Here is a 72,089-nt window from a genome sequence, read left to right as displayed (position 1 = left end):
CTTCATTCGTCGTTAGTCCGTCGGTGAGGAAGGATGGCTCCGCGTCGGCTGCTTCAAGATGGACCCGCTCCGCTCCGGATGGAAGAAGATAGAAGATGCCGCCTGGATGAAGACTTCTGACCCTTTGGAGGACCTCTTCTAACCGGATAGGATGAAGACTTCGGACCCTCTGGAGGACCTCTTCTGGCCAGATAGGATGAAGTCTTCGGACCCACTTCTGGACAGATCGGTGATACCCGGCTGGGTGAAGACAAGGTAGGGAGATCTTCAGCGGCTTAGTGTTAGTTTTTTTAAGGGGGGGTTTGGGTTAGATTAGGGGTATGTGGGTGGTGGGTTGTAATGTTGGGGGGGTATTGTATGTTTTTTTTTACAGGCAAAAGAGCTGATTTCTTTGGGGCGTGCCCCGCAAAAGGACCTTTTAAGGGCTGGTAAGGTAATAGAGCTGTTAACTTTTTATTTTAGAATAGGGTAGGGCATTTTTTTATTTTGGGGGGCTTTGATTTTTTTTAGGGGGCTTAGAGTAGGTGTAATTAGTTTAAAATTCTTGTAATCTTTTTTTTTTTTTGTAATTTAGTGGTTTTTTTTTTGGTAATTTAGTTTAGTTGATTTAATTGTAGGTAATTGTAGGTAATTGTAGTTAATTGATTTAATTTACTTATTGATAGTGTAGTGTTAGGTTTAATTGTAACTTAGGTTAGGAAGCAACGCTACCGTAAGCAACGCTGGTATTGAGAGTTGAAGTGGCGGTAAATTATGCTCTACTCTCCCTTTTTGGAGCCTAACGCAGTCCTTCAGAGAACTCTCAATACCAGCGTTATTTAAAAGGTGCGGGGGGAAAAAAACACGCTTAGCTAATGCACCCCTTTGGCCGCAAAACTCTAAATCTAGGTGTAAGCTAATAAAAAATGTCATGAATAGAATGTACCTTTTACAGTTTTGTTGCTGAGAACATCACTTGACAGATAGTTGAACAGAGGAAATTTATAGTTACACAAGTGAATGAGTATGTAGACTGGGTTTCAAACAGAGGGATCAGAGGATATTCAGTGATTCAGACACAGATTAATAAGAGTAGTAACAGATAGTTTAGAAACAAAGCAAGGGCAGATAACACACAGTTAATACTGACAAACAGTTACCAGTTCAAACATTCGGCTAGATTACGAGTTTTGCGTTAGGAGCTGTGCGGTGCTAGCGAGCAGTTTCTTCTCACCGCTCACATACCTGCAGCGTTGGTATTATGGGTTTTTACAAACCCGGCGTTAAAAATGCAAGAAGTGAAAAATTGTGCTCCTTACCGCACTCCAATACCAGCGCTGCTTAAGTCAGCGGTGAACTGGTCGTACGTGCTCATGCACGATTTCCCCATAGACATCAATGGTGAGAGCCGGCTGAGAAAAAGTCTAACACCTGCCAAAAAGCAGCGTAAAACTCAGTAACGCAGCCCCATTGATTCCTATGGGGAAACACATTTTATGTTTACACCTAACACCCTAACATGAACCCCAAGTCTTAACACCCCTAATCTTACACTTATTAACCCCTAATCTGCTGCCCCCGACATCTCCGACACCTGCCTTATATTTATTAACCCCTAATCTGCCGCTCTGGAAATCGCCGCCACCTACATTATACTTATTAACCCCTAATCTGCTGCCCCAACATCACAGACACCTACATTATATTTATTAACCCCTAATCTGCCACCCCAAATATCGTCGTAACCTACCTACACTTATTAACCCCTAATCTGCCGCCCCAACGTCGCCGCTATTATATTAAATTTATTAACCCCTAAACCTAAGTCTAAGCCTAACCCTAATACCCCCTAATTGAAATATAATTTAAATAAATCTAAATAAAATTACTATTATTAACTACATTATTCCTATTTAAAACTAAATACCTATAAAATAAACCCTAAGCTAGCTACAATATAACTAATAGTTATATTGTAGCTAGCTTATGGTTTATTTTTATTTTACAGGCAAGTTTGTATTTATTTTAACTAGGTAGAATAGTTATTAAATAGTTTTTAACTATTTAATAACTACATAGCTAAAATAAATACAAATTTACCTGTAAAATAAAACCTAACCTAAGTTACAATAACACCCAACACTACACTATAATTAAATCAATTCCCTAAATTAAATACAATTAAATAAATTAAATTAGCTAAATCACAAAAACCCCACTAAATTACAGAAAATAATTACACCTAATCTAATAGCCCTATCAAAATAAAAAAGCCCTCTCAAAATAAAAAAAAACCCTAGCCTAAACTAAACTACCAATAGCCTTTAAAAGGGCCTTTTGCGGGGCATTGCCCCAAAGAAATCAGCTCTTTTTCCTGTAAAAAAAATACAAACACCCCCCAAACAGTAAAACCCACCACCCACACAACCAACCCCCCAAATAAAATACTAACTAAAAAAACCTAAGCTCCCCATTGCCCTGAAAAGGGCTTTTGGATGGGCTTTGCTAAAATGGCATTTAGCTCTATTGTGGCCCAAAGTCCCTAATCTAAAAAATAAATCCACCCAATACACCCTTAATAAAATCCTAACACTAACCCCCGAAGATTCACTTACCGGGAGAAGTCTTCATCCAAGCGGCAAGATGTCCTCAACGAAGCCGGCAGAAGTGGTACTCCAGATGGGCAGAAGTGGTCCTCCAGACGGGCAGAAGTGATCCTCCAGACAGGCAGAAGTCTTCATTTAGATGGCATCTTCTATCCTCATCCTTCTGGCGTGGAGCGGGTCCATCTTCAAGACATCCGACGCAGAGCATCCTCTTCAAACGACGTCTTCTTTGTAATGAATATTACTTTAAGTGATGTCATCTAAGATGGCTTCCCTTAGATTCCAATTGGCTGATATAATTCTATCAGCCAATTGGAATTAAGGTGGAAAAAATCCTATTGGCTGATGCAATCAGCCAATAGGATTGAGCTGGCATTCTATTGGCTGTTCCAATCAGCCAATAGAATGCAAGCTCAATCCTATTGGCTGATTGGATCAGCCAATAGGATTGAAGTTCAATCCTATTGGCTGATTGCATCAGCCAATAGGATTTTTTCTACCTTAATTCCGATTGGCTGATAGAATTCTATCAGCCAATCGGAATCTAAGGGACGCCATCTTGGATGACGTCACTTAAAGTAATATTCATTACGAAGAAGACGTCGTTTGAAGAGGATGCTCCAATCGGAATCTAAGGGACGTCATCTTGGATGACGTCACTTAAAGTGATATTCATTATGAAGAAGACGTCGTTTGAAGAGGATGGTCCGCGTCGGATGTCTTGAAGATGGACCCACTCCACGCCGGAAGGATGAAGATAAAAGATGCCGTCTGGATGAAGACTTCTGCCCATCTGGAGGACCACTTCTGCCCATCTGGAGTACCACTTCTGCCGGCTTCGTTGAGGACATCTTGCCGCTCGGATGAAGACTTCTCCCGGTAAGTGAATCTTCGGGGGTTAGTGTTAGGATTTTTTTAAGGGTGTATTGGGTGGGTTTATTTTTTAGATTAGGGACTTTGGGCCGCAATAGAGCTAAATGCCCTTTTAAGGGCAATGCCCATCCAAATGCCCTTTTCAGGGCAATGGGGAGCTTAGGTTTTTTTAGTTAGTATTTTATTTGGGGGGGTTGGTTGTGTGGGTGGTGGGTTTTAATGTTGGGGGGTGTTTGTATTTTTTTTACAGGAAAAAGAGCTGATTTCTTTGGGGCAATGCCCCGCAAAAGGCCCTTTTAAGGGCTATTGGTAGTTTAGTTTAGGCTAGGGTTTTTTTTTATTTTGAGGGGGCTTTTTTTATTTTGATAGGGCTATTAGATTAGGTGTAATTAGTTTAAAGAACTGTAATTTGTTTTTTATTTTCTGTAATTTAGTGTTTTTTTGTGATTTAGCTAATTTAATTTATTTAATTGTATTTAATGTAGGTAATTTATTTAATTTTAGTGTAGTGTTAGGTGTTATTGTAACTTAGGTTAGGTTTTATTTTACAGGTAAATTTGTATTTATTTTAGCTAGGTAGTTATTAAATAGTTTATAACTATTTAATAACTATTCTACCTAGTTAAAATAAATACAAACTTGCCTGTAAAATACAAATAAATCCTAAGCTAGCTACAATGTAACTATTAGTTATATTGTAGCTAGTTTAGGGTTTATTTTATAGGTATGTGTGTCTTGCTCTCTCCCCTTTTTGAGTCTCTCTCTCTCTTCACCCTGTGTATCTGTCTCTCTCCCTCTGTGTGTGTCTCTCTCTCCCCTTTTTGCCTCTTTTCCACCTCTGTGTGTGTGTATCTCTCTCCCCACTGCGTGTGTCTCTCTCTCTCTTCTCTCTGTATCTCTCTCTCTTCCACCTCCGTGTGTCTCAACCCTCTCCTCTGTGTCTCTCTCTCTCCCATTTGTCTCTATCCCCTTTGTCTCTCTCTCCCCCCCTCTGTGTGTGTCTCTCTTCCCCCTCTGTGTCTCCCCCCTCTGTGTGTCTCCTACCCCTATCTGTGTGTCTCTCCCCCTCCCTCTGTGTCTTACTCCCTTCCTCTGTGTCTCTCACTCCCTTCCTCTGTGTCTCTCACTCCCTACCTCTGTGTGTCTCTCTCCCTTCATCTGTGTATCTTTCTCCCTCCCCCTCTGTGTGTCTCTCTCCCTTCCTCTGTGTCTCTCTCTTCCTTTGTTTGTTTGTCCCTCCTCTGTGTATCTCCTCCCCCTCCCTCTGTGTATCTCCCCCTCCCTCTGTCTCTCACTCCCTTCCTCTGTGTGTCTCTCTCCCTTCATCTGTGTGTCTCTCTCCCTTCCTCTGTGTCTCTCTCTTCCTTTGTTTATTTGTCCCTCCTCTGTGTATCTCCAGCGTTCCAAGCACGGGAGCGTGCTGTGATCAATTAACATGGGGCTCATGGTCACGCTCCGATTGGCTAGAAGTGTTTATTTTATGTTTGTTTGTTATAAAGTTATTATTAAGAGCAGCAGAACGAAGGGGCATTTAATCCCTTAAGAAAGAGAGAGAGAGATACAGAGAGACAGAGACACAGATGGAGGGGGAGGAACTCACACGGTGGGAGAGAGACACACGGGGGGGAGACAAACACAAAGGAAGGGAGAGATAGAAACACACAGAGTAAGGGCGAGAGACACACAGAGGAGGGGGGGGAGAGAGACACACAGATGAAGGGAGAGAGACACACAGAGGAAGGGAGTGAGAGACAGAGGGAGGGGGAGATACACAGAGGGAGGGGGAGGAGATACACAGAGGAGGGACAAACAAACAAAGGAAGAGAGAGACACAGAGGAAGGGAGAGAGACACATAGATGAAGGGAGAGAGACACACAGAGGAAGGGAGTGAGAGACAGAGGGAGGGGGAGATACACAGAGGGAGGGGGAGGAGATACACAGAGGAGGGACAAACAAACAAAGGGAGAGACACAGAGGAAGGGAGAGAGACACACAGAGGGGGAGGGAGAAAGATACACAGATGAAGGGAGAGAGACACACAGAGGTAGGGAGTGAGAGACACAGAGGAAGGGAGTGAGAGACACAGAGGAAGGGAGTAAGACACAGAGGGAGGGGGAGAGACACACAGATAGGGGTAGGAGACACACAGAGGGGGAGACACAGAGGGGGAAGAGAGACACACACAGAGGGGGGGGAGAGAGAGACAAAGGGGATAGAGACAAATGGGAGAGAGAGAGACACAGAGGAGAGGGTTGAGACACACGGAGGTGGAAGAGAGAGAGATACAGAGAGAAGAGAGAGAGAGACACACGCAGTGGGGAGAGAGATACACACACACAGAGGTGGAAAAGAGACAAAAAGGGGAGAGAGAGACACACACAGAGGGAGAGAGACAGATACACAGGGTGAAGAGAGAGAGACTCACAAAGGGGAGAGAGCAAGACACACAGAGGGAAGGAGAGAGAAACACAGAGGGGGGATAGAGAGAGACATAGAGGGGGAAGAGAGACACAAAGGGGAGAGAGAGACACAGAGGGAGGAGAGAGATAAGGGGGGGCGAGAGAGACACAGAGGGGAAAGAGAGACACAAAGGGGAGAGAGAGAGATACACAGAGGGGAAGAGAGACAAAGGGGAGAGAGAGGGAGAAACAGAGGTGGGGGAGAGAGAGAAGGGTTGAGACACACAGAGAGGGAAGAGAGAGACACAGATGGGGGTGAGAGAGACACACACAGAGGGAGGAGAGAGAAACACAAAGGGGAGCGAGAGAGACACAGAGGGGGAGAGAGTGTGTGTGTCACAGCCAGCCAGTGTGTGTGTGTCACAGGCAGCTAGTGTGTGTGTCACAGCAAGCTATTGTGCATGTGTGTGTGTCACAGCTAGTGTGTGTGTGTGTGTCACAGCCAGTGTGTGTGTATGTATGTATGTCACAGCCAGCCAGTGTGTGTCTGTGTGTGTCACAGCCAGCCAGTGTCTGTGTGTGTCACATCCAGTCAGTGAGTGTCTGTGTGTCACATCCAGACAGTATGTCACTGTCAGCCTGTGTGTTTGCGCATCACAGCCAGTGTGTGTGTCACAACTAGCCAGTGTGTGTCACATCTAGCCAGTTTGGCTGTGTTTCACATCCAGCCAGTGTGTGTGTGTCACAGCAAGTCAGTGTGTGTTTCACAGCCAGCCAGTGTTTGTGTGTCACAGTTAGCCAGTGTGTGTGTGTCACATCCAGCCAGTGTGTGTGTCACAGCTAGCCAGTGTGTGTATGTGTGTGTGTCAAAGACAGCCAGTGTGTCTGTGTGTGTCACATCCAGCCAGTTCAGCTGTGTCTGTCACATCCAGCCAGTATGTGTGTGTGTGTCACAGCCAGTCAGTGTGTCACTAGCAATGTGTTTGTTAGTGTGCCACAGCCAGCTGGTGTGTGTGTGTGTATATCAGCCAGTATGCTTTATGTACAAGCCGGTTTCTGTGTATATTTGGATCTGAGATTCAACTCAGCAGGTCAAATATGAAGATGTACAATGCACGTAGCACATAGAGGACACATGAAGCACAGTGGATTCTGCTTTGTAACGGTAGTGCCTGGGTGAGTTCTTTAGAGGCATGCAAACTACAACTCTTTCTGCACATAATGTAGGTCTCAGGCTCAGCAGCAGAACCCTATAATTAATAGGCATCTATTTATTAAGCTGTCAACTTACTTGCATTTGACGGCACCAATACGCCCGCCTAAGATCGCCTAACATTGATGCCGCGGATCTGAATACGTTCTCCAAAATTATCAAAAAAGCTTTCAAAAAGCCGTGCACAAAGTACGGGGCGATGAGCAGTGGACTGTTGTTAACTAACAGTCATCGATCTCGCTGCTCTTCGGCTTTTTCACAGCTTTATTGGTACCCTGTCACTAAACACCCACACTATACTATACTGTTTACCCCCTAAACCGCCGCTCACGGACCCCACCGCAACTAAATAAAGTGTTTAACCACTAAACCGCCGCCACCTACATTATATTTATTAACCCCTAATCTGCTGCCCCCAACGTCGCCGCCACTATATTAAATTTATTAACCCCTAAACCTAAGTCTAACCCTAACACCCCTAATTTAAATATAATTTAAATAAATATAAATAAATATTCCTATCATTAAATAAATTATTCCTATTTAAAACTAAATACTTACCTATAAAATAAACCCTAAGATAGCTACAATATAACTAATAGTTAGATTGTAGCTATCTTAGGGTTTATTTTTATTTTACAGGCAACTTTGTATTTATTTTAACTAGGTAGAATAGTTATTAAATAGTTATTAACTATTTAATAACTTCCTAGTTTAAATAAATACAAATATACTTGTAAATAAAACCTAACCTAAGTTACAATTATTTGATTGGAACAGCCAATAGAATGCAAGCTCAATCCTATTGGCTGATTGCATCAGCCAATAGGATTTTTCCTACCTTAATTCCTATTGGCTGATAGAATTCTATCAGCCAATCGGAATTGAAGGGATGTCATCTTGGATGACGTTACTTAAAGGAACCGTCATTGTTGAAGAAGACTCAGGATGAAGAGGATGCTCTGCGTCGGATGTCTTGAAGATGGAGCCGCTCCGCGCCGGATGGATGAAGATAGAAGATGCCGTCTGGATGAAGACTTCTGCCCGTCTGGAGGACCTCTTCTGCCCGGCTTGGATGAAGACTTCTGCCCGTCTGGAGGACCACTTCGCCCGGCTTCGTTGAGGACTTCGGCACGGTTGGGTGAAGACTTCTCACGGTAGTGTGATCTTCAAGGGGTTAGTGTTAGGTTTTTTTAAGGGGGGATTAGGTGGGTTTTAGAGTAGGGTTGGTTGTGTGGGTGGTGGGTTTTAATGTTGGGGGGGGGTTGTAATTTTTTTTTACAGGTAAAAGAGCTGATTACTTTGGGGCAATGCCCCGCAAAAGGCCCCTTTAAGGGCTATTTGTAATTTAGTGTAGGGTGGGGCTTTTTTAATTTTGGGGGGGCTAGATTAGGTGTAATTAGTTTAAAAATCTTGTAATTTGTTTATTATTTTCTGTAATTTAGTGGGCGGGGGGATTGTACTTTAGATAATTTTATTTAATTTTATTTAATTGTAGTTAATTTAGGGAATTAATTTAATTATAGTGTAGTGTTAGGTGTAATTGTAACTTAGGTTAGGTTTTATTTTAAAGGTATATTCATGTTTATTTTTGCTAGGTAGTTTATTAAATTGTTAATAACTATTTAGTAACTATTCTACCTAGTTAAAATAAATACAAACTTACCTGTAAAATAAAAATAAACCATAAGCTAGCTACAATGTAACTATTAGTTATATTGTAGCTATCTTAGGGTTTATTTTATAGGTAAGTATTTAGTTTTAAATAGGAATAATTTATTTAATGCTAGGAATATTTATTTAGATTTATTTAAATTATACTTAAGTTAGGAGGTGTTAGGGTTAGACTTAGGTTTAGGGGTTAATACATTTAATATAGTGGCAGCGGTGTAGGGGGGGCAGATTAGGGGTTAATAAATTTAATATAGTGGCGGCTGTGTAGGGGGGAAGATTAGGGGTTAATAAATATAATGTAGGTGGCGGCGGTGTAGGGGGGGCAGATTATGGATTAATAAATATAATGTAGGTGGCGGTGGGCTCCGGGAGCGGTGGTTTAGGGGTTAATAAGTATAATGTAGGTGGTGGCGGTGTAGGGTGGGCAGATTAGGGATGTTTAGACTCAGGGTACATGTTAGGTTGTTAGGTGTAAACGTTACCATAGGAATCAATGGGATATCGGGCAGCAGCGAACATAAGCTTTCACTGCTTTCAGACTCCCATTGATTCCTATGGCATCCGCCGCCTCCAGGGCGGCGGATTGAAAACCAGGTACGCTGGGCTGGAATAGTGCCGAGCGTACCTGGTAGACATTTGATAACTAGCAAAAGTAGTCAGATTGTGCCGAATTTGCATTCGGAACATCTGTAATGACGTAAGCATTGATCTGTGTCGGACTGAGTCCAGCAGATCGTATGTTACGTCACAAAATTCTACTTTTGCCGGTCTGTAGGGTTTGATAACTAAGGGGAATCAGGCTCGCCACAATTACGCTGCAGAATTCCAGCGTATTTGCGGCTGACGGCTTGATAAATAGATGCCATTGTGTTTAACTGCATACTGTGTTAACATTATATACAAAGTCTCTCCCTAAAAGTGGTCCCCTTAATGTATCCAGCGGTGTAACATGCCTGAATACCTTAACCTGTAGGGGGAGACTGTGTACATAATGTTAACACAAAATGCATTCAAAAATTATCAAAACAAATAAACATGGCTCCCACATTTTTTAGTGTTTACCTAGAATTATATATATTGCTATACAAATAATTTAATTTATATGCCACAATTCACACATACCCAAATGCCTCCATCTTTCTCACCCCCTTCCTTCTCTCTCTCCCCTTTCTTTCTTTCTCTACTTTCCCTCCCTTCTTCCCTTCTCTCCCTTTCTTTCTTCTCTTCCTTCTTCCCCTTCCTTCTCTTTTTCCCTCCCTTATCTAAATTCTTCCTCTCCTTTTCTCCTCTTCCCTCATTCCTTTCTCTCTCACTTGGAAAAACCCACTCATGTCTTCCTACACTGCATCTCTATCCTTACATAGCCTTTCAGGGCATATCTGCCTAAAAGGAGACAAGGAGAGGTGTACCCTTCAGTTCCACATCCATTTTTGTCAGATCCATGCATGCGGTTGGAATTTTCTATTCTATTTACATATATATATATATATATATAAATATATATATATATATATACAGTATATGTGTGTGTCTATAAATATATATTTATATATATATATACAAACACACACACACGTTTGTATAAATTTGGGCTGTACTGGGGCCCGCATATTCTGTTTGGCCCTGATTCTCTCACAGTAGTCTTGAATCCTCCTCCTCTGTATAACTGACAGTGGCTTTGTGTGTGTATATACATATACAGTATATATATATAGTTTAAAAGTTGGCTCAGGTATAGTTTCAAGTGGCACCCCACAGCAATTTGATGCGTTTCGTCCAATGTATAGGGCTTTATGCCACTTGCAACTATACCTGAAACTATACCTGAGCCAACTTTAAAACTTTATGACAAACGATAACAACGAAACAGCAGAGAAGTGAGAAGTGAAGCAGCAGAGAAGTCAAAACGCTGAGATTTGTGGAGTGGAAAACGCTTTGCAAGTTTACGTGCTCCTTATCCTTCCAAGGAGGGACTGTGATCCTGCTGCTGGTGAGGTAACGTTGAACCAGTCTGTGTATTTCATTTGCTGGCCAAGAGGCTCTGTTATTTACACGCAGCAAGGCTGTTTTGCAGCTGCTGAGATAGTCACATAGTGACATTAGGGACTGAACGGCAACGTTTTTGGGAACTGATATCCTAAAGTCCATAAAAGACTTATCAAGGCAAACACACATTTATATTGTTTTGTCTTAAAAGACTTGAAAATACAAATACCTATGAGTAATAAGGCTCTTTTGAATTTAAGGTGGTAAAACCGTTTTTTATTAAGGTGATATATTTTTTAACGCTAGCAAATCTAAAGGGAGACGTCCCTGTTTTTAAAACATATTCGGCTAGATTACGAGTTTTGCATTATGAGCTGTGCGGTGCTAACAAGCAGTTTTCTCTCACCGCTCACTTACATACAGCGCTGGTATTACGGGTTTTTATAAACCCGGCGTTAAAAGACAAAAAGTGAGCGTAGAGCAAAATTTTGCTCCAAATCTCACTTCAATACTAGAGCTAGTTAGTGTAACTTAGGTTAGGTTTATTTTACAGGTACTTTTGTATTTATTTTAGCTAGGTAGTTATTAAATAGTTGCTATTAGAGCTGCTTAAGTCAGTGGTGAGCTGGTGTAACGTGCTTGTGCACGATTTCCCCATAGGAATCAACGGGGAGAGCCGACTGAAAAAAAGTCTAACACCTGCAAAAAAGCAGCTTATAACTCAGTAACGCAGCCCCATTGATTCCTATGGGGAAATAAAATTTATGTTTACACCTAACACCCTAACATGAACCCCGAGTCTAAACACCCCTAACCTTACACTAATTAACCCCTAATCTGCCGCTCTCGACATCGCCGTCACCTGCATTATATTTATTAACCCCTAATCTGCCGCTCTGGACACCGTCACCACCTACATTATAGTTATGAACCCCTAATCTGCTGCTTCCAACATCGCCACCACTTACATTATATTTATTAACCCCTAATCTGCCTCTCCCAATGTCGCCGCAACCTACCTACACTTATTAACCCCAAATCTGCCGCCCCCAACATCGCCACCACTATATTAAAGTTATTAACCCCTAGATCTAAGTCTAACCCATACACTCCCTAACAAATATAATTTAAATAAATCTAAATAAAAATTCCTATCATTAACTAAATTATTCATATTTAAAACTAAATACTTACCTATAAAATAAACCCTAACTTAGCTACAATATAACTAATAGTTACATTGTATCTAGCTTGGGGTTTATTTTTATTTTACAGGCAAGTTTATATGTATTTTAATTAGGTAAACTAGTTAGTAAATAGTTATTAACTATTTACTAACTACCTAGCTAAAATAAATACAAAAGTACCTGTAAAATAAAACATAACCTAAGTTACACTAACACCTCACACTACACTATAATTAAATAAATTAACTAAATTAACAACAATTAAATCAATTAAATTAAATTAGCTAAAGTACAAAAAACAAACAAACACTAAATTACAGAAAATAATAAACAAATTACAAAATAATTAAACTAATTACACCTAATCTAATAGCCCTATCAAAATAAAAAAAAGCCCCCCCCAAAATAAAAAAACCCCTAGCCTAAACTAAACTACCAATAGCCCTTAAAAGGGCCTTTTGCGGGGCATTGCACCAAAGTAATCAGCTCTTTTACCTGGAAAAAAAAATACAAACAACCCCCCCAACAGTAAAACCCACCACCCACACAACCAACCCCCCAAATAAAATACTATCTAAAAAAACCTAAGCTCCCCATTGCCCTGAAAATGACATTTGGATGGGCATTTCCCTTAAAAGGGCAGTTAGCTCTTTTGCAGGCTCAAAGTCCCTAACCTAAAAATAAAACCCACCCAATACACCCTTAAAAAAACCTAACACTAACCCCCTGAAGATCGACTTACCGGGAGAAGTCTTCATCCAAGCCGGGTGAAGTGGTCTTCCAGACAGGCAGAAGTCTTCATCCAAGCCGGGCAGAAGTGGTCCTCCAGACGGGCAGAAGCCTTCATCCAGACCAAACGGCATCTTTTATCTTCATCCATCCGGCGCGGAGCGGGTCCATCTTCAAGACATCCGATGCGGAGCATCCTCTTTATCTGGAGTCTTCTTCAACAATGACGGTTCCTTTAAGTGACGTCATCCAAGATGGCGTCCCTTCAATTCTGATTGGCTGATAGAATTCTATCAGCCAATCGGAATTAAGGTAGGAAAAATCCTATTGGCTGCTACAATCAGCCAATAGGATTGAGCTTGCATTCTATTGGCTGTTCCAATCAATTTCTTGCCTAAGAAACTACATTATACACTGAATCTTTATTACCATTAATAAATTACTTGGCACATGAGTACTAAGTATTCTAATGATTACTACAACTTTTACTATGTACTTTAGCAGCCTAACGAAGACTGGATCATTTTAAATCTTCTGAATTTGACACTGTATTTGTTATCAGATGTAGACAGATACTGAAACTTACAATTCCGGTGTTACCTAATGGAGCTGACACATTAAAGAGTGAGGTAGCTCAGCTACCTAGGATAAAAGCAAGTGAAGTATAAATGTAACACACTCATTGTATGATATTAATGGTGTAAAAAAGGAAAGAAATCAGTGATGTCATACAAATCTAAATGTATGCACGATGTGTCACAAAACAAAAAATACATTGTGATTGCATGATTTAGAATATGTGTTAAGTACTTTATAGGGGAGATATCTCTGAAAAGACCACATGGCGGAACTGGTGCCTAAGGAATATGTTGGAAGCACTTTGGTTTTTGTAAAAGGGTCTTTTTCACTTGTTTTTTTTCTTTGGCAGATATTTTACAGTGAATGACTTAGAATTAAATACATTTTAGTTATTTAATAGAAGGAAGCTATATTGTTTCTAATAACTATAGATCTTTAATGGAAGCTGCAGAAATAAAAGGTAAAGCAGTGGGTTAATAGTACCAGATAGGAAGTGTTAGCAGATCTAAAAGGGGTGGGAGAAGGATGTATAAAAATACTCATCAAGTCTCCTTGAAGAAATAGTTAATATTTTTAGCACAATATTGCTTTGTTTTATTCCGTAGAAAAGTACTAATATCTACTGATATATACACATAACTCCCCTTTACTTCCATCCTCCTTTTGCTCTTATAGAAAGTTGCCCTGTGAACGGTCTGGAGAGCTGGACATTAATCGGATCGTATTGTTACCAGTTCTTTAGTTGCCCCGAGACCTTCAGCCAGGCTGAGGTAAGGAACAATCAATCGCATCCATTCTGTTTCTTGTTATCCTCCCCTCATCTTGCCTGCAGTTGTTCCCATTGTCTGCAGCCTTTGCTGGCAGGTTGTACAGGGCTATGGGTCTGATTTGCAGTTTGATATAAATAACAAAAGCTTTATAACCATGGTTCTGATGTGAGGTATGATATGAGCATGCTACTAACAGAGTCATAGGGTCTGATTGGGCCATAGGGTCTGATTTGCAGTTTGATATAAATAACAAAAGCTTTATAACCATGGTTCTGAAGTGAGGTATGATATGAGCATGCTACTAACAGAGTCATAGGGTCTGATTGGGCCATAGGGTCTGATTTGCAGTATGATTATGACCTCACCTACTGTTTTCCCCTGATCAGCCACTGGCCATCCAGTAATTTTATTGAGGACTGCTGGCAATCCAAGTTCTCGACCACTGCTTCTATTCACAGTATTTCACCTCCTGTTCCTTCTACATATCTTGTTCTAAGCAGTTCTCTGTCCTAGTGTCAATCTAAGATGTATATTCACTAAAATATTTAATTGAATAGGTAGGTGGAGGAACTTGTCCGAAGAGTCCCTGAGATCAGTTGGATCCCCTGCTACTTTATTAGACCTTGCATATTATTATTAATGGTACTAAGGCCCAGCTTTTGTCCATGGAGCAGGAAATATATGCAGGTCCGTCTTCAATATTGATTGGACCCTGGGCAAACATTTTCTTGGGTCCCCACCGCCCCCCATGCCTTTTAACCAATATAATATTTTTTGTATATACTGTATATTCATATGATTAAAATTGATCAGATAGTGTATATATGAGTTTGACACTTTATTTTAATGTATTTATGTAGTGTTTGGTGCAACTTTTAATTTAGCCCTAACCCTTTACATAAGGACTTCATTAAGCATTGCTAAAATTACAATTGGTGAGTTATATTTTGTACTCAACCAACACATAAGTAAAAAAAAAGGTAGGCAGGCTTAGTAACATAAGGTTATGATATGCTCATCCATAATGTTACTACTGGGAGAGGGGGGCATTACTGTATTCTCTGACCCAAGCAGCACAATATTTTCAGCCAACACTCAACAAACACCCTAATATGCAGCCCCTAAGTCCTCTGTATAACATGCTTCCTGTATATTATCAGTATGAGTATATATATATATATATATATATATATATATATATATATATATATATATATATATATATATATAGTATATACTGATAATATAGTTACAGATAAAGGTACAGGCATATATATATATATATATATATATATATATATATATATATATATATATATATACTGTATATATGTGTGTGTGTGTGTGTGTATGTGTGTATATGCCTATAACTTTATTTGTATGCCTGTAACTTTGATATTTTATTGTCAACATTTTTATTATTGTATGGTCTAAAACCACCACTGTACTTTGGAATACTCTTTAAAAAGGTAGACATGTCTAACAGGAACGTTATTTCACCAGCTAGACAGTGCAAGTAATATGTCCCCTGCTGCAGTGCTCAGTCACGGCCGCTATGTCCTTATATAAGGCGGTGCGGCCCATTTTACAGAGAGGCCCAGTTGGCCCCTGCTGAGCGGGCTCAAGGCCCCTTTTGCCCCTCGTTAAAGACGGTCCTGGATATATGAATTGCAAGGACTATTATGACCTTAGAGGAGAACGCTATATAAATATTTTCATGATAGTTCCTGAGAAATTCTTACTCAAACTATCTATGCCAGACATTACAGACAAGCACAAAACAGAAAATATTATAAATTTCATAATTTTTATCACAGCAGGTGCTTATGTGTTGAACCTCCATTAAGTGAGCACATAAACCTGATATATTTTCTCAATTTAAATTGTATTGAGGAATTCAACTCTGACATTTATGGAATTTTCACACTGTCACTGGCCTTCTTTTATCACCAATGTAACCATCCTGTGACTTGTGTCCTCTGCTGTTCCCAGGGTGTCCTTATTGTAAAGCTTTGTTTCCTCAGTTCAACTGTAAGACTTATAACGGCACTTTGGCTTCTGTCAGCTCAGAGACACAGAACCGTCAGATTACTGGACTAATCACTGTCGAGAGTTTGGGCACACCCCGCACATGGCTGGGAGCCCGGAGATTGACCTATGTAAGTAACACAGCAGAATGGATGTTGCACTTACTATACACTGTAACTGGTATCTTCCCTGTACATTTTATTGTATATTATTGTTAACATGTCAATATACATTTAAAGGGATGTTAAACATTGAATACATGTAAGACATAACGATGTATTCAAAACAAAGATTACACTTAGAATGATATGTAGATGTACATTTACAATTATATTAGTTGTTATAATATTGAAAATATTGTGTAAAAATAAGTGTAAAGATTTAATTTCTATAAAATAATGGGTGCCGCATGTTTAAACTAGTTTTCTACTTAGAAAAAGAGGAAAAGAGAGGCGCTATGTGTGTACCAGTATAAACGTATATGTAAGACAATAAGGCCCGCAACAGGGTACTCACATTCTGTAGAAGCACTCAGACAGTGCTATTAGGCGCGGACTGGGTACTGAACAGCAACCCAGCTTGCTGAAACAACCAGTATGTCTCCAGGGACAATCCGGATACCCCCTCCTGAGGCTGGAAAGGTAGATGGTCCAGGTGATGAACTCCTAGCTAGTCAGGTAGTGAGTGCAGGTGGCATCCAAGGTCTCCACAACAGGCGAGAGCAATCCCAATGTAGGAATTGCAGGTGGTGTGTTAAGTAGAATAGATCAGTAACAGTTCCAGGTTAAAATGTAGAAAAAGATAAATTTATTAAAACCAATTAAAAATACTGGAACAGAAGGGTAGGGCAAACAAGTCCCCCCTGTAAAATCATGCAACACGTTTCTCAGCTGTAGTGCTGTTTCATCAGGCATATATATCTTACTGATCATAACTCTACTATATATACACTTGCAAACACACCAAACAAACCAATTAAGCAATTAATCAGTGTATCAAACACCTGAAGTGCTCCAACAGGGGGGGGGGGGGGGGGAACCCTGGTAATTAACCCTTCATCTATAGCATATACTTCACATCTCTAAGTTGAAAAACTTTTTGTTAAAAAACTTTAATATATATATATATGTATATATACATACATACATACATCTGTCATATATGTTGAGTTAATATAACATGATTAAATAAAAAATGTATATATTTATGTATACACATACAAGATAATTTTTCATAATATGATAAGAATAATAAAAAAAAAAAAATGGTAAATAGATACCCCAAGAATGTATAAGAAATAAATGTCATAAAGCTGGGAAGATAATATGGATATACCGTAAATATATAAAAAACAAATGTCATAGGGGCTGTGAAGTTGATAAGGGCATAATGTGAAACACATCTAAAACAAAAAATGATCATAACAATATCCTATAAGGTTTACACAGACATAGGATTTTGTTTATTTGAGACTCGTGTACATAATGAGAAATTTAATTGTGCTTCACCGGATCAGACTAACCACAAAAAAATAATGACGATATAGTTACACTTACGTGCAATGATCATAAAGGATAGAAATGCACGTGATGTTGACGTTACTTACTAAACATTATAAATATAAATATAACTGATCGCTGTTTGTACTCAACCACGAGCTGATTCTTCACATAGAGCAGCTGCTCTATGTGAAGAATCAGCTCGTGATTGAGTACAAACAGCGATCAGTTATATTTATAATGTTTAGTAAGTAACGTCAACATCACGTGCATTTCTATCCTTTATGATCATTGCACGTAAGTGTAACTATATCGTCATTATTTTTTTGTGGTTAGTCTGATCCGGTGAAGCACAATTAAATTTCTCATTATGTACACGAGTCTCAAACTAACAAAATCCTATGTCTGTGTAAACCTTATAGGATATTGTTATGATAATTTTTTGTTTTAGATGTGAGGACAAACGATCGTTTCACATTAAGCCCTTATCAACTTCACAGCCCTATGACATTTGTTTTTTATATATTTACGGTATATCCATATTATCTTCACAGCTTGACATTTATTTCTTATACATTCTTGGGGTATCTATTTACCATTTTTTTATTTTTTTATTCTTATATTATGAAAAATTATCTTGTATGTGTATACATAAATATATACATTTTTTATTTAATCATGTTATATTAACTCAACATATATGACAGATGTATGTATGTATGTATATATATATATATATATATATATATTAAAGTTTTTTAACAAAAAGTTTTTCAACTTAGAGATGTGAAGTATATGCTATAGATGAAGGGTTAATTACCTGGGTTCCCTCCCCCTGTTGGAGCACTTCAGGTGTTTGTTACACTGATTAATTGCTTAATTTGTTTGTTTGGTGTGTTTGCAAGTGTATATATAGTAGAGTTATGATCAGTAAGATATATATGCCTGATGAAACAGCACTACAGCTGAGAAACGCGTTGCATGATTTTATAGGGGGGACTTGTATGTCCTACCCTTCTGTTCCAGTATTTTTAATTGGTTTTAATAAATTTATCTTTTTCTACATTTTAACCTGGAACTGTTACTGATCTATTCTACTTAACACACCACCTGCAATTCCTACATTGGGATTGCTCTCGCCTGTTGTGGAGACCTTGGATGCCACCTGCACTCACTACCTGACTTGCTAGGAGTTCATAACCTGGACCATCTACCTTTCCAGCCTCAGGAGGGGGTATCCGGATTGTCCCTGGAGACATGCTGGGTTGCTGTTCAGTACCCAGTCCGCGCCTAATAGCACTGTCTGAGTGCTTCTACAGAATGTGAGTACCCTGTTGCGGGCCTTATTGTCTTACATATACGTTTATACTGGTACACACATAGCGCCTCTCTTTTCCTCTTTTTCTTTGTACAGATGTCTACTATTGTTGATGTGAGGAGAGTGCTGCTGCCGTTCCAGATTCCTGGAATATACCCTGTGATTTCCATCTAGCTGGTTGTTTTTGGGACTTTCACTAACAAGTGACTCTATCTTTTGGCTACCATTACCCTCTGAGACTTTTCGCAATACGTTTGTTTTATACTATTATCATTATTTGTTTTTATTGTGTCCCAAATATTCTTTGTATGTTATGCTTTTTCTAGTCTTTGCCCTATTAAGCTATTTCTACCAAAATAACTAGTGCCTTTATAGTTTTCTTCTTATCTCTGTGCAAACAAAGCTGTGTGGAATCTCTTTTAGATTATCCTATGTTTCACACAGCCTTGTTTGGACAGTCTCTTTTATTTACAGAGAAGAGACAATGGCACTACTCAAATTATTGGTATATTTTGACGTTCCCCTACTCATTCATAGAGTAATGAGTATACTTTTATTTGGTATACTCCTTGTAATTTATCTGATAGGGGTAGGTGCTTGTACCTACATATAAGCTTTACAGAAAATCAGTAGAAAACTGACAAAAAGGGGTACAAATATAGCACTCTAAGAACGTATTGGTGTGATGCAGGGAAATAAGAAATTAAAATATAACTTTTACTAGATCACTTTAAAAACAGGGGATTTAACAAACATTTTAAAAGAAATTAGAATTTGGATCCACTACTGGTTAGCCAGATACTGTCACTACTGGCTAATAGAGACAAACACCCTCGTTAGGTATATGGAGAGTCTCTTTATGAATCAAATGACAAGGTCATCTCTTTGTATTTTACTCATATATAGGTGATATTGTTCCTTATATAGGGTGGGTTTCAATATTGGATATATATAAGGATAGTGGGGAAGAAAGTGTTTAGGGTGTACAGTAACCAATTATGATGGAAGGTTCGTATACAGTGTAAACTGTGAGTTGGTGAGTGCTTTACTGCCTACAATACTTGTAAAGAGAAAAATTTAATAAACTCTTTATTTTACCTGTTACTGCCACAATAAAAAGTAAAAAGTACTTGGTTTCTTATAGTATTGTTGTGGATATTCAGTTAATGAACTCAAATATTTGGAAACCTTTTTTGTACCATTTAATAAATATCTCTGGTAAGTATCTAAGTTGGTAAGAATGAGTACTGTACTACCCATAAAACTGAAAGGAGTGAGAGGTATAATACACTCCAAGTTTTTACCTATTAATACCGTACTAGATTGTTCTTCCTAAAGTATTATGATAGAGAGTCAATTAGTAAATTCTAATGTTTGGATACCTTTAGAAATCATTATCCACTAGTAAGTATCTGGGTCAGGGGAGATCAGACCTTTATATAGGAGTTGCTTTGTGGGTGCCACTAATATATTGAGTTAAAGTAAACCCAGCTATAGATATAAGAAGTCCAATAACCTTCTTATAGTTACCTATTAATACCGCAATAAATTTTACTAGGGTTACCTTTAATATAATTATGAAAGAGTCAGATAGTGAACTCTAATATGTGGTTACCTTTTAATACCGTTTGTTAAATATTGCTATTAGGTATCTAGTTTCTTGAATACTTTGCTGCCCACAATGCTATAAAGAGTAAAGGATTTAATATACTCCTTAGTTTTACCTATTAATACCGTGTGAAATTATACTAGGTTTACCTAAGGTATTGTTTGGATAGTCAGTTACTCCTTTCAGTTTTATGGGTAGTACAGTACTCATTCTTACCAACTTAGATACTTACCAGAGATATTTATTAAATGGTACAAAAAAGGTTTCCAAATATTTGAGTTCATTAACTGAATATCCACAACAATACTATAAGAAACCAAGTACTTTTTACTTTTTATTGTGGCAGTAACAGGTAAAATAAAGAGTTTATTAAATTTTTCTCTTTACAAGTATTGTAGGCAGTAAAGCACTCACCAACTCACAGTTTACACTGTATACGAACCTTCCATCATAATTGGTTACTGTACACCCTAAACACTTTCTTCCCCACTATCCTTATATATATCCAATATTGAAACCCACCCTATATAAGGAACAATATCACCTATATATGAGTAAAATACAAAGAGATGACCTTGTCATTTGATTCATAAAGAGACTGTCCATATACCTAACGAGGGTGTTTGTCTCTATTAGCCAGTAGTGACAGTATCTGGCTAACCAGTAGTGGATCCAAATTCTAATTTCTTTTAAAATGTTTGTTAAATCCCCTGTTTTTAAAGTGATCTAGTAAAAGTTATATTTTAATTTCTTATTTCCCTGCATCACACCAATACGTTCTTAGAGTGCTATATTTGTACCCCTTTTTGTCAGTTTTCTACTGATTTTCTGTACAGTCTCTTTTATTGCCTGTTTTATATATGTCACTTCAGTTGGGAAACAAAAAAGGGGCAACTTAAGTACAAATAGGCGGTGCCTGTTTCTTAATTGCAACGCAGTGAAATTAATTAAACCAACAATTCGATTCAGAGTTAAATTACAGGAAAGGGGAACAAAATAAATAATGAAAGTATATTGCAGTTTTTTAACTACACATAATTAATTTTTTTATATTGCAATCTCATCTCATCGGGCTCCATGTACGAAGCAGCAAAAGCTGCTCCAGAGCCCTTGCGGGGCAGGTTCGCATATGCAAGCCTGCTTCCCAGAATGTAAGAAGCAGTGGTCATTACACCGCTGCTTCTCAACCCTACGCCACCTTTGAGGGAAAAGAGCTTGCTCGCTCTCTGTGATTGACAGCCCCTTCAGTCGCGCGATTGGTCGCGCGAATGAAGCGGCGGGCATTACACATTCCGATGAGTGTGTAATGATGCATACGCTCAAGCTGATCAACAGATCCACTGTCTATGTGTAGCGAAGTCGGGCGGACAGCTTCGTGAGTTGAGAAGCTGTCCACCCGCCGGTTAGTACATGGAGCCCATACTGTTTAATATGCCTTTTTCAATAGTAGACCACCTTTTGTGTTAAATATTTTTCCCCCATATTATCTTTCACTCTGAGCCTGGAGATATGTCTGTGTTTCAGAAGGGAAACTTCCATTGGCTGGATCAAAGTGGGTTTTTTTACACACGATGGGCAAAAGGTGAACCTAACAATTTCTTTGGGTCTGAGGACTGCTTGGAAATTAACTACCCAGGTGAGTGCTGATCAGATGTGATTGTAAAGAGAGCACATCTGTTATACAGAGCAGTATGTGTGTATAGGCACCACTCTAAAGCTTGTGATCTAACAGCAATCTGACCTTGCAGGACTCATATTGAAATGCAAAAAATGTTACAGAAACCAAAAAAAATTGCTGTGGTGCTGTACATATAGGGCTTAATGAGCTAATGCTCTCCACTGTTAATGCTCCTTAAGTCCATTACGGGATGATTTAAAGGGACATTTTATATTATTAAAGGGACACTCAGGTTAAATTAAATTTACATAATTCAGATACAGCATGTAATTATAAACAACTTTCCAATTTACTTCCATTAAAAAAAATGTGCACAGTATTTTATATTTACACTTTTTGAGTCACCAGATCCTACTGAGCATGTGCAAGAATTCACAGACTATACGTATATGCATTTGTGATTGGCTGATTGCTATCACATGGTACAAGGGGAGTGGAAATATACATAACTTTGAAATTTGTTATAAAAAAATCTACTACTCATTTGAAGTTCAGACTAAGTGCTATTGCATTGTCTTGTTATCTTGCATTTGTTGATTAGGCAAATCTAATGTGTTGACTGATCCTTTGTTTATCTCGCTAAGGGGTGTAATCTGTATGCAATGGCTGGATACAAATACACACGAAAATGCTCAATACACTAACTCCTAGTTTTGTCGGTAAAGACCCGCGTACTAACGTTGCTTTTTTTCCCAACGCACCCTTAAGACAACACTGGTATTTAGAGTTGTCTGAAGGGCTGCATTAGGCTCCAAAAAGGGTGCGTTGAGCCGAATGTACCGCCACTTCAACCCTCAATACCAGCGTTGCTTACGGTAGCGGTAAGCTGGAAAAACGTGCTTGTGCACGATTCGCCCATAGGAAACAATGGGGCAGTTTGGGATGAAAAAAAACCTAACACCTGCAAAAAAGCAGCGTTAAGCTTCCAACGCAGCCCCATTGTTTCCTATGGGGAAACACTTTCTAAGTCTGCACCTAACACACTAACATTAACTTCAAGTCTAAACACCCCAAATCTTACACTTATTAACCCCTAATCTGCCGCCCCCGCTATCTCTGACCCCTACATTATATTATTAACCCCTAATCGGCCGCTCCGTACACCGCAGCAACCTACATTATACCTATGTACCCCTAATCTGCTGCCCCTAACACCGCCGACCCCTATATTATATTTATTAACCCCTAATCTGCCCCCCCCAACGGCCCCCTCTACCTTACCTACACTTATTAACCCCTAATCTGCCGACCGGACCTCTCCTCTACTCTAATAAAGTTATTAACCCCTAAACCGCTGCGCTCCCGTCTCGCAAACCCTATAATAAATAGTATTAACCCCTAATCTGCCCCCCCCCAACGTCGCCGCCACCTAACTTCAAGTATTAACCCCTAATCTGCCAACCGGACCTCGCCGCTACTCTATTAAATGTATTAACCCCTAAAGCTAAGTCTAACCCTAACCCTAACATCCCCCTAAATTAAATATAATTTTAATCTAACGAAATAAATTAAATCTTATTAACTAAAGTATTCCTATTTAAAACTAAATACTTACCTGTAAAATAAACCCTAATATAGCTACAATATAACGAATAATTATATTGTAGCTATTTTAGGATTTATATTTATTTTACAGGCAACTTTGTATTTATTTTAACTAGGTACAATAGCTATTAAATAGTTATTAACTATTTAATATCTACCTAGTTAAAATAATTACAAAATTACCTGTAAAATAAATCCTAAGATAAGTTACAATTAAACCTAACACTACACTATCAATAAATGAATTAAATAAATTACCTACAATTACATACAATTAAATAAACTAAACTAAATTACAAAAAATAAAAAAAGATTACAAGAATATTAGGCTAATTACACCTACTCTAAGCCCCCTAATAAAATAAAAAAGCCCCCCAAAATAATAAAGGTCCCTACCCTATTCTAAATTAAAGAGTAACCAGCTCTTTTACCAGCCCTTAAAAGGGCTTTTTGCGGGGCATGCCCCTAAGTAATCAGCTCTTTTGCCTGTAAAAAAAAATACAACCCCCCCAACATTACAACCCACCACCCACATACCCCTACTCTAACCCAAACTCCCCTTAAATAAACTTAACACTACCCCCTGAAGATCTCCCTACCTTGAGTCGTCTTCACCCAGCCGGGCACCAATGGACCAAAAGAGTACATCAGGAGAGGCAGAAGTCTTCATCCTATCCGGGCAGAAGAGGACATCCGGACCGGCAGACATCTTCATCCAAGCGGCATCTTCTATCTTCATCCATCTGGAGTGGCAGCGGAGCCATCTTCTTCCAGCTGACGAGGATCCATCCTCTTCAACCAATGCCTACTCGCCGAATGAAGGTTCCTTTAAATGACGTCATTCAAGATGGCGTCCCTCGAATTCCGATTGACTGATAGGATTCTATCAGCCAATCGGAATTAAGGTAGGAAAAATCTGATTGACTGATTAAATCAGCCAATCAGATTCAAGTTCAATCCGATTGGCTGATCCAATCAGCCAATCAGATTGAGCTCGCATTCTATTGGCTGTTCCGATCAGCCAATAGAATGCAAGCTCAATCTGATTGGCTGATTGGATCAGCCAATCAGATTTTTCCTACCTTAATTCCGATTGGCTGATAGAATCCTATCAGCCAATCGGAATTCGAGGGACGCCATCTTGGATGACGTCATTTAAAGGAACCTTCATTCGGTGAGTAGGCGTTGGTTGAAGAGGATGGATCCGCGTCAGCTGGAAGAAGATGGCTCCGCTCTGGATGGATGAAGATAGAAGATGCAGCTTGGATGAAGATGTCTGCCGGTCCGGATGTCCTCTTCTGCCCGGATAGGACGAAGACTTCTGCCGCTCTGGATGTCCTCTTTTGGTCCATCGGTGCCCGGCTGGGTGAAGACGACTCAAGGTAGGGAGATCTTCAGGGGGGTAGTGTTAGGTTTATTTAAGGGGGGTTTGGGTTAGAGTAGGGGTATGTGGGTGGTAGGTTTTAATGTTGGGGGGGTTGTATTTTTTTTTACCTGCAAAAGAGCTGATTACTTATTGGCATGCCCCGCAAAAAGCCCTTTTAAGGGCTGGTAAAAGAGCTGGTAACTTTTTAATTTAGAATAGGGTAGGGACCTTTATTATTTTGGGGGGCTTTTTTATTTTATTAGGGGGCTTAGAGTAGGTGTAATTAGCCTAATATTCTTGTAATCTTTTTTTATTTTTTGTAATTTAGTGTTTGTTTTTGTAATTTAGTTTAGTTTATTTAATTGTATGTACTTGTAGGTAATTTATTTAATTAATTTATTGATAGTGTAGTGTTAGGTTGTAACTTAGCTTAGGATTTATTTTACAGGTAATTTTGTAATTATTTTAACTAGGTAGCTATTAAATAGTTAATAACTATTTAATAGCTATTGTACCTAGTTAAAATAAATACAAAGTTGCCTGTAAAATAAATATAAATCCTAAAATACCTACAATATAATTATTTGTTATATTGTAGCTATATTACGGGTTATTTTACAGGTAAGTATTTAGTTTTAAATAGGAATACTTTAGTAAATAAGATTTAATTTATTTTGTTAGATTAAAATTATATTTAATTTAGGGGGGTGTTAGGGTTAGACTTAGCTTTAGGGGTTAATACATTTATTAGAGTAGCGGCGAGGTCCGGTCGGCAGATTAGGGGTTAATACTTGAAGTTAGGTGGCGGCGACGTTGGGGGGGGCAGATTAGGGCTTAATACTATTTATTATAGGGTTATTGAGGCGGGAGTGCGGCGGTTTAGGGGTTAATAACTTTATTATAGTGGCGGCGAGGTCCAGTCGGCCGATTAGGGGTTTATTAAGTGTAGTTAGGTAGCGGCGACGTTGGGGTGGCAGATTAGGGGTTAATAAATATTATGTAGGTGTCGGCGATGTTAGGGGCAGCAGATTAGGGGGCCATAGGGATAATGTAGGTGGCGGCGGTGTGCGGTCGGCAGATTAGGGGTTAAAAAAATGTATTATAGTGGCGGCGATGTGGGGGGACCTCGGTTTAGGGGTACATAGGTAGTTTATGGGTGTTAGTGTACTTTATAGCACAGTAGTTTAGAGCTTTATAAACCGGCGTTAGCCCAGAAAGCTCTTAACTACTGACTTTTTTATGCGGCTGGAGTCTTGTCGGTAGAGGCTCTACCGCTCACTTCAGCCAAGACTCTAAATACCAGCGTAAGGAAAATCCCATTGAAAAGATAGGATACGCAATTGGCGTAAGGGGATCTGCGGTATGGAAAAGTCGTGGCTTGAAAGTGAGCGGTAGACCCTTTCCTGCCTGACTCTAAATACCAGCGGACGGCCAAAAGCAGCGCTAGGACCCCTTAACGCTGCTTTTGACGGCTAACGCAGAACTCTAAATCTAGCCGTTTGCATTTTATAAACACTGTACAAACCTAAATCATATTATGCAAACAAATCTGTATAAACAGTACACATTTACATTATTTCATAAAAACTGTCTATACACAGAGACAAAAATAAGACACTTAAACTCATGCACAGTAATTTACAAAGTTAAAATTGTAAAAAATATGTAAATTTTGAGATAAATGTGGATCAATGCCCCACACTGTCGATAGGGGGTGCACAAAGGCAACAGATATGTAATCACTCACCAGGAGATGATAAATACAAGGGAAGCAAATATATGAAAAATGTATGTAATAATAATTAAAAAAAAGTCCAAAAGTCACAAGGGGTGGTCACTCAATCTTCTTATAAACTGTAGACAGGTAATACATCACTCCCATAAAATGCCTAGATTACAAGTGGTGCGTTAACTGTAGCACAAGTGCAATATGTTTTTTTTAGGCTCCCTAGAGCGTCTTCAGCCTCTTTAGCCTCACCAGTCCTTATGTTATTAAATACTATTTAATAACATTAGGAAGTTGAGGCTAGAATCTACTTTAATAGAAGAGAGCTACTAATCTGTGTGAGTCACTCCCCTTTATGGGAGTATTTAAACAGATAAATAAATAAATAATAATAATATATATATATATAGGGTATATAAAAAAATATGCCTATAGGTCTTGCAGTTTCTTCTCACTTAATGTTGCAGCTGGGGTTGCAACCTTTTCTGGAAAATTCATTCATTCATTAACATACATTTGCATAAATAATTATACAGCATAAATTAGGAACTAAAGCTTCTAGAACTAATTTTAAATGACCAATGGTTTATAATTAGATTCTAACACACCTAGAAGAAGTTTGATCATGATAACATCTAAGGGGTTAATTTTTTTAGTTAAATCCAGTCAAGATAATACCAACCCCCAAGTGTTAAACAAACCTTAAATTCAATAAAGACACAACTATCAGGGCTGGGAGAAAACCAACCTCCCCCAAAAGGGGGAGGGGTTGTTTTATTAATAAATACATAAATAACTTTAAATAACGAACTGCTACCAGCTGGCAAGATGATCTTGTCCTATTAACCCTTTAAGGGGTGTGGCTGCCCTGGGAATGAGGACGCCCTCATTCCGTCTACCTATCCGCTCAAGGAAGATCGACCAGTGAGCCGACCTATCCCTAGCCCCTTGGTGACTAGGGTCCTAAATGCCCACTGTACCTTCCTTCTATGATTGTTACGGCAAATTGGAATTTGTTGCCACACCCCTTTCCGCCACACTTGAGAAAGCATGACAAACCGCCAACCTGTTTAAGGGTTAAGAAGTCTCCAACACTGGATAGTCAATGGCCCCCCAGGCAAAAGATTGTTAGTCCCGAAAGGAGACCCCATACTACCAATTAACGCCCTTGGGCTTACAAAGGTCCACATGATTATGTAGCCCCCTGCCAAGGGAAGAATAAGCCAGATGAACTCACGAACTGAACTCCTCCATCCGATTCAGCACCTGTAATAGTAATAACAACAGAAAAACAAGGAGGGCTGGGAGGGAAGACAAGAAACAGGTTAATGATTCACTTTCTATTTTGCAGTTCTTTTTATCACCTCTGAATCTCCACGTCCTAAAACTCCTGCTGCCCAGCAGGCACAACCTCCTTTAACCCATTCCTATCTCTCCTTTCTTCCAAAGAAATTACCCCTTAAATTGTTACGTCCCTAAATAGGTCCTTCACTTTCCTAAGGGGTTACATTTTTTAGTTAAATACAGTCAAGATAATACCAACCCCCAAATTTTAAACAAACCTAAAATTCAATAAAGACACAACACTCAGGGTTGGGAGAAAACCAACAGGGGGAGGGGTTGTTTTTATTAATAAATACATAAATAACTTTAAATAACAAACTGCTACCAGATGACAAGATGATCTTGTCCTATTAACCCTATAAGGGGTGTGGCCACCCTTGGAATGAGGACGCCCTCATTCCGCCTACCTATCCACTCAAGGAAGATCGACCAGCGAGCCGACCTATCCCTAGCGTCCTAAACACCCACTGTACCTTCCTTCTATGATTGTTACGGCAAATTAGAATTTGTTGCCACACCCCTTTCTGCCACCAAAAAAAGGAAAAGGTACTCTTGCCCCACTAACCATAACAGGAAGCCAAGACCTGCTTGATATTATCCAAGAACAAATCCGTACCCCTATCTGACAAGTGTACCTGATCTCTCCGGAACAAACCCGCATAATCAATTTTGATATTGTCATGCGAGACCACCTTCCCCCCTGAAGCCAGCACCACCTTACTCACATCTCTATTGAGTTTCCTCTTCACCCGGAAACCCGCCTTCCTGGTGGCCATATGCCTCCATATATTCCTCAAAATGATATTTGACCATATAATGGTCACTCCCTGAAATGGAGCCATCAGCCATCTAATGTCAGACACCATGATATCAGCCAAATTCCCCATTGGCATGGTCCCTACATCATTCCCTCCTAGATGAAGAAAAACAACATGAGGCCTGCCTGGCAAATGTGAGCACATCATGCCCTTCCTGCCTAACCACCTAATGGAAACCTTTTCTGATGGCAATCCCAGTTGTTGGCCTCCTGGCTGCGATGCAGCCCGAATGGCCGCCCAATGTATGTATGAATGCCCCACAATCTATATTCTCCTGCATCCTGCGGCCTGTCCTGCAAAGAACAGCAACAAACCATAAGGTCCTGGCTTCCCAAAACTCACATACCAAAACACAAGAAACTAACTAGAATAACTGATCGAAACAACTTGCAATTACCTCCTATATCCTAAAACTGGTTCAGGGGCCTAATATATTTTTGCCCTGATGACCAACACCCTAGCGCCTTAATCTGTCCCTCCAAACACCCCGACTTGGCCACATCCGCGGCTGACCCAATGCAGAAAGAATGAGGAGCCACTACCACCGGGTCCTATCCTAGACTGCACACTACTCTCCTTAACACCGTTCTGAATTGAAATTGGGATACATAAGACCCATCCTCATGTACCAGAAACAGCCATCTACATTTGGCCTAATTGCTATAAACTTTTGCAAAGCAAAACTGGACAGATAGATGGCTCCACCTGCGAAAGCAAATTGAGCCATCTACCCCTCCCTGCCTCCATCTTAGATCTTGCCATGAACACTAAAACTGTCTGATCTTCCAATCTCACGTGTTCCCTCAATAAACCTGTGCCAGGTGAGGTGTAGTCTTGGATTTTGCTACTAATTCGCTGATTCTAAGGGCCAGATACCTTCTAGTTGTCCTATTAACAGCGCTAGCCTAATCCTAGTAATCGGCTCCCTCACATCCTTCCTCCTACCCCCTAACCTATGAACTCCCTTCAAAGCTGCCCTAGCAATAAAACCCTAGTCACATCCTCTACCCCATACAGTTTAGAGAAAAAAGCTACCACTGCCACCTTGCCACCTATAGCACCAGGAGATAAGGCCGCTACCTTAAGGGAACCTAGCCAGGTAATTAATAACTGCACTGAAGGGGTCCTCCTTGTGGTATTGAAGACATTCAAGAATTTACCCCACTCACTCCAAGCAACACTGTATGCCTGCCAAGTCCTAGGTGCCAGCGAACCTTTTAACAGCCTTAGCGCAGCTCCCCAGAACTCACCACCTGTCAGAGATATGTTGAACACATGTTACCCACGCTGTCTGCCTCCGGCGCCAATTCCCTAAACTTAGTCCACTGAAACTGTGATAGAGCATCGGCAATCCCATTGTGAACCACTGGAACATGTCTAGCATTAAAAGCGATGTTATGCCGCAAACATCTAAGTACTAACTGCCTCAGTATGTTCACAATGGGTGGAGAACTAGCGGAAAGCCTGTTAATGGAATAAACAACACTTTGATTGTCACACCAAAAAACTACCGTCCTTTTCTGCAACCTATCCCACCACAGTTCAATGGCCACTAAGATTGGGAATAACTCTAAGAGGGTCAAATTCCAGACTAGTCTGATGCTGTTCCATTCTGGCGGCCAAGGTGAGGCAAACCAGAGACCATTAAAATACGTCCCAAAGCCTGCACTACCTGCCGCATCCATGAATAGGTGCAATTCCTGACTGGAAACTGGAGAAGCCCTCCACATCCTAACCCCATTGAAATCCTTCAAGAAAAGCAGCCTTACCCGTAATTCAGCTATAATAGCCCTCGACAATCTAATGCGCGATTTAGGATTGTGTAAGCCCCTTGTGGTGGCCTCCATCCTCCGGTTAAATATCCTACCCATTGGCATGACTCTTGTTGTGAAATTTAGAGTCCCCAGCAATGACTGAAATTCCCTCAGGGTAGCATGACCTGTGTCCAGGATGATGGAGATGGATGCAGCGGCCGCCTGAATCTTAACACTCAAAAGTCTACATTCCTTTGCCACTGTATCCACCTCAATCACCAGGAAAACTAGTCATGTAGCTGGGCCCTTCATTTTTTCCCTTGCTAAAGGTACCCTGATCTCCGCCATCAAGGATTGCATCACTCCGAAAAGGTATGCGCACTCACCCGATCCTGCGGCCCCCATAAACAGAAAGTCATCCAGGTAATGAGCCACCTGCCCAAGACTGGACCCGCGCACCACTGCCCAATGGAGAAAGGAACTAAACCACTCGAAATATGCACAAGAAATGGCATACCCCATCGGCAAGCAGCGGTCAACGTAATACCGGCCCGAGACCTGCAACTCATCAAGTGGAAGCTATCCGGATGTATAGGCAAAAGATGGAAAGCCGACTCGATGTCTACTTTAGCCATTTCGGCCTCCTCACCTAAGCTCTGTACAATAGCTAGTGCCGACTCAAACGACTGATAAACTACTGAAGTGTCAGGCTCATCCAGCGCATCATTCACTGAATTCCCCTTTGGGTGTGACAAGTGCTGGATGAGTCTGAACTTCCCCGGTTCCTTCTTGGGCACAACACCCAGTGGGGAAACTACTAGATTCTCAAATGGGGGAGAAGAAAAGGGGCCCGCCATCCTACCCAACCTGACCTCCTTATCTATTTTTTCCTGTAGAGCTAGCAGAAATTGATACGCTGACTTCAAATTGCGTATTGCAAATGGGGGACAAACTAACCTATGAAGTGAGATTTGAAAACCATAAGATAAACCTGTCTGAAGAAATTCCGCCCCCTCCCTATTAGGGTAATCCCTAAACTCCTTAAATATGCTGCAAGCTTCATTGGCGTGTGCACCCTTTCCCGTAGGACCCTGTCTGAATTGTTGCTTGCCAGTGTGACTATCTCTCTAACTTTTACAATTGTTCCCTGGGTGGGCCCCACTACAATAGATGCGCACGTGCCAAAAGAGGCACTGCGCTCCCCTATTGCATAACTTCTCCTGAAAATGCCAGCATTCTCTGCCCCCTTGTCAGGGTTTTTCCCTGTTTTGTTTGCCATGTGCTGCTGGCAGCCATTTTACTCACCTCTCTTGCTGACTCTGGTGCATACTGTGTGATGCTGCTCATTTCCTGCACTTCCTTTTATGGCCAGACTGGTGTACATCATCCGCGTGAGACAGGATGCAGTCTCAGAATTGTGATGTCATCACTTATTATTCAAAGGGCCTCTGTTCAGTATGCTTTGCCCTTGCGTTGGCTCAGACCTGTTTGTGAGAGCTTCTGTGTATTACCTGGCTGTCTGATGTCCCTCCTGGTTCCTTATCCCTGGCTTGTTCCTGACTCTGTTGTTCTCCTTGTTCCTGATTCCAGCTCGTCTGACTACTCACTTTGGCTCCTGACTCGGCTCATCTGTCTACCAGCTCTGGTTTTGATTCCTGGCTTATTATTTGACTTGTGGACTTTTTATTATTTCTCTTGTTAAGTGTATCCAGTCCACGGATCATCCATTACTTATGGAATATATTCTCCTTCCCAACAGGAAGCTGCAAGAGTCCACCCACAGCAAAGCTGCTATATAGCTCCTCCCCTAACTGCCATATTCAGTCATTCTCTTGCAAGCCTCAACATAGATAGGAGGTTGTGAGAGTCTGTGGTGCTTTCTACTTAGTTTATTCTTCAATCAAAAGTTTGTTATTTTTAAATGGCACCGGAGTGTGCTGTTTATCTCAGGCAGTATTTGGAAGAAGAATCTGCCTGCGTTTTTCTATGATCTTAGCAGACGTAACTAAGATCCATTTGCTGTTCTCACACATTCTGAGGAGTGAGGTACTTCAGAGGGGGAATGGCGTGCAGGTTTTCCTGCAGATAAGGTATGTGCAGTAAAATATTTTTCTAGGAATGGAATTGACTAAGAAAATACTGCTGATACCGAAGTAATGTAAGTAAAGCCTTAAATGCAGCGATAGCGACTGGTATCAGGCTTATTAATAGAGATACATACTCTTGTAAAAATGTGTTTTAAAACGTTTGCTGGCATGTTTAATCGTTTTTTAACATATGTTTGGTGATAAAACTTATTGGGGCCTAAGTTTTTTCCACATGGCTGGCTTAAATTTTGCATAGAAACAGTTTCCTGAGGCTTTCCACTGTTATAGTATAAAAGTTACAGTTGGTGCAGTTAAAATTACAAACAGTGACATTCAGCTTCCCTCAGCAGTCCCCTGCATGCTATAGGACATCTCTGAAGGGCTCAAAAGGGCTTCAAAAGTAGGAGCTGTTATGACTGTTTAAAACATATTTTTCGTTTTGTTAATCTGTTTTTTGTATTAGGGGTTAATCATCCATTTGCAAGTGGGTGCAATGCTCTGCTAACTTGTTACATACACTGTAAAAATTTTGTTAGTTTAACTGCCTTTTTTCACTGTTATTTCAAATTTTGGCAAAATTTGTTTCTCTTAAAGGCACAGTAACGTTTTATATATTTGCTTGTTAACTTGATTTAAAGTGTTTTCCAAGCTTACTAGTCTCATTATTAGTCTGTTCTAACATGTCTGACATAGAGGAAGCTCTGTGTTCATTATGTTTTAAAGCCATGGTGGAACCCCATCTTAGAATGTGTACCAGATGTACTGATTTCATGTTAAACAATAAAGATCATTTTTTGTCTTTAAAAACATTATCACCAGAGGATTCTGTCGTGGGGGTAGTTATGCCGACTAACTCTCCCCACGTGTCAGACCTTTTGACTCCCGCTTTAGGGACTCACGCTCAAATGGCGCCAAGTACATCAAGGGCACCCATAGCGTTTCTTTACCAGGGGATTCTGTCGAGGGGAAAGTTATGCCGACTAACTCTCCCCACGTGTCAGACCCTTCGACTCCCGCTTCAGGGACTCACGCTCAAATGGCGCCAAGTACATCAAGGGCGCCCATAGCGTTTATTTTACAAGACATGGCAAAGGTGGTGAATAATATTCTGGCAGCAGTATTAGTCAGACTACCTGAAATTAAAGGAAAGCAGTTAGCTCTGGGGGTAGATACAGAGCATACAGACGCTTTAAGAACCATGTATGATACTACCTCACAATATGCTTAGTCTGTGGGTGATTTTTTTTTTTTTTGACTCAGGGAAGATGATTTAACCTGATTCTGATATTTCTACATTTAAAATTTATGCTTGAGAACCTCCACTTGTTGCTCAGGGAGGCTTTGGCTGCTCTGAATGAATGTGTACAATCGCAGGGCCAGAGAAATTGTGTAGACTGGATAAATAATATGCAGTGCCGGTGTGTACTGATGTTTTTCCAATACCTAAAGAGGTTTACTAAAAAAAATTTTTTTAATAAGGAATGGGATAGACCAGGTGTGCCGTTCTCTTCCCCTCCTATTTTTTAGAAGAATGTTTTCTAATAGTTACCACCACACGGGACTTCTGGCAGACAGTTCCTAAGGTGGAGAGAAGAGTTTCTACTCTAGCTAAGCGTACCACTACCTCTGACGAGGACAGTTGTGCTTTTTAGATCCAATGGATAAAAAATGTTTATTCAACAGGGTTTTATCCTGCAGCCCCTTGCATACATTGCTTCTGTCACTGCTGCTGCGGCGTTCTGGGTTGAGTCTCTTGATGAGGCTTTACAGTTAAGCGACTCCATTGGATGAATATATTTGACAAGCTTATGCTAGCCAATTCCTTTGTTTTCTGATGCCTTGTTCATTTGACTAGACTAACGGCTAAGAATTCTGTTTTTTACTATACTGGCGCGCAGAGCGCTATGGCTTATATCATGGTCAGCTGTCGTGACTTTAATAAATAAGCTACTTAACTTCCCTTCAAGGGGCAGACCCTATTCGGGCCTGGTTTGAAGGAGATTATTGCTTATATCACTGGAGGAAAAGGTCATGCCCTTCCTCAGGATAGGTCTAAATCAAGGGCAAAAAAAAAAAAAAAAAGTCTAATTTTCGTACCTTTTAAAAACTTCAGGGCAGGTGTGGCATCCTCTTCCTCTAAGGCAAAACAAGAGGGAATTTTTGCTCAGTCCAAGGCGGTCTGGAGACAATCGGACCTGGAACAAAGATAAGCAGGCCAAGGAGCCTGCTGCTGCCTCTAAGGCAGCATGAAGGAACGGACCCCTATCCGGTAACGGATCCTATAGGGGGCAGACTTTCATTCTTTGCCCAGGCGTGGGCAAGAGATGCCCAGGATCCCTAGGCATTGGAATTTATATCCCAGAGATATCTTCTGGATTTCAAAGATTCCCCCCCAAAAAAAGGGGAGATTTCGCCTTTCACAATTATCTGCAAACCAGATAAAGAAGGAGGCATTCTTACATTGTGTACGAGATCCATCCAGTTCCAAGAGAGGAACAGGGACAGAGTTTTTACTCAAATCTGTTTGTGGTTCCCAAGGAGAGGGAACCTTCAGACCTATTTTGGATCTAAAGATCTTAAACAAATTCCTCAGAATTCCGTCATTTAAGATGGAAACTATTCGTACCATCTTAACTATGATCCAGGAGAGTCAATAGAGGACTACAATGGATTTGAAGGATGCTTATCCTCACATTGTGATGCATAAAGATCACCATCGTTTTTCAGGTTTGCCTTTCTAGACAGGCATTACCAGTTTGTAGCTCTTTCCTTTGGGATATCTACAGCCCCAAGAATCTTTATGGAGGTTCTGGGGTCGCTTTGGCGGTCCTTAGACCGCGGGGCATAGAAGTGGCCCCTTATTTAGACGACATCCTGATACAGGCGTCAAACATCCAAATTGCCCAGTCTCATACGGACGTAGTACTGGCATTTCTGAGATCACATGGGTGGAAAGTGAACAAGGAAAGAGTTCTCTATCCCCAATCTCAAGGGTTTCCCTCCTAGGGACTCTGATAGATTCTGTAGAAATGAAAATTTACCTGACGGAGTCCAGGTTGTCAAAGTTTCTAAATTTCTGCCGTGTTTTTTTCATCCCATCCGCGCCCTTCGGTGGCTCAGTACATGAATGAAATCGGCTTAATGGTAGCGGCAAGGGACATAGTACCGTTTGCACGTCTACATTTCAGACCGCTGCAACTATGCATGCTCAGTCAGAGGAACGGGGATTACACAGATTTGTCCCCCTGTTAAACCTGGACCAAGAGACCAGAGATTCTCTTCTCTGGTGACTATGTCGGGTCCATCTGTCCAAGGGTATGACCTTCCGCAGGTCAGATGGGACAATTGTTACAATAGATGCCAGCCTTTTAGGTTGGGATGCAGTCTGGAACTCCCTGAAGGCTCAGGGATAGTGGACTTAGGAGGAGACCCTCCTTCTAATAAATATTCTGGAACTGGGAGTGATATTCCATGCTCTTCAGACTTGGCCTCAGTTAGCAACTCTGAGGTACATCATACTCAGTCGGACAATATACACGACTGTGGCTTACATCAGCCATCAAGGGGGAACAGAAGTTCCCTAGCGATGTTAGAAATCTTACAATAATTCACTGGACAGAGACTCACTCTTGTCTATCAGCTATTCATATCCCAGGTGTTGAGAACTGGGAGGTGGATTTTCTAAGTCGTCAGACTTTTCTTCCGGGGGAGTGGGATTTCCTCCGGAGGTCAAGACCAAGCAGGAGAGGGCTTTGGTGTTTTTGACAGCGCCTGCGTAGCCACGCAGGACCTGGTATGCAGATCTGGTGGACATGTCATCCTTTCCATCACGGTCTCTGCTTCAGAGACAGGTCCCTCTACCTCAGGGTCCTTTCAACCATCTAAATAGAATCAATCTGAGATGGACTGCCTGGAGACTGAACGCTTGATGTTATCAAAGCATGGCTTCTCCGAGTCAGTCATTGATACCTTAATACAGACATGAAAGCCTGTCTCTAGGAAAATTGAACATAGATATGGTGTAAATATCTGATTGTTATGAATCCAAGGGTTACTCATGGAGTAAAGTCTGGATTCCCAGGATATTATCTTTTCTCCAAGATGTTTTTGAGAAAAGGGTTGTCAGCTAATTCCTTAAAAGGGGACAGATTTTTACTCTGTCTATTTTTTTGCACAAGCGTCTGGCAGGTATTCTAGACGTTCAGGCATTTGGTCAGGCTTTGGTTAGATCCAAGCCTGTGTTTAAAACTGTTGCTCCGCCATGGAGCTTAAACCTGATTCTTAAGGTTCTTCAAGAAGTTCCGTTTGAACCTTTTTTGTTCCATAGATATCAATCTTTATCTTGGAAAGTTTCTTTTGGGTAGCTAATTCCTCGACTCGTAGAGTCTCCAAGTTATCTGTGTTACAATGTGATTCTCCTTATCTGGTCCTTCGTACGGATAAGGTAGTCCTGCGTACCAACCTGGGTTTTTTCCTAAGGTGGTATCTAACAAGTACATCACTCAAGAGATAGTTGTTCCATGCTTGTATCCTAATCCTTCCTCAAAGAAGGAACGTCTATTACACAATATTGGACGTGGTTTGTGCTTTAAAGTTTTACTTACAAGCTACTACAGTTTTCATCAAACGTTCACCTTGTTTGTTGTCTATTCTGGACAGAGGAGAGGTCAAAAGACTTCAGCAGCCTCTCTGTCTTTTTGGTTAAAAAGCATAATTCATTTAGCTTATGAGACTGCTGGACAGCAGCCTCCTGAAGGGATTACAGCTCATTCTACTAGAGCTGTGGTTTTCACTTGGGCCTTTTTTAAATGTGGCTTCTGTTGAACAGATTTACAAGACGGAGTCTTGGTCTGCGCTTCATACTTTTCAAATTTAACAAATTTGATACCTTGCTTCTTCGGAGGCTATTTTTGGGAGAAAGGGTTTTTTACAGGCAGTGGTAACTTCCGTTTAAGTACCTGCCTTGTCCCTCCCATCATCCGTGTACTTTAGCTTTGGTATTGGTATTCCATAAGTAATGGATGATCCGTGGACTGGATACACTTAACAAGAGAAAACATAATTTATGCTTACCTGATAAATTTATTTCTCTTGTAGTGTATCCAGTCCACGGCCCGCCCTGTCACTTTAAGGCAGGTAATTTTTTCATTTGAACTACAGTCACCACTGCACCCTATGGTTTTTCCTTTCTCTGCATGTTTTCGGTCGAATGACTGAATATGGCAGTTAGGGGAGGAGCTATATAGCAGCTTTGCTGTGGGTGGACTCTTGCAGCTTCCTGTTGGGAAGGAGAATATATTCCATAAGTAATGGATGATCCGTGGACTGGATACACTACAAGAGAAATAAATTTATCAGGTAAGCATAAATTATGTTTTTTTGCTATTAATAAAGGTGTGATTATTTTTGCACTTCTCGTCTCAGTCTGATTCCTGGCATCCTGACATTACGCAAGGGCCATGAATCCTGATGGTGCTAATAATCCACCTTTACCTGCCATAATTTCCAGGATGGATGTACAGGATCACCGCTTGGATCAATTTGCACTAGCCCTGCAAACCCTGCTGACTCGCACTGCACATTTGGACCAAAGTGTCCCGCAAGTTTTGGCTGCTCCTGTTTCCGCTGCTGCACCTAGTCCTACCAGGAGCATGTCCGGTTCTGCACCTCTACCTCAGCGATATGGAGGCGATCCTAATCAGTGCAGAAGGTTTTTTAACAAGGTGGGCATTTACTTTGAGATGTTACCTCAGGTGTTTCCCTCTGACAGAGCTAAGGTGGGATTTCTCATCTCGTTACTCTCTGACACAGCTCTTGCCTGGGCTAATCCCTTGTGGGAGACTAATAAACCTGTGATTTCAAATTATCCTGAATTTGTGGCCTCTTTTTGAAGGGTATTTGATGTTCCAGCTCGCTCCTCCTCTGCTGCTAAACTACTCATGTCCATTCATCAAGGTACAAGATCTGTTGCCCAGTATGCCATTGAGTTCCGAACGCTTGCCACAGAGGTAGGTTGGAACAATGAAGCCCTTGTTGCCGCCTTCTTTCATGGGCTCTCTGATACAATTAAAGACGAAGTTGCTGCCAGAGATTTACCAGAGGATCTTGAGGCATTGGTGTCTTTTTTGATCCTAATTGACATCAGACTCAGAGAGAGGCCCTCTTTCAAGGAGCGCTTGCGGAAGCCTCCTTTTCCGTTGTCTCCTACGTGTTTGTTCCCACCCATGACTCCCTCTCTTCCCATGCCTCCTGGTCCAGAGTCACCAGGTACTGCTGTGCCGATGCAGTTGGGATTCACGTGTCTCTCCGTGGTGGAGAGGGCCTTTAGAAGGAGGGAGGGGCTCTGCCTCTATTGTGGGTTACAGGGCCACCTTTTGAAGTCTTGTCCTACACGGCCGGGAAATGCTCACACCTAAGGTCCTGTCGGGGGCAGACCTTGGGTGGTTTATCCTCGTCCCCGGAACCCATAAAGGAGAAACATTTTGGTCACGGTTGTCCTTTCCTGGGTGGACTCCTCCATAGTAACCCAGGCTCTTGTTGACTCCGGTGCTGCGGGCTATTTCATTGACAGTGCTTTTGTATCAAAGCACTCCATTCCTGTTTTGCCTTGGTCGGTTCCGCTTGCTATTGAGGCCATTGATGGCAGGCCCCTTCAGCCCGTACTCGTTACTCACAAAACTGCTCCGTTATCCATGGCTGTTGGGGCTCTCCATTTTGAAACCCTCCAGTTCCAGGTGATAAACTCTCCACATTTTCCGGTTGTTCTGGGTTATCCCTGGCTCCAAAAGCACAATCCCAGTTTCGACTGGCGCAGGTCCGAAATTTTGTCATGGACTCCACAATGTATTACCACTTATCTTCGGAAACCAGTTAAAGTTTTGTGCACTTCTTCGGTAGCTCAATTCCCAGAGGAGTACCGAGAGTTCTTAGACTTTTTTGACAAGGTGCATGCTGGTACGTTGCCTCCTCACCAGTCTTACGATTGTGCCATAGACCTGCAACCCAGAGCCATTCCTCCTCGGGCCCTGGTTTACCCCCTGTCTGTTGCAGAGAATTGTGCTATGGAGGAGTATGTTGCCAATGCTCTGTTGCGGGGTATCATCCACAAATCCTGCTCTCCTGCAGGGGCTGGCTTCTTCTTTGTGAAGAAAAAGGGTGGCGAGTTAAGACCATGCATCGATTATAGGGGTCTTAATCGCCATTAAGAATGCTTACCCTATTCCGCTCATTACAGAACTCTTTGACCGCCTCAAGGGAGCTACAATCTTTACTAAACTTGATTTGAGAGGAGCATACAATCTCGCTAGGATCAAGGAGGGCCACTAATGGAAAACAGCATTTAACACCAGGAGCAGGCATTATGAGTATCTTGTAATGCCCTTTGGCCTATGTAATGCTCCTGCTGTTTTCCAGGAATTTATTAATGATGTCCTATGAGATATGTTGCAACAGTGTGTTGTGGTGTACTTAGACGACATCCTCATACACTCACCCACACTTGAGGAAATCGTTCTGATGTTACACGGGTTCTTCAGAGACTACGTGAGAATGGCCTGTTTTGTAAACTCGAGAAATGTGAGTTCCATCAGACTCAAGTAACCTTCCTAGGTTATGTTATCTCTGTTGCAGGGTTCTACATGGATCCTGACAAGTTATCTGCAGTTCTGCAGTGGCCTCGCCCAGTTGGTCTTCGGTCTATTCAACGTTTTTTAGGGTTCGACAATTACTATAGAAAGTTTAATAAAAACTTTTCTTCCTTGGTTAAACCTATCACAGACATGACCCGTAAAGAGAATGATCCATTCCATTGGTCACCTACTGCCATTAAGGCCTTCGATAGTCTTAAGACTGCCTTTGCTGCCGCTCCAGTTCTGGCTCATCCTAACCTTGTCCTGCCTTTCATTCTTGAAGTTGATGCGTCTGAGACTGGAGTAGGTGCCCTCTTGTCTCAACGTCCTACGCCTGACGGTTCCTTGCATCCGTGTGGTTTCTTGTCTCCAGCAATTATGAAATTGTTGACAGGGAATTACTGGCCATAATTTTGGCACTCAAGGAAGGGAGGCATCTACTCGAGGGTACTAGCGTGATAGTGCTCATTCTTACTGACCACAAGAATTTAACTTATGTATCTGAAGCAAAACGTTTGTCGCCCCAACAGGCCAGATGGGCGCTATTTTTGTCTTGGTTTAATTATGTGGTCTCCTACCTGCCTGGTAGTAAGAATGTTAGGGCTGATGCCCTCTCTCTACAATTTCTGCCTCTGTCCAAGGACAAGTCTGTACCTACTCCAGTTATACCTCCTGACCATATTTTGGCTACCATATGTATTAATTTGACTTCTCCCTTGGGGGAGGAGATCCTGGCTGCTCAAACCAATGCACCTCCTGAGAAACCTAGTGGTAAGTGTTTTGTTCCTGAGAGTCTTCAAACTAAACTTTTGCACACTTACTACTATCCTAAAGCCGCAGGTCACCCAGGCAAGAACCAAATGATTTGGTCTGTCACTCGACAATTCTGATGGCCAGGTCTTCATTCTGATGTTGCTGCGTATGTTGCCTCCTGCTCAGTTTGTGCACAGAATAAGACTCCTCTACGTCTTCCTGTGGGTCTTCTTCAACCTATTGCTAATGGTGAGCGTCCTTGGACACATCTTTCCATGGACTTCATTGTCGAGCTCCCTGTTTCCAATGGCAATACTGTTATCCTTATGGTGGTTGACCGTTTTTTGAAAATGTCACATTGCATTCCCTTGAAGAAATTGCCTACCGCTCAGGAGCTTGCTTCAATTTTTGCCCGGGAGGTCTTCCATTTACATGGGCTACCCAAGGAGATAGTGTCGGACTGGGGTAGCCAGTTTGTCTCCAGATTTTGGTGTTCATTTTGTGGTCAGCTTTTCTTTTCCTCGGCATATCACCCTCAATCCAATGGGGCTGCGAAACGGTCTAATCAAGCTCTGGAACAGTTCCTCCATTGCTATGTCTCAGATCACCACAATAATTGGTCTGAACTGTTACCTTGGGCAGAGTTTGCTCATAATAGTGCTATTAATGCTTTCTCCAAGTTATCCCCGTTCATGGCGAATTATGGGTTTCAACCATCCTTGTTGACCGATTCATTAATTTCTCAGGGTATTCCGGCTTTGGAGGAGCATCTCCGGCAACTCCGTTCCACGTGGGTGTAGATTCAGGATTGTCTTCATTGTCTATGCAGTGCCAAAAGTTCCAGGCTGATGAGGGAGTTTGGCTGTACTCTCGCAACTTGAACCTTCGTGTGCCTTCCAATAAACTGGCTCCCCGTTATGTTGGTCCTTTTCGAATATTCCAACGGGTCAATCCTGTGGCTTATGCTCTTGACCTTCCTCCTGCAATAGGCATCTCCAATGTTTTTCATGTCTCCCTCTTGAAACCATTGGTTTGTAATCGGTTGCCTCGTCCCCATCCTATCTTTATTGACAACCATGAGGAGTATGAGGTCAGCAGCATTATTGACTCTCGTATGTCCAGGGGCTACGTACAGTATTTGGTTCACTGGAGGGGCTATGGTCCGGAGGAGCGTTCATGGGTTCCCTACTCTGATGTTTTTGCTCCCACCCTCCTCCGTGCCTTCCATGTCCATTTCCCCAATAAGCCTTTTGTCCTCCTGCGGGGGAGGGGTCGTTGAGGGGAGAGTACTGTCAGGGTTTTTCCCCTGTTTTGTTTGCCATGTGCTGCTGGCAGCCATTTTACTCACCTCTCTTGCTGACTCTGGTGCATACTGTGTGATGCTGCTCATTTCCTGCACTTCCTTTTATGGCCAGACTGGTGTACATCATCTGTGTGAGTCTCAGAATTGTGATGTCATCACTTATTATTTAAAGGGCCTCTGTTCAGTATGCTTTGCCCTTGCGTTGTCTCAGACCTGTTTGTGAGAGCTCCTGTGTATTACCTGGCTGCCTGACTCGGCTCGTCTGACTATTTGCTTTGGCTCCTGACTCGGCTCGTCTGACTATTCGCTTTGGCTCCTGACTCGGCTCGTCTGACTACCAGCTCTGGTTTTGATTCCTGGCTTGTTATTTGACTTCTGGACTTTTTTTTTATTTTTTGCTATTAATAAAGGTGTGATTATTTTTGCACTTCTCGTCTCAGTCTGATTCCTGGCATCCTGACACTACGCAAGGGCCATGAATCCTGATGGTGCTAATAATCCACCTTTACCTGCCATAATTTCCAGGATGGATGTACAGGATCACCGCTTGGATCAATTTGCACTAGCCCTGCAAACCCTGCTGACTCGCACTGCACATTTGGACCAAAGTGTCCCGCAAGTTTTGGCTGCTCCTGTTTCCCCTGCTGCACCTAGTCCTACCAGGATTCCTGGCATCCTGACACCCATTTCTTATGAAAGGGTCGATTCTGCTTCCCTACGCTAAATTGTTTTACTGGCGCTGAAACCGTGCCATCCAAGAGATCAAGATTGGACCATAGGTCCATTTCTTTCATCCCAAAGTTCAGCACTGAGTTTGCTTCTAACATCCTCCTAAACTGAGCATCATATTGACACCATGCCATACCCTTACCTCTTTCATGGTCAATGACCTCCATATACTTGAGTACATTTACTGTTTGACTAGGGTTTGCTTCTATGTAGCAAGAAGCAAGGACCCTAAAGCAATGCATCCCCTCCTGATAAGTATCAGGTCTCTTCACCTTCTTGTCCCCTGTACCATCCTCCGCCATCTCCTTAACCTGATAAGCAGCCCTTGACAACTCAAAAATCTTTACATAATGACCTTCCCTAATCTTTTTTGCAATCCTGGGTTTCAAGTGTGAATGTAATGAATGCGCTATGCAATGGTAGGTGTCCGCTGTACTAGCTACCCCAGCTTTTTTCCCCCTGCTAGAACCCTCTTGTATTGCCACTATCCCGGTAGACCCTGAAACCTAGCCACCTGCTAGAACACTTTGCACCACTATATTCCTAGGCTTTTTATCCACTCACTTCCTAATCTTCCTAAATAATTTCCGATGTCCCACATCCTTTTGCCCTGCGGAACTATCTGATTCCCCTGACGTAGAAGAATCTTCATCCCTAGTGTGTGGTGCAAGTACTGACTCACTGCTTCCTGATGCTGTAGCCACAGCGACTGTCACCGTCCCAGCCTGTGTGGATCCAGGTGTTCCTTCTACCACTTTTTCTCCAGCTGCCGTTCCACCTTTTGTGGGATTCCCAGCTTCTACTCCGCTGCCTGACGCCTTCTCTGCAGCGTTAGTACTGACCTGTGGCACAAAAATAACAGTGGGAGCAACACAGGGAGAAACAGAGTGCCCTGAGGACTCCCCAGCTGACCCTCTTGAAACCATGGCCCCTACAGGATTCCCCCCTGAAATATGTCCAGATATTAACCTCTTTCTCAAACTTGCCATCAAATCCATATGTCCCACTCTCTTTATTGTTCCCCCACTCGCTGGAGTTCCCAATGGCCCTATTGGCCCTTTTATTGTTTTTTTTCGCTGCTTGGTTGATTTTGTTGCCTAACTGCTTCCCCCAAATTTGCAGAGTTCCCCTTTTTTACAGAAACCTTCCCTCGAGTGGAGGGCCCCCCGGACAACCCGCTCCCCCCTGAGGCTCCACCTACCTGCATATTAGGGACCGAAGAGACCTGCTGTCCCTGAGCCAACAATGCACTAACAACCGCTCTAGCCCCTGCCATCGCCGCAGAGTCAAATGCGCTCTGCCTACCGGACAGATCCAAGATGGTGACTGGAAGTGTGGTGGGCGGTGCCAGAACGAGCGCCCGCACCGGAGCTGCAGTGGAGGCCTGCGCAGAAGTCTCCATGCATTGCGCCTCCAGAAATGGCGTGAAAGATCTACCCTGACCTGAGATGAAAGAGGGGGATGGTGACTCCCTAGCACTCCCCGGAGAGAAACGCATCTTCGGGGAGTAAAGTAGCTGATCAGCTACCGACTCAGGGGCCACCGCTGGATTCCAATTGGAAACCAGCCTAGTGTAAAGGGTAGAGGGAGGGGTCTGACCGGTAAGGGACAGCTATGCAGCATTATGGACAGAAAAGCGCACAGAAGGGGGCAAGCAAAGAAGGAAATGAGCAGGGGAAATAAGAGGGGAAGCGGAGGAACAAGACACCACAGGGTAAACAGAGGGAGTAGAAAAAACGGGACCAGGGGAAGAAATAGGCAAAGATATAGAATAAGCAGAGAGAAAAGAGTCAGAAAAGGAAGGGACAGGGGCCACAGAAACCGCTGAAAGAGCAGAATAATAATGAGCTGAAGAAACATAAATGGGAGGTAGGGAGATATCACCAGCTGTAGTAACCCCAGACTTTTGCTTTCTTGAAGGTACATTATCCTCTTCAACAATTCTCCATGGAGCCTTCACCATGATGAAATCTGCAAGACAAGGAACAGGTTAGTGATTCACTTCTGAATCTCCGCCTCCTAAAACTACTGCTGCCCAGCAGGCACAACCTGCTTTAATCCATTCCTATCTCTCCTTTCTTCCAAAGAAATTACCCCTTAAATTGTTACGTCCCTAAATAGGCCCTTCACTTTCCTTTGTTTCTTTATTTAATCAACTTTGACCTGAACCTTTAAAATACCGTCTGTGTCTGTAAAATATCAACTCGGTGGTTGCAGCTCCCAGTAGTCTACTGCTGCTTCTTAGCTTATCTAGGTATGTTTCAACAAAGGATGCCAAGAGAACAAAGTTAATTTCATAATAGAAATAAATTGAAATGTCTCTTAAAATCGCATTCTCTTTCTAAACCATGAAAATGTAGTTTTGGCTTTTATGTCCCTTTAACCCTTTTATTGCCGAACCATTTCTTATACCTTGTACTGAAGCAGTTATGTCACTACTAATACAGAACAACCCTTGTCCCCGTGGTGATCAGCTGCAACCTAACAGGCTTTTATATTTCAGGTTGTATTTTTTATCCTTAGGGTAAAACTCCCAGGGTCTAGTGTAAATATGTAATTCACCTGCACATTAGAAGGACATACAGACCAGAGCTGGTTGCACTTAAGACTCACAACTCTAGTTTGCAAACTAGTCCAACGGAAATCATTATTACCTTGAAAGTAAAGACATTAAAACAATACCACTGCACAGGGTGAGACGCCGCCGAAATCACACACAGCCATGGGGATCGCTAACTACCCTGATATAATAGATCTCCGGATCACAAAAATAGAAGCCATGCTGGAAACTATCGCCTAGATTACGAGTTTTGCGGTAACAGGGGTGTGGTGCTAATTTGCACGTTATTGTCACTGCTCACTTCCCTGCAGTGCTGGTATTACAGGTTTTTATCAACCCGACGTTAACAGACAAGAAGTGAGCGTAGAGCAAAATTGAGCTCCACACTTCAATTCAATACCAGCGCTGCATAAGTCAGCGATGAGCTGGTTGTATGTGCTCGTGCACGATTTCCCCATAGACATCAATGGGGGGAGCCGGCTGAGAAAAAGTCTAACACCTGCAAAAAAGCAGCGTAAAGCTCCGTAACGCAGCCCCATTGATTCCTATGGGAAAATAAATTTATGTTTACACCCTAACATGAACACCCCTAATCTTACAATTATTAACCCCTAATCTCCCAAACCCAACATCGCCGCCACCTACATTATACTTATTAACCCCTAATCTGCTGCCCCAACATCGCCGCCACCTACATTATACTTATTAACCCCAAATCTGCTGCCCCCAACATCGCCGACACCTACATTATACTTATTAACCCGTAATATGCTGCCCCCAACATCGCCGACACCTACATTATACTTATTAACGCCTAATCTGCCGTCCCCAACGTCGCCGCCACTATTCTAAATTTATTAACCCTTTAAACCTAAAAGTCTAATCCTAACACCCCCTAACTTAAATATAATTAAAATAAATCTCAATAAAATTCCTATCATTACCTAAATTATTCCTATTTAAAACTAAATATTTACCTATAAAATAAACCCTAAGCTAGCTACAAAATAACTAATAGTTACATTGTATCTAGCTTAGGGTTTATTTTTATTTTACAGGCAAGTTTGTATTTATTTTACCTAGGTAGAATAGTTACTAAATAGTTATTAACTATTTAATAACTACCTAGTTAAAATAAATACAAATTTACCTGTAAAATAAGACCTAACCTAAGTTACACTAACACCTAACCTAACCCTACAATTAAATAACTTACATAAATTAAATACAATTCAATAAATTAAATACAATTAGCTAAATTACAAAAAACAAAACAAACACTAAATTACACAAAATAAAAAACAAATTACAAGATATTAGTTTAAATATCTTGTAATTTGTTGTGAGTAAAGCGAAGGGGACGGGAGGGAAAGTATATGGAGACAAGGTCTGAGATATAGGGGAGAGCCATGCCATTGAGGGTCTTGAATGTCAGAGTCTGAATTTTGTCTTTAATTATGCAGGCTATAGGAAGCCAGTGAAGACAGAGAGGTAAAGCAGAAGAAGAGTAATGTGTAAGGAAGATCAGCCTGGCAGAGGCATTCATTATGGATTGTAAAGGAGATAGACAACAAAAAGGGAGATCAGAAAGGGTGGAGCTGCAATAGTCAAGGTGGGAAATTATGTGAGTGAATTAATATCTTAATTGTGTCTTGTGTAAGGAGGAGGGAATTTGGAGATCTTTTTAATGTGGAAACAGCAGTAGTTGGCCAAAGATTGGTTGTGAGGAGTCAATTGTGACTCCAAGACCTTGGGTGTGTGGGGTTGTGGTAATGCTGCTATTACTAACAGTTATAGAAAGCTGGGGGGTGGGAATTTTGGAAGAAGGGAGTAAAATAAAGACTTCCATTTTGAAAGGATTTAGGTTAAGGTAGAGAGAGGACATGCAAAATGAAATATGAGAAAGTCAGTTAGTAACATGAGTTAGCAAGGAAGGGGATAGGTCTAATGCAGAAGTAGATTTGGGTGTCATCAGCATACAAATTATATTGAAACCCATGGGACTTAATTAAGGTACCGTATGATGATGACGTATAGATTGTGAATAGAAGGGGGCCAAGAACAGAGTCTTGTGGTATCGCAACAGAAAGCGTTAGAAGGGCAGAGGAAACACCCGAGAAGGCTACACTAAAGGTATGGTTAGACTGGTAGGAGGACAGCCACGAGAGGGCTGTGTCGCAAATGCTGAAGGATTGGAAGGTGTGGCCCAAAAGAGGGTGGTCAACAGTGTCAAAGGCTGCAGACAGACCAAGAAGGATTAGCAGAGAGAAGTGGCCTTTTCATTTTGCTGTAAGTAGGTCATTAGTTACCTTGACGATTGCGGTCTCTGTGGAGTGTTGGGAGCAAAATCCAGATTGCAATGGGTCAAGCAGGAGTTTAATGTGAGGAAATGTGATAAATGTATGTATATTAGCTTTAAAAGAAGTTTTGAGGCAAGGGGGCGTAAGGAAATAAGGCAGCAGTTGAATGGGAAGGTTGGATCGAAAGAGGGTTTTTTGAGGTTAGGCGTGACTGGTGCATGTTTAAGATATGAGGGAACTAAACTGGTGCTCAGAGTTAAATACGTGTGTGTGGATGGGTGTAAGGGTAGAATAGAGGGAGGGGAATAGCTGTGAGGGGATGGGATCGAGGGTATAGGTAGTGAGTAGTGATGTCGCGAACCTAAAGTTTTGCGTTCGCGAAAAGCGAACGCGAACTTCCACAAAAGTTCGCGAACGGGCGAACCGGGCGAACCGCCATTGACTTCAATAGGCAGGCGAATTTTAAAACCCACAGGGACTCTTTCTGGCCACAAAAGTGATGGAAAAGTTGTTTCATGGGGACTAACGCCTGGACTGTGGCATGCCGGAGGGGGATCCATGGCAAAACTCCCATGGAAAATTACATAGTTGATGCAGAGTCTGTTTTTAATCTATAAAGGGCATAAATCACCTAAAATTCCTAAATTGTTTGGAATAACGTGCTTTAAAACATCAGGTATCGTTCGGGTAGTGTAAGGGTTACGCCCGCTTCACAGTGACAGACTAAACTCCACGTTTAACGTACCGCAAACAGTCCATTTGCACAACCGCAAACTCCCCATTTGCACAAGGTTGGATACCAAGCTAGCCATGTCCCGTTCCTTGTCCTCGCTGATGTCACTGCACGTGCAATCACTTCCTGGGGTAACAGAAAATGCTCCACCCACAAGATGCTCCTATAATATTACTGCACTGAGGATGCTGCCTTTATCTGTGTGTCCTGCTCCCTGGCCGGAGAGCACAGGGGACACCAGGTCGAGCTGCTGAATGAGGCTTCTGAGAAGAAGAAAAGGAAACTGAGAAATGTTCTGCAGAAACTGACCACAAAGAGAGAGGAGACTGAGAAAAGAGTCCAGAGTCTGCAGAAGCACATGAGAGGGGTGCAAGAGAAAGCAGCTGGTGTAACAGAGAGACTCACTGCCCTGATTAGGGACATCAGGAAACAGCTGGAAGAAGAGAAGCGAGTCCTGAGTGAGATCACCCGGCAGCAGGGGCAGGTTTTACTCACAATCTCTGATCTGATCCAGCAGCTGGGAAAAAGAGAACGACGAGCTAACCAGGAAGATTTGTCACATTGAGGAACTGTGCAACATGACTGACCCATTAACTGTCCTACAAGAACAGGAATCACAAAGAGATGAGATGCTTGGTCGGTCCTCCTACTTCCAAGTTCTAATTTGGGGCACTGCGCATGCCATCTAATGTGCCACCAGATAGGAGTGGTGTGTTAACTAGTACTATTCTTATCAGTTTAATCCCTGTTACGTGCCCTATCAGGGGACGTGTATATGGCATTGATTTTAGGAACCCGGAGATGATTTTAGGAACCGGGAGATGGAAAAAGATGCTTGGTCGGTCCGGCCACGAGATAGATAGATAGATACATAGATTAGATAGATAGATCAATAGATGCAATAGATACATTTGATGATAGATACGATAGATAGATAGATTTGATAGATAAATAGATAGATTTGATAGATAGATAATTTCCCAGACAGAGAATTACAAGATGGGCAGTCTGGGACCCATGGTAAGGTTCCCAGAGGCAGTTGCGGCGCCCGAGACTCTGATTAGAACAGAGCACTCTGTGTATCTGCCCTCAGCCGAAATCGGAACATTCTTTAGCTTTCTGTCTGTCGGCCAAATGTCCGTCTGCCAAATGTCCGTCTGCCAAATGTCCTTCTGCATTTTGTCAGAGCACCGCGTGCAATCTACTGTGCCACCAGATAGGAGTGGTGTGTTAACTAGTACTATTCTTATCAGTTTAATCCCTGTTACGTCCCCTATCAGGGGACGTGTATATGGCATGGATTTTAGGAACCGGGAGATGGAAAAAGATGCTTGGACACCCAGTACAGGTCGTTCTCCTTCAGCCTTTTTATACGAGGGTCCCCGACCCTCAACAGGCACAACAGCATGAAAGACCCCATATACCATTACTTCCTTTTGCACAATCGAGTACAGGTATGGCATTGTTTTTAGGACCCCGGAGATAATTTTTAGGAACCAGGAGATTGAAAAAGATGCTTGGACACCCAGTACAGGTCGTTCTCCTTCAGCCTTTTTATACGAGGGTCCCTGACCCTCAACAGGCAAGACAGCATGAAAGACCCCATATACCATGACTTCCTTTTGCACAATCGAGTACAGGTATGGCATCGATTTTAGGAACCCAGAGATAATTTTTAGGAACCGGGAGATGGAAAAAGATGCTTGGTCGCTCCGGCCACGAGATAGATTGATACATAGATTAGATAGATAGATAGATCAATAGATGCAATAGATACATTTGATGATAGATACGATAGACAGATAGATAGATTTGATAGATAAATAGATAGATTTGATAGATAGATAATTTCCCAGACAGAGAATTACAAGACGTGCGGTCTGGGACCCATGTTAAGGTTCCCAGAGGCAGTTACGGCGCCCGAGGTTCTGATTAGAACAGAGCACTCTGGAATGTATATGCCCTCGGCCGAAATTGGAACATTCTTTAGTTTTCTGTCTGTCGGCCAAATGTCCATCTGCCAAATGTCCGTCTGCCAAATGTCCTTCTGCATTTTGTCAGAGCACCGCGTGCAATCTACTGTGCCAACAGATATGAGTGGTCTGTCAAGTAGTACTATTCTTATCAGTTTAATACCTGTTACGTCCCCTATCAGGGTACGTGTATATGGCATGGATTTTAGGAACCGGGAGATGGAAAAAGATGCTTGGTCGGTCCGGCCACGAGATAGATAGATTTGATAGATAGATAGATACATACATAGATTAGATAGATAGATCAATAGATGCAATAGATACATTTGATAGATACGATAGATAGATAGATTTGATAGATAAATAGATAGATTTGATAGATAGATAATTTCCCAGACAGATAATTTTACAAGACGTGCGGTCTGGGACCCATGGTAAGGTTACTTCCTTTTGCACAATCGAGTACAGGTTGGGGATTTCCTTTTGTGCAAAGAAATTTTGGCCGTGTACCTCCACTGCGGTGTCCCCTATCAGGGGACGTGTATATGGCATAGATTTTAGGAACCGGGAGATGGAAAAAGATGCTTGGTCGGTCCTCCTACTTCAAATTTGGGGCACTGCGCGTGCAATCTACTGTGCCAACAGATATGAGTGGTGTGTTAAGTAGTACTATTCTTAGCAGTTTAATCCCTGTTATGTGCCTTTTTCTTGGTTTGGGTTTTGAAGCCACAGTGCAGCACCAGAGGCCAGAAAAATTAGGCATGTACAGTACACATGCCTGAAAAATTAGGTATTGTTGCAGCCACTGCCAGAAAATTTGAGTTTGTTTGACAGTTAGAAAGTGCCCTAAAACATTGCGGCTTGAACCCTAGTTGTTGGCGGATAAGTCACGCAAGTCATCCGGCATTCGAAGATAAAATACAGCAGCATGTGGACCATTTTTAGCCCAAGGCAGCTCATCTCATCAGGCCTTTTTTACTCGAATGTATTGCCCAATGTCAGTCCCTTCGGGATCCATCCCTCATTCATCTTAATAAAGGTGAGGTAATCAAGACTTTTTTGACCTAGGCGACTTCTCTTCTCAGTGACAATACCTCCTGCTGCACTGAAGGTCCTTTCTGACAGGACACTTGAAGCGGGGCAGGCCAGAAGTTCAATTGCAAATTGGGATAGCTCAGGCCACAGGTCAAGCCTGCATACCCAGTAGTCAAGGGGTTCATCGCTCCTCAGAGTGTCGAGATCTGCAGTTAAGGCGAGGTTGTCTGCTACCTGTCGGTTGAGTCATTCTCTGAGGCTGGATCCTGAAGGGCTGTGGCGATGCATAGGAGTTAAAAAGGTCCGCATGTCCTCCATCAACAACACGTCTGGAAAGTGTCCTGTCCTTGCCAGCGTGGTTGTGGGAGGAGTATTACTTTCACTTCTTCCCCTGTTAGATTCCCGTTGTGCTGTGACATCACCCTTATGCGCTGTGTAAAGCATACTTTTTAATTTATTTTTGAACTGCTCCATCCTTTCCAACTTGTGGGAATTTGGTAACATTTCAGTCAATTTATGCTTATACCGGGGGTCTAGTAGTGTGGACACCCAGTAAAGTTCGTTCTCCTTCAGCTTTTTTATACGAGTGTCCCTCAACAGGCACGGCAGCATGAAAGACCCCATTTGCACAAGGTTGGATGCCGAGCTACTCATGTCCCGTTCCTCATCCTCACTGATCTTACTGAAGGTATCTTCTTCCCCCCAGCCACGTACAACACCACGGGTACCAGATAGGTGACAACGAGAACACTGGGATGCCTGTTGTGCTTGCTCTTCCTCCTCCTCCTCAAAGCCACATTCCTCCTCTGACTCCTCTTCCTCACAATCCTCTTCCAGCGTTGCTGCTGGTCCAGCAAGTGATGCTGATAAGGCGGTTTCTGGTGGTGATGGTGACCACAACTCTTCCTCTTCACGCTCATCTACGGCCTGATCCAGCACTCTTCGCAGGGTCCAGGAAGAAAACAAATGGTATGATGTCGCTGATGGTGCCTTCGGTGCGACTGACTAGGTTTGTCACCTCCTCAAAAGGACGCATGAGCCTACAGGCATTGCGCATGAGCGTCCAGTAACGTGGCAAAAAAATTCCCAGCTCCCCAGAGGCTGTCCTAGCACCCCGGTCATACAAATACTCAGCTTTTTCTTGTTGGAGCAGGCGGTCGAACATTAGGAGTGTTGAATTCCAACGTGTCGGGCTGTCGCAAATCAAGCGCCTCATTGGCAGGTTGTTTCGCTGCTGGATATCTGACAAGTGCGCCATGGCCGTGTAGGAACGCCTGAAATGGCCACACTCCTTCCTGGCCTGCTTCAGGACGTCCTGTAAGCCTGGGTACTTATGCACAAAGCGTTGTAAAATCAGATTACACACATGTGCCATGCACAGCACATGTGTCAACTTGCCCAATTTCAATGCCACCACAAAATTACTTCCGTTGTCAGAAACCACTTTGCCGATCTCCAGTTGGTGTGGAGTCAGCCATTGGTCCACCTGTGCGTTCAGGGCGGACAGGAGTGCTGGTCCGGTGTGACTCTCTGCTTTCAGGCAAGTCAACCCCAAGAGTACCTTGGGAGCTGGGGGGTGCCGTTGATGTGGAGCAAGACGCAACAGCAGAAGAGGACTCAGCCGAGGAGGTTATGGAAGAGGATGGAGTAGGAGGAGTAGAGGAGGTGGCAGCAGGCCTGCCTGCAAGTCATGGCGGTGTCACCAACGATAGACAGATAGATAGATTTGATAGATAAATAGATAGATTTGATAGATAATTTCCCAGACAGAGAATTACAAGACGTGCGGTCTGGGACCCATGTTAAGGTTCCCAGAGGCAGTTACGGCGCCCGAGGTTCTGATTAGAACAGAGCACTCTGGAATGTATATGCCCTCGGCCGAAATTGGAACATTCTTTAGTTTTCTGTCTGTCGGCCAAATGTCCATCTGCCAAATGTCCGTCTGCCAAATGTCCTTCTGCATTTTGTCAGAGCACCGCGTGCAATCTACTGTGCCAACAGATATGAGTGGTCTGTCAAGTAGTACTATTCTTATCAGTTTAATACCTGTTACGTCCCCTATTAGGGTACGTGTATATGGCATGGATTTTAGGAACCGGGAGATGGAAAAAGATGCTTGGTCGGTCCGGCCACGAGATAGATAGATTTGATAGATAGATAGATACATACATAGATTAGATAGATAGATCAATAGATGCAATAGATACATTTGATAGATACGATAGATAGATAGATTTGATAGATAAATAGATAGATTTGATAGATAGATAATTTCCCAGACAGATAATTTTACAAGACGTGCGGTCTGGGACCCATGGTAAGGTTACTTCCTTTTGCACAATCGAGTACAGGTTGGGGATTTCCTTTTGTGCAAAGAAATTTTGGCCGTGTACCTCCACTGCGGTGTCCCCTATCAGGGGACGTGTATATGGCATAGATTTTAGGAACCGGGAGATGGAAAAAGATGCTTGGTCGGTCCTCCTACTTCAAATTTGGGGCACTGCGCGTGCAATCTACTGTGCCAACAGATATGAGTGGTGTGTTAAGTAGTACTATTCTTAGCAGTTTAATCCCTGTTATGTGCCTTTTTCTTGGTTTGGGTTTTGAAGCCACAGTGCAGCACCAGAGGCCAGAAAAATTAGGCATGTACAGTACACATGCCTGAAAAATTAGGTATTGTTGCAGCCACTGCCAGAAAATTTGAGTTTGTTTGACAGTTAGAAAGTGCCCTAAAACATTGCGTCTTGAACCCTAGTTGTTGGCGGATAAGTCACGCAAGTCATCCGGCATTCGAAGATAAAATACAGCAGCATGTGGACCATTTTTAGCCCAAGGCAGCTCATCTCATCAGGCCTTTTTTACTCGAATGTATTGCCCAATGTCAGTCCCTTCGGGATCCATCCCTCATTCATCTTAATAAAGGTGAGGTAATCAAGACTTTTTTGACCTAGGCGACTTCTCTTCTCAGTGACAATACCTCCTGCTGCACTGAAGGTCCTTTCTGACAGGACACTTGAAGCGGGGCAGGCCAGAAGTTCAATTGCAAATTGGGATAGCTCAGGCCACAGGTCAAGCCTGCATACCCAGTAGTCAAGGGGTTCATCGCTCCTCAGAGTGTCGAGATCTGCAGTTAAGGCGAGGTTGTCTGCTACCTGTCGGTTGAGTCATTCTCTGAGGCTGGATCCTGAAGGGCTGTGGCGATGCATAGGAGTTAAAAAGGTCCGCATGTCCTCCATCAACAACACGTCTGGAAAGTGTCCTGTCCTTGCCAGCGTGGTTGTGGGAGGAGTATTACTTTCACTTCTTCCCCTGTTAGATTCCCGTTGTGCTGTGACATCACCCTTATGCGCTGTGTAAAGCATACTTTTTAATTTATTTTTGAACTGCTCCATCCTTTCCAACTTGTGGGAATTTGGTAACATTTCAGTCAATTTATGCTTATACCGGGGGTCTAGTAGTGTGGACACCCAGTAAAGTTCGTTCTCCTTCAGCTTTTTTATACGAGTGTCCCTCAACAGGCACGGCAGCATGAAAGACCCCATTTGCACAAGGTTGGATGCCGAGCTACTCATGTCCCGTTCCTCATCCTCACTGATCTTACTGAAGGTATCTTCTTCCCCCCAGCCACGTACAACACCACGGGTACCAGATAGGTGACAACGAGAACACTGGGATGCCTGTTGTGCTTGCTCTTCCTCCTCCTCCTCAAAGCCACATTCCTCCTCTGACTCCTCTTCCTCACAATCCTCTTCCAGCGTTGCTGCTGGTCCAGCAAGTGATGCTGATAAGGCGGTTTCTGGTGGTGATGGTGACCACAACTCTTCCTCTTCACGCTCATCTACGGCCTGATCCAGCACTCTTCGCAGGGTCCAGGAAGAAAACAAATGGTATGATGTCGCTGATGGTGCCTTTGGTGCGACTGACTAGGTTTGTCACCTCCTCAAAAGGACGCATGAGCCTACAGGCATTGCGCATGAGCGTCCAGTAACGTGGCAAAAAAATTCCCAGCTCCCCAGAGGCTGTCCTAGCACCCCGGTCATACAAATACTCAGCTTTTTCTTGTTGGAGCAGGCGGTCGAACATTAGGAGTGTTGAATTCCAACGTGTCGGGCTGTCGCAAATCAAGCGCCTCATTGGCAGGTTGTTTCGCTGCTGGATATCTGACAAGTGCGCCATGGCCGTGTAGGAATGCCTGAAATGGCCACACTCCTTCCTGGCCTGCTTCAAGACGTCCTGTAAGCCTGGGTACTTATGCACAAAGCGTTGTAAAATCAGATTACACACATGTGCCATGCACAGCACATGTGTCAACTTGCCCAATTTCAATGCCGCCACAAAATTACTTCCGTTGTCAGAAACCACTTTGCCGATCTCCAGTTGGTGTGGAGTCAGCCACTGGTCCACCTGTGCATTCAGGGCGGACAGGAGTGCTGGTCCGGTGTGACTCTCTGCTTTCAGGCAAGTCAACCCCAAGAGTACCTTGGGAGCTGGGGGGGTGCCGTTGATGTGGAGCAAGACGCAACAGCAGAAGAGGACTCAGCCGAGGAGGTTATGGAAGAGGATGGAGTAGGAGGAGTAGAGGAGGTGGCAGCAGGCCTGCCTGCAAGTCATGGCGGTGTCACCAACTCCTCTGCAGAGCCATGCATTCCATGCTTGGCCGCGTCAAGAGGTTTACCCAATGCGCAGTGTAGGTGATATACCTTCCCTGACCATGCTTTGCAGACCAGCTATCAGTGGTCATATGGACCCTTGCCCCAACGCTGTGTGCCAGACATGCCATTACTTCCTTTCGCACAATCGAGTACAGGTTGGGGATTGCCTTTTGTGCAAAGAAATTTCGGCCGGTTACCTTCCACTGCGGTGTCCCAATAGCTAAAATTTTTTTGAATGCCTCAGACTCCACCAGCTTGTATGGTAAAAGCTGGTGGGCTAAGAGTTCAGACAAGCCAGCTGTCAGACGCCGGGCAAGGGGGTGACTTGGTGACATTGGCTTCTTACGCTCAAACATGTCCTTGACAGACACCTGACTGTGGGCAGATGAGCAGGAACTGCTCCGGAAGAGAGACAGATTGGCGGATGGTTGAGAGGGGGCAAGGAGCACAGCAGTGGTTGACGTGGCTGAATATGCTGGACCAGGAGGAGGATGGCTGCTTTGAGTCTGTGTGCTGCTTGTCCTCATGTGTTCATCCCATAGGCGTTTGTGATGTGAGATCATGTGCCTTCGCAAAGCAGTTGTACCAAGGTGGGTGTTGGACTTCCCACGACTCAGTTTCTTTTGGCACAGGTTGCAAATGGCATTGCTGTTGTCAGAGGCAGATACATAAAAAAATGCCACACTGCTGAGCTCTGCGATGACGGCATTCTGGTGGTGGCAACAGCATGCGTTGATTCGCATGCTGTCTGGCTGACCCGGGTGCCGATGCATGCTGTCTGACTGTGCCACTAGCTCCTTGCAATGACCTCCCCCTGCTTCCAACTCGTCTCCTCCTCCTGCTCCTCTCTGTCTTCCCATCTGAACTTTCCCCCTGTTCTTCTTCTCTTCTACCGGGCGCCCATGTGACATCCACGGACGCATCGTCATCATCAACCCCTTCACTTGTATCTGACAACTCAACAACTGAAGCAACTGCGGCTACAACATCATCATCATCATCATCATCATCACACCATGCGTCGTCCATGTCTGTAATGCTGCCTGACTGAGACATATCACAGTTATCTACATCCTCTGTCAATGATGGTTGCGCATCACTCATTTCTTACCACTGAGGTGTACATAACTCCTCTGACAGATCAAATAAGGCGGCTGTGGTGATAGTGTCGGTGGTGGTGGCAGGCGGGCGAGTGGTAAGTTGAGAGGTGCCCGAAGCTAAGCTGGAGGAGTATGGTGCGTCAAGATTACGAGCGGAAGTTGTAGAAGATTGGGTGTCCTGTGTTATTAAGTCAACTATTTCATCAGAACTTTTCGTGTTCATGGTACGTGGCCTAACACTGGGCATTATTCTATGGCCAAAGTGAATCACAGCACCACGACCACGACGGCCCCTGCGGGTTGGCCTGCCTCTGCCTGTCATTTTTTTTTCAATTAGTGCTACTATGCGTGCAAGCTACTGTGAGTGGGCACAGTATACGCTGTGAGCCTGACACAACAAACCAGACTGATGTTTCACAGTCAAAATAGTTTTTTTTATTTTTAAAATGTACACTTACACTACTATAAAACAAGATAATATGAGTGGTGGCACTGGACAAGTGGGCACAGTATACGCTGTGAGCCTGACACAAAAAAGCAGACTGATGTTTCACAGTCAAAATAGTTTTTTATTTTTAAATGTACACTTACATTACTATTAAACAAGATAATATGAGTGGTGGCACTGGGCAAGTGGGCACAGTATATGCTGTGAGCCTGACACACACGCTGGCAGTGGCAGGCTGGCCTGGCAACTGCAATTAGATTACACTAGCAGACTGATGTAAAAGTTTTTTTTTTTTAAAATTTGCACTACTGTTACACCAGATATGACTGGTGGTGGCACTGAGAAAGAAGGCACAGTATACGCTGTGAGCCTGACACACACGCTGGCAGTGGCAGGCTGGCCTGGCAACTGCAATTAGATTACACTAGCAGACTGATATAAAAGTTTTTTTTTAAAATTTACACTAATGTTACACCAGATATGAGTGGTGGCTCTGAGCAAGTAGGCACAGTATATGCTGTGAGCCTGACACACAGGCTGGCAGTGGCAGGCAGGCAACTGCTATTAGATTACACTAGCAAACTGATGTAAAAGTTTTTTTTTTAAATTTACACTACTGTTACACCAGATATGAGTGGTGGCACTGAGCAAGTAGGCACAGTATATGCTGTGAGCCTGACACACAGGCTGGCAGTGGCAGGCAGGCAACTGCTATTAGATTACACTAGCAAACTGATATAAACACAGGCTGGCAGTGGCAGGCTGGCCTGGCAACTGAAATTAGATTACACTAGCAGACTGATGTAAAAGTTTTTTTTTTTTTAAATTTACACTAATGTTACACCAGATATGAGTGGTGGCAATGAGCAAGTAGGCACAGTATATGCTGTGAGCCTGACACACAGGCTGGCAGTGGCAGGCAGGCAACTGCTATTAGATTACACTAGCAGACTGATGTAAAAGTTTTTTTTTAAATAATTTACACTACTGTTACACCAGCCAGATATGAGTGGTGGCACTGAGCAAGTAGGCACAGTATATGCTGTCAGCCTGACACACAGGCTGGCAGTGGCAAGCTGGCCTGGCAACTGAAATTAGATTACACTAGCAGACTGATGTAAAAGTTTTTTTTTTAAATGTACACTACTGTTACACCAGATATGACTGGTGGTGGCACTGAGCAAGTAGGCACAGTATATGCTGTGAGCCTGACACACAGGCTGGCAGTGGCAGGCTGGCCTGGCAACTGAAATTAGATTACACTAGCAGACTGATGTAAAAAAATTTTTTTAAAATTTACACTAATGTTACACCAGATATGAGTGGTGGCACTGAGCAAGTAGGCATAGTGTATGCTGTGAGCCTGACACACAGGCTGGCAGTGGCAGGCAGGCAACTGCTATTAGATTACACTAGCAAACTGATGTAAAAGTTTTTTAAAAAAAATGTACACTACTGTTACACCAGATATGAATGGTGGTGGCACTGAGCAAGTAGGCACAGTATATGCTGTGAGCCTGACACACAGGCTGGCAGTGGCAGGCTGGCCTGGCAACTGAAATTAGATTACACTAGCAGACTGATGTAAAAGTTTTTTTAAAAAATTTACACTAATGTTACACCAGATATGAGTGGTGGCACTGAGCAAGTAGGCACAGTGTATGCTGTGAGCCTGACACACAGGCTGGCAGTGGCAGGCAACTGCTATTAGATTACACTAGCAAGCTGATGTAAAAGTTTTTTTAAAAAAAATTACACTACTGTTACACCAGATATGAATGGTGGTGGCACTGAGAAAGAAGGCACAGTATATGCTTTGAGCCTGACACACAGGCTAGCAGTGGCAGGTTGGCCTGGCAACTGAAATTAGATTACACTAGCAGACTGATGTAAAAGTTTTTTTTTTAAATTTACACTAATGTTACACCAGATATGAGTGGTGGCACTGAGCAAGTAGGCACAGTATATGCTGTGAGCCTGACACACAGGCTGGCAGTGGCAGGCAGGCAGGCAACTGCTATTAGATTACAAAGAAGAAAAAAAATGACTGATGTAGCCCTAAAAAGGGCTTTTTGGGGTGCTGGCCTTACAGCAGAGATCAGATGAGTCCTTCAGGACTGTAGTGGACACTGAATACACTAGCCTAGCTATCGATTTCCCTATTAAATTAGCAGCAGCTACACTGTCCCTCCTCTCACTAGCAATGCAGCTTCTGAATTAATCTAAAATGGCTGCTGTCCATGAGGTGTAAGGGTCTGGGAGGGAGGGTCTGCTGCTGATTTTCTGGAATGTGCCTGCTGACTGTGAGATACAGGGTCAAAGTTTAGGCAATGATGATGAATAGGGGGCGGATCGAACATCGCATATGTTCGCCCGCCGCTGCGAATGCGAACAAGCTATGTTCGCCAGGAACTGTTCTCCTGCGAACTGTTCGTGACATCACTAGTAGAGAGTTGAGAGGACAATATAAGGGTGGAAACCTCTTCCTTAGTACCAGGGGCAAAGGAGTTGAATTTATGAGTTTGTGGGTTTTAGATGATTTCAAACTGTTGAGGGCTATGGAGACTGGTAGTATGTTGAGAAATTATTTCATTTCCGTTGGAATAAATGTTGTTTTTGAAGTGGCTGGCAAAATCTTAAGCAGAGAGAGATGTTGTCGTAAGAGTTGGTGCTGGGCGGAAAAGGTTATTGAAAGTGGAGACAGACGTTTTGGGTTTGGAGAAAGAGTGAAGATAAGAGTAGTGAAGTAGTTTTGCTTAGCCAGGTTAATTGCAGAGTAGTAGGAGTTCAAGATGAACTTGTAGTGAAGAAAGTCGGCTAAACACCAAGATTTTCTCCAGTGCGGGAACATTGGCATAGGTAGCATGTCAGAGGAATATGCCAGGGCTAAGGATGAATGCGTGACTTCCTAGTTATGTTAGGAGGTGCCAAATTGTCAAGGACTTATGTAAGAGTGTAGTAGTGGTGACAGATAGATCGATCAGGATAGGAAAAAGAGCAGATGGATGAGAGCAGAGTTTTAAGAGTGGGTTGCTGATTTAGTGACTTATTGCTTTTGTGGTGTTTGGTGTGAGGGTTAGATGGAGGGAGAGGTCAGAAAGAGGAAAGGTGGAATTTGTGAAGTTTTTGAGAGTGTATCGATAACTGAAAATCATGTCAAGGTAGTGTCCATCTTTGTAAGCGGGAGAGTTGGTCCAATGTGACAGACCCGAAAGAAGTCTGTAGAAGAGTGAGTTGGAGAAGGTTTTTTGCAGGGGGCAATGGGGTTGTCAACAGGGAGGTTGAAATGCCACACATGAGGATAGGGATGTCTGAGGAGAGGTAAAAAAGTAGTGAGGAAGCAAAATGATCTAGAAATTGAGTTGAGGACCCAGGGGGCAGTATATGAATGCAACACATATAGGCCTAGATTTGGAGTTTGGCGGTAGCCGTGAAAACCAGCGTTAGAGGCTCCTAACGCTGGTTTTAGGCTACCGCCGGTATTTGGAGTCATTCAAAAAAGGGTCTAACGCTCACTTTTCAGCCGCAACTTTTCCATACCGCAGATCCCCTTACGTCATTTGCGTATCCTATCTTTTCAATGGGATCTTTCTAACTCCGGTATTTAGAGTCGTGGCTGAAGTGAGCTTTAGAACTCTAACGACAAAACTCCAGCCGCAGAAAAAAGTCAGTAGTTAAGAGCTTTCTGGGCTAACGCCGGTTCATAAAGCTCTTAACTACTGTGCTCTAAAGTACACTAACACCCATAAACTACCTATGTACCCCTAAACCGAGGCCCCCCCACATCGCCGCCACTCTATTACATTTTTTTAACCCCTAATCTGCCGACCACCACCTACGTTATACTTAACCCCTGTATTATATTTATTAACCCCTAACCTGCCCCCCACAACGTCGCCGCCAGCTACCTACAATAATTAACCCCTAATCTGCCGACCGCAAAGAGCCGCCACCTACATTATAGCTATGTACCCCTAATCTGCTGCCCCTAACACCGCCGACCCCTATATTATATTTATTAACCCCTAATCTGCCCCCCACAACGTCGCCTCCACCTGCCTACACTTATTAACCCCTAATCTGCCGAGCGGACCGCACCGCTATTATTATAAAGTTATTAACCCCTAATCCGCCTCACTAACCCTATAATAAATAGTATTAACCCCTAATCTGCCTTCCCTAACATCGCCGACACCTAACTTCAATTATTAACCCCTAATCTGCCGACTGGAGCTCACCGCTATTCGAATAAATGTATTAACCCCTAAAGCTAAGTCTAACCCTAACACTAACACCCCCCTAAGTTAAATATAATTTTAATCTAACAAAATTAATTAACTCTTATTAAATAAATTATTCCTATTTAAAGCTAAATACTTACCTGTAAAATAAATCCTAATATAGCTACAATTATAATTATATTATAGCTATTTTAGGATTAATATTTATTTTACAGGTAACTTTGTAATTATTTTAACCAGGTACAATAGCTATTAAATAGTTAAGAACTATTTAATAGCTAAAATAGTTAAAATAATTAAAAATTTTACAAATTTACCTGTAAAATAAATCCTAACCTAAGTTATAATTAAACCTAACACTACACTATTAATAAATTAATTAAATACAATAACTATAATTATCTACAATTAAACCTAACACTACAATATCAATAAATAAATTAAATACAATTCCTACAAATAAATACAATGAAATAAACTAACTAAAGTACAAAAAATAAAAAAGAACTAAGTTACAAAAAATAAAAAAATATTTACAAACATTAGAAATATATTACAACAATTTTAAACTAATTACACCTACTCTAAGCCACCTAATAAAATAACAAAGCCCCCCAAAATAAAAAAATGCCCTACCCTATTCTAAATTACTAAAGTTCAAAGCTCTTTTACCTTACCAGCCCTGAACAGGGCCCTTTGCGGGGCATACCCCAAGAAGTTCAGCCCTTTTGCCTGTAAAAAAAAACATACAATACCCCCCCCAACATTACAACCCACCACCCACATACCCCTAATCTAACCCAAACCCCCCTTAAATAAACCTAACACTAAGCCCCTGAAGATCTCCCTACCTTGAGTCGTCTTCACCCAGCCAAGCCAAATTCTTCATCCAAGCGGAGCAAGAAGAGGTCCTCCATCCGGTAGAAGTCTTCATCCAAGCGGGGCAGAAGAGGTCTTCCATCCGATTGAAGTCTTCATCCAAGAGGCATCTTCTATCGTCATCCATCCGGAGCGGAGCGGCAGCATCCTGAAGACCTCCGACGCGGAAACGTCCTGGCCGACGACTGAACGACGAATGACGGTTCCTTTAAATGACATCATCCAAGATGGCGTCCCTCAAATTCCGATTGGCTGATAGGATTCTATCAGCCAATCGGAATTAAGGTAGGAATATTCTGATTGGCTGATGGAATCAGCCAATCAGAATCAAGTTCAATCCGATTGGCTGATCCAATCAGCCAATCAGATTGAGCTCGCATTCTATTGGCTGTTCCGATCAGCCAATAGAATGCGAGCTCAATCTGATTGGCTGATTCAATCAGCCAATCAGATTTTTCCTACCTTAATTCCGATTGTCTGATAGAATCAGCCAATCGGAATTCAAGGGACGCCATCTTGGATGACGTCATTTAAAGGAACCGTCATTCGTCGTTCAGTCGTCGGCCAGGATGGATGTTCCGCGTCGGAGGTCTTCTGGATGCTGCCGCTCCACTCCGGATGGATGACGATAGAAGATGCCTCTTGGATGAAGACTTCAATCGGATGGAAGACCTCTTCTGCCCCGCTTGGATGAAGACTTCTACCGGATGGAGGACCTCTTCTTGCTCCGCTTGGATGAAGAATTTGGCTCGGCTGGGTGAAGACGACTCAAGGTAGGGAGATCTTCAGGGGCTTAGTGTTAGGTTTATTTAAGGGGGGTTTGGGTTAGATTAGGGGTATGTGGGTGATGGGTTGTAATGTTGGGGGGGGGGTATTGTATGTTTTTTTTTACAGGCAAAAGAGCTGAACTTCTTGGGGCATGCCCCGCAAAGGGCCCTGTTCAGGGCTGGTAAGGTAAAAGAGCTTTGAACTTTAGTAATTTAGAATAGGGTAGGGCATTTTTTTATTTTGGGGGGCTTTGTTATTTTATTAGGGGGCATAGAGTAGGTGTAATTAGTTTAAAATTGTTGTAATATTTTTCTAATGTTTGTAAATATTTTTTTATTTTTTGTAACTTAGTTCTTTTTTATTTTTTGTACTTTAGTTAGTTTATTTCATTGTATTTATTTGTAGGAATTGTATTTAATTTATTTATTGATAGTGTAGTGTTAGGTTTAATTGTAGATAATTATAGGTATTTTATTTACTTAATTTATTAATAGTGTAGTGTTAGGTTTAATTATAACTTAGGTTAGGATTTATTTTACAGGTAAATTTGTAATTATTTTAACTATTTTAGCTATTCAATAGTTCTTAACTATTTAATAGCTATTGTACCTGGTTAAAATAATTACAAAGTTACCTGTAAAATAAATATTAATCCTAAAATAGCTGTAATATAATTATAATTTATATTGTAGCTATATTAGGATTTATTTTACAGGTAAGTATTTAGCTTTAAATAGGAATAATTTATTTAATAAGAGTTAATTAATTTCTTTAGATTAAAATTATATTTAACTTAGGGGGGTGTTAGTGTTAGGGTTAGACTTAGCTTTAGGGGTTAATACATTTATTAGAATAGCGGTGAGCTCCAGTCGGCAGATTAGGGGTTAATAATTGAAGTTAGGTGTCGGCGATGTTAGGGAGGGCAGATTAGGGGTTAATACTATTTATTATAGGGTTAGTGAGGAGGATTAGGGGTTAATAACTTTATAATAATAGCGGTGCGGTCCGCTCGGCAGATTAGGGGTTAATAAGTGTAGGCAGGTGGAGGCGACGTTGTGGGGGGCAGATTAGGGGTTAGTAAATATAATATAGGGGTCGGCGGTGTTAGGGGCAGCAGATTAGGGGTACATAGGGATAATGTAAGTAGCGACGGTTTACGGAGCGGCAGATTAGGGGTTAATAATAATATGCAGGGGTCAGCGATAGCGGGGGCAGCAGATTAGGGGTTAATAAGTGTAAGGTTAGGGGTGTTTAGACTCGGGGTACATGTTAGAGTGTTAGGTGCAGACGTAGGAAGTGTTTCCCCATAGGAAACAATGGGGCTGCGTTAGGAGCTGAACGCGGCTTTTTTGCAGGTGTTAGGTTTTTTTTCAGCTCAAACAGCCCCATTGTTTCCTATGGGGGAATCGTGCACGAGCACGTTTTTGAGGCTGGCCGCGTCCGTAAGCAACTCTGGTATCGAGAGTTGCAGTGGCGTTAAATATGCTGTACGCTCCTTTTTTGGAGCCTAACGCAGCCATTCTGTGGACTCTCAATACCAGAGTTATTTTAAAGGTGCGGCCAGAAAAAAGCCAGCGTTAGCTACACGGGTCGTTACCGACAAAACTCTAAATCTAACCGATAGAGAGGAGAGAGAATAAGCGGATCATGTGGGTTTTAAAGGAAACAAATGTGAGGGAAGAAATGGATTGTATTTGGTGAAAAGGTGAAAAGTAAAGTAAAATACCTACAGTGAGAGCCTGAAATTTGAGGGAGTGGGTGAAAAAGAGGATAGAAGTGAGTTTGTTGCAAATAGAGCAAGTGTTCCAAAGTGCACAAGAGAAAGGGGTGTTGGCTTTAGAAACAAGAGGTATTTGAGTGAGGTTTCCTGGGTTTGTGATTTATAGGTCTATGGGAAGGCACACATGGATGGGTGAGGTTAGGAAGTTGTGGGGGCAAGTAATAGGGGAGATTTCATCAGTTGCCAGTATGAGCAAGAGGGAGAGTGATATAAGATGAGATATATATTTGCAGTATTGAGAGTTTTTAGGATGAGGTTCAGGAAGGAGAGAGAGAGAGAGAGAGAGAGAGAGAGGGAGAGAGAGTTTAGGAATGTGTCAAGTTCCCAAGAGCAAATGTAAGGTGATGGTAACAGAGATGGGCCAATGAATAATGCAGGTGGTGAGGGGGGGGGGGGGAGGAGTAAATCAATAAAGTAGTTTGTTATAGAGACAAGAGTTGGCAAAAAGGAAAATGAAGATGTTGAGCATTTTATGAAAAGGGGAAACAGTGAAACACATAACACACTGTATTGCAACAGCATTTGCCTGGTGACTTTGTTAAATCTTTGTTCAATTCTTGTATAATTATTTTTTCCTAATTCTTAGTGCCTCTCTTATATTACAATAATGCTACTGCCTTGCAATACTTCCCATACAAGTTCTAAATTTATAGGCTACAGTAGTCAGCTGAGTGCACTAAATTAGTTAATGAATGACATGATCAAAGACAGTCAAACGGCAAATTGGGAATGTTTGATTCAGGCCAGGTCAAAGTGACAAGACAAAATAAACAGATTATATAATTTGAAGGAGGCTGTACATTTTAAAGTTATAGCAAGAATTGACAAGACTAGAACATCACAAAGCAAATGACAAGACATTAAAATATCACAGTAAACACAAGACTTAGTTGGCAACCTACAATCATATACCAAAGAGAGGTAAAAGCTGCAGGAAATAGAGTAGTTTGCATTATATGATGTTACAGGTGGGACTGAATTCACATACCTGAATGCAAAACAGAGAGTGTAGGGTTAACTTGATGTAATGTTCATTCCTTAGGTAGATGTCAATAGTCAGGTCAATTGGCTTAATAGGCAGCAGTGTGGTGAGTAGAAGTCTTAGTGTCTCACTTATAAAATGCTCACTTCAGAAATGTGAAACTTTGATATTACAACAATGCTGCTGCCTTGCAATGCTACTCCCCTTGTTCCATATTATGATAATCTTAGCCAAGGGAGTACTATTTAGAAGCTCATACCACTTCACTAAAATCTCTAAATATCAGCTTCATCTTTACAATATTGATATAGCAAAAGCATGTATTCCTTTATTTTAATTCTACCTGTTATTAGTAAGAATCTTTATGCTAAACTTTTTACTGGTTGATTAGAGTTTATTAAACATAAAATGCAGTTGGAAATTGGGGTAAATCATGTGTGTGTTTTTTTTCCTGTTATTAAAATAAAATATATATATTTCAATGAGATGATTGGATGGGACAAGGATGTGTATATTCATTTTATGTTAATAGAAGGTTAACCTGCCACATTATTCTTCCCAATTTCCATTTGTGTTTCTGTTCAGTACACCATTACTGTGTATAAGTACACCATGGACAGACTTCTTATTAAAGAGATTGATTCTTGGGACACCATAAGATTGTCTCACTTTCCTTGTTCTCTTCCTCAGGGGTTGGTAGCTGGAATGATGTCAGATGCAAAAGAAAGAAGCCATATGTTTGTCAACATAGAGTTTGACCACAAGGAAGCATTCCTTCACTTCTATGCTACTAACCTTAAGAGTCCTTCCCTTATCGGTGTATTCCATTGATTCACTCTTCTTTCCCTATTATCCTCCCCCTAAATCTGTCTTCATCCCAGCTATATATGAGCTTTATGCTATTGAAGCTTAATAAAATGGTTAAAGAAAATGAATGCCTCATGATCATTTCCTAACTGACCACATGGTGAGGCTGTGAAATACAGCTCATAAAGTAATGGTTTAACACGTTGGTAAAAGGCAAATGTACAGTGTAATCAATTTTAGGGATGGGCAAATGTTTCTAAAAATTTGAAATTTAAAACAAATTTTGATACATTCGTTCGTGCGAATCGAATTTCGAATGTTTATATACCATTCTAACATTCTACTTTTGAATTTTCGTTTTCAAATTTTTCATTAACATTTGAAAATATTTGTTCGAATAATAGAATGTAATAGAATAGAATGCAATTTTCAAATTTGAATGTGACATTCCAATTCTAAATAGTATTTCTAGTCTTATACTGTGTTTTATATATCTAATATTCGAATTCGAAATAGTATTTCTAATCTACAACTGTGTTTTATAAATGTAATATTCAAATTTGAATGTCAAATTTGAATGTCACATTCAAATTCAAAAAGGTATTTCTAGTCTACAACTGTGTTGTATAAATGTAATATTCAAATTCGAATGTCACATTTGAATTTGAATGTCACATTCAAATTTAAATGTCACATTTGAATTCGAAATAGTATTTCTAGTTACAACTGTGTTGTATAAATGTAATATTTAAATTCGAATGTCACATTCGAATTTGAATGTATTATTCGAATTTGAATGGGATATTCAAATGTAGAATTCGAATGTGACATTCGAATTCGAAAGTGACATTCGAAAACTGTAAATAACATTCAATATTAGAATTTTTAAGAATATTCGTTCTTATCAACATTCGATTATGTAAATCGAATTTCTACAATAACATTCGTTCTAACATTCAAATTTGAATATAAACACATGAGCCCATCTCTAATTAAAGGGACAGTCTACACCAGAATTGTTATTGTTTTAAAAGATAGATAATCCCTTTTTTACCCATTCCCCAGTTTTGCATAACCAACACTGTTATATTAATATATTTTTTACCTCTGTGATTATCTTGTATCTAAGCCTCTGCAAACTGCCCCTTTATTTCAGTATAAAAAAAGGGAAAGGTATTTGGTGCGCAAGTCCTACCCCTGCATATACACTACTCTGTTCCCAAAAAACAGTGTTTAAAAAGACAGTTTAATTATAGATTGGGTGTAAATGCGCTATACAGCAATGGGGATACTTAAACAGGATATAAAAAAAGGTCTTTGGATACCTACTAAGAAGCGTAATATTAAAAAGCGGTACAATAATATATTGTCAGATAATACTGTATATGAATTGATCGAATATACCAATATTCATTAAGGGGTTCAGAATATTTTAATACTTAATATATTCAAAAGATAAAATCTGATATAGATATATTGTCAGATTAATACTGTATATGAATTGTTTTAATATACCAATATTCATTAAGGGGTTCAGAATATTTTTAAATACTTAATATATTCAAAAGATAAAATCTGGTATAGATAATTAATATGATTTGATCCTCTGGTAACACTTGTAACACTTAGGATAAATAAAGGGTCTTAGGATAACTACTAAGAAGTGTGGTGTTAAAAAGCGGCAAAATAGATTTATTGTCAGATATTCCTGTATATGAATTCATCTAAAACACCAATTTTCGATAAGGGGTTCAGATATTTGAAAAACAATACTTAATATAATCTAAAGATAAAATCTAATATAAATGATTGTTATAAATTGATACACTGGTAACACTAGTTTTTTAAATATTCTGAACCCCTTAATGAATATTGGTATATTAAAACAATTCATATACAGTATTATCTGACAATATATCTATATCAGATTTTATCTTTTGAATATATTAAGTTTTTTAAATATCTGAACCCCTTATCGGAAAATTGGTATATTTGATAAATTCATATACAGTATTATCTGACAATATATCTATTGTACCTGCTTTTTAATATTACGCTTCTTAGTAGGTATCCAAAGACCTTTTTTTATATCCTGTTTAAGTATCCCCATTGCTGTATAGCGCATTTACACCCAATCTATAATTAAACTGCCCCTTTATTTCAGTTCTTTTGACAGACTTGCAGTTTAGCCAATTAGTGATAGCTCCCAGGTAACTTCACGTGTATGAGCACAGTGTTATCTATATGAAAAACATGAACTAACACCCTCTAGTGGTGAAAAAACCTGTTAAAATGCATTCTTAAGAGGCGGCCTTCAAGGGTCTAAGAAATTAGCATTTGAACCTCCTAGGTTAAGCTTTCAACTAAGAATACCAAGAGAACAAAGCAAAAATGGTGAAAAAAGTAAATTGGAAAAATGTTTAATATTACATGCCCTATCTTAATCATGAAAGTTTGTTTTGGACTAGACTGTCCCTTTAATTTGTATTGTATACATTTAACGGTTACAGGTACAGTCACTGGTAAGTTTTATAACAAAAACTAATGTGCAAAATAAGTCACAATCAGTAATAAATACTGAATAAATAATAGTTAAATTGTGTTGCCAGATTCTGCAAATATGCAAGTGTAGTTTCAAATGTTGATATGTGGAATAATGTGTCATAAGAAAAATGTCTGCAACAATATAGCATAAAGAAAAAAAGCAAAAAACAGAAGACAGAGAAAATACTTTGCAAAAACATATTCCCAAAACATTCATTATATACAGTTCCATCCACCAATTTATTTACATAAATGCTTAACAAATGTTATTCCATGCTTCTTGTATTAGAAAAATATAACGTACAATTACAAACTCTGCAGTTATAGCACACATGCATAGAAACAGATACAATAATAAGCACATGTGGCAATCATATAATCATATCTTATATATTCAGCCAAATATTATGGTATAACTCAGGGATGTCCAACTGGCGGCCCATGGGATAGATGTGGCCCTCTGCACTAGTTTTTTGCAGCCCCTAAGAGAAAGGGGGGAACTAAAAAAAGGGTTTTGGGGAATTCTGGTGGTGGACAAACACCATCTGGAGGGGATAACAGCAGAAACCTTCAACCTCACCTAAACCAGGTTATGTGCATTGGACATTTTTTAGGAAATATATTACTATTTGTCTGTAGCCATAAATTTATATGTGACTCTTAAGGATTCTAAAATATTGATCTATGACCCTTAAGGCTTCTAAAAAACGTATCTGTGGCCCCATATGTTAGGAAGTTGTTCCATCACTAATGTAACTTATAATGAATTTTATGTGTAAATTTAATCAGTGATAAACTTTATGATACTAGGTATGATGTCTAGGGCTGCCAGGTGTCCAAGTATTCAACCGAACAGTCCAGTATTTTAACAGGCTGTCCAGTAAAATCTTCACAAAAATACTGGGCACTTAAATGACCATTTTATAAAAGTTCTTGAGTGTTGCTGAACTGTAAAAGACCCCCTGTACTTCTATGAATTACAAATATAAAGAAAGAAGTTAGGGGCAGTCAAGTTAGCCAAATCATTAGTGTTTACGTACGTTACTGGCAAAAATGTATGATTTATTTGTTACTGACAACATCTATTTTCCTCTTTCTCTTCTCATCTTCTCTCTTTCTCTTCTCTCTTTCTCTTCTCTTTCCTCTCTTTTCTCTTTCTCTTTTTCTCTTTCTCTTTTTCCCTTCTCTCTCTCTTCTCCTTTCTCTCTTTCTCCTCGTTCTCTCTTTCTCTTTCTCTCTTTTTCTCTCTTTTTTCTCTCTCTTTTTTCTCTCTCTCTCTTTCTCTATTTTTCTCTTTTTTTCTCTTTTTCTCTTTCTCTCTCTTTATCTCTCTTTCTCTCTCTCTCTCTTTCTCTTTCTTTCTCTCTTTCTCTTGCTCTCTTTCTCTCTTCCTCTCTTTCTCTTTCTCTCTTTCTCTTTTTCTCTTTCCTCTTTTTCATCTTTCTTCTCTTTCTCTTTTCCCTCTTTTTCTCTTTCTCTTTTTCTCTTTCTCTCTTTTCTCTTTCTCATTGTCTCTTTCTCTTTTTCTCTTTTCTCTTTCTCTCTTTTTTCTCTCTTTTTCTCTTTCTCTCTCTATTTTTCTCTCTCTTTTTCCTCTCTTTCTCTCTCTTTCTCTCTCTATTTTTCTCTCTTTTTCTCTTTCTCTCTCTTTTTCTCTCTCTTTGGAAAAAATAACTGAAATAATTTGCTTCCTGTAACTATCAATGAGTTTCTTACACCTCTCTACTGGAATTTTGACCACTCTTCTTTCACCAACTGCTCCAGGTTTCTCAGATTGGGAGGGTTTCTTTTTCCCAACTGCAATTTTGAGATCTCTCCACTAGTGATGTCGCGAACATAACATTTTCCGTTCGTGAATGGCGAACGCGACCTTCCGCAAATGTTCGCGAACGAGCGAACCGGACAATCCGCCATAGACTTCAATAGGCAGGCGAATTTTAAAACCCACAGGAACTCTTTCTGGCCACAATAGTGATGGAAAAGTTGTTTCAAGGGGACTAACACCTGGACTGTGGCATGCCGAGGGGGATCCATGGCAAAACTCCCATGGAAAATTACATAGTTGATGCAGAGTCTGTTTTTAATCCATAAAGGGCATAAATCACC

At 41.6% G+C, this 72,089-nt stretch overlaps 1 long non-coding RNA gene across 1 annotated transcript; it reads left to right on the top strand.

The window, feature by feature from the left end:
* Positions 1-16,057: 16,057 nt before the first annotated feature.
* On the top strand, positions 16,058-67,563 carry LOC128638942 (uncharacterized). Its single transcript, XR_008399133.1, has 4 exons — positions 16,058-16,155; positions 21,975-22,086; positions 45,102-45,170; positions 67,323-67,563. It is a non-coding gene; the product is annotated as an uncharacterized LOC128638942 (long non-coding RNA).
* The last annotated feature ends 4,526 nt before the right edge of the window (positions 67,564-72,089 follow it).

This window comes from Bombina bombina, chromosome 1, assembly GCF_027579735.1.
Source record: "Bombina bombina isolate aBomBom1 chromosome 1, aBomBom1.pri, whole genome shotgun sequence".
In the NCBI taxonomy this organism is placed as follows: Eukaryota; Metazoa; Chordata; class Amphibia; order Anura; family Bombinatoridae; genus Bombina; species Bombina bombina.
Note: the sequence above shows the minus strand (reverse complement) of the source record. Positions and strands in the feature narration are given on the sequence as shown.